General features: G+C 32.6%; 5 protein-coding genes and 1 pseudogene across 7 annotated transcripts; 3 read left to right on the top strand and 3 right to left on the bottom strand.

Annotated features, from left to right (window-relative positions):
- The first annotated feature begins 8,531 nt into the window (after nt 1-8,531).
- On the top strand, nt 8,532-13,236 carry LOC114165290 (microtubule-associated protein 70-1-like). 3 transcript variants are annotated; one of them, XM_028049944.1, is made up of 11 exons: nt 8,532-8,840; nt 9,145-9,230; nt 9,997-10,062; nt 10,166-10,336; nt 10,494-10,664; nt 10,779-10,934; nt 11,047-11,193; nt 11,613-11,684; nt 11,764-12,303; nt 12,386-12,570; nt 12,943-13,236. In XM_028049944.1, exons 1-11 carry the CDS (start codon nt 8,690-8,692, stop codon nt 12,959-12,961), a joined length of 1,764 nt encoding a protein of 587 aa, XP_027905745.1. In that variant the 5' UTR covers nt 8,532-8,689; the 3' UTR covers nt 12,962-13,236. The 3 variants fall into 3 exon arrangements, with proteins under 3 accessions (XP_027905745.1, XP_085527649.1, XP_085527654.1); XM_085671523.1 differs by lacking the exons at nt 8,532-8,840; nt 9,145-9,230 and having other exon boundaries at nt 10,019-10,057; XM_085671528.1 differs by lacking the exons at nt 8,532-8,840; nt 9,145-9,230; nt 9,997-10,062 and adding an exon at nt 10,066-10,084.
- A 10,879-nt stretch (nt 13,237-24,115) lies between these two features.
- Nucleotides 24,116-38,014, top strand: LOC114195196 (DNA gyrase subunit B, chloroplastic/mitochondrial-like). The gene is made up of 21 exons (XM_028085587.2): nt 24,116-24,370; nt 24,482-24,626; nt 24,818-24,898; nt 24,995-25,108; nt 25,555-25,611; nt 26,583-26,684; nt 26,936-27,086; nt 27,177-27,253; nt 29,123-29,233; nt 30,258-30,328; nt 30,563-30,704; nt 31,092-31,190; nt 31,346-31,474; nt 31,582-31,696; nt 34,756-34,823; nt 34,941-35,054; nt 35,652-35,768; nt 35,890-35,943; nt 36,026-36,131; nt 36,742-36,872; nt 37,527-38,014. The coding sequence occupies exons 1-21, from the start codon at nt 24,249-24,251 to the stop codon at nt 37,593-37,595; spliced, it is 2,175 nt and encodes a 724-aa protein (XP_027941388.1). The 5' UTR covers nt 24,116-24,248; the 3' UTR covers nt 37,596-38,014.
- A 2,596-nt stretch (nt 38,015-40,610) lies between these two features.
- Nucleotides 40,611-45,540, bottom strand: LOC114177352 (uncharacterized). Its single transcript, XM_028063030.2, has 8 exons — nt 44,223-45,540; nt 43,973-44,105; nt 43,303-43,518; nt 42,824-42,979; nt 42,342-42,594; nt 41,650-42,050; nt 41,242-41,358; nt 40,611-41,150 (listed from the first exon to the last, which is right to left on the bottom strand). The coding sequence occupies exons 1-8, from the start codon at nt 45,257-45,259 to the stop codon at nt 40,815-40,817; spliced, it is 2,649 nt and encodes an 882-aa protein (XP_027918831.1). The 5' UTR covers nt 45,260-45,540; the 3' UTR covers nt 40,611-40,814.
- Nucleotides 45,541-47,937: 2,397 nt separating this feature from the next.
- Nucleotides 47,938-53,334, bottom strand: LOC114185813 (pentatricopeptide repeat-containing protein At1g80270, mitochondrial-like). Its single transcript, XM_028073741.2, has 3 exons — nt 53,227-53,334; nt 52,499-53,075; nt 47,938-49,531 (listed from the first exon to the last, which is right to left on the bottom strand). Exons 1-3 carry the CDS (start codon nt 53,259-53,261, stop codon nt 48,293-48,295), a joined length of 1,851 nt encoding a protein of 616 aa, XP_027929542.1. The 5' UTR covers nt 53,262-53,334; the 3' UTR covers nt 47,938-48,292.
- An 11,316-nt stretch (nt 53,335-64,650) lies between these two features.
- Nucleotides 64,651-65,558, bottom strand: LOC114163653 (calmodulin-like protein 3 pseudogene; annotated as a pseudogene).
- A 2,182-nt stretch (nt 65,559-67,740) lies between these two features.
- LOC114179820 (F-box protein At2g32560-like) lies at nt 67,741-69,321 on the top strand. Its single transcript, XM_028066327.2, has 5 exons — nt 67,741-68,231; nt 68,319-68,380; nt 68,461-68,633; nt 68,827-68,901; nt 69,025-69,321. The coding sequence occupies exons 1-5, from the start codon at nt 67,800-67,802 to the stop codon at nt 69,246-69,248; spliced, it is 966 nt and encodes a 321-aa protein (XP_027922128.2). The 5' UTR covers nt 67,741-67,799; the 3' UTR covers nt 69,249-69,321.
- The last annotated feature ends 2,768 nt before the right edge of the window (nt 69,322-72,089 follow it).

The raw sequence follows: 72,089 nt of genomic DNA, 5'->3' as shown, positions 1-72,089 counted from the left end.
ATTTTCTACTTTTTCTTTTACTTCAATTATTCACTTTAATATTAAAGGTATTTATGGCCAAAATTTAATTTATGTTTACATTGTTCTCTCTTTCTATCTTATCTTAGTAAGGATGAGTTTGGCATGCTTTACTTTTTAATATCTCTAATTTAAAGTGCTATTTAAACTTTCCAATTCCTCAGTATGTCAACTCTTTAAAAGTTATAAATTAAATAATGTGAAACTAATTTTCTACTTTTGAAATATGCAAATATTTACAACAAATTTAATCAGTTATAAACTGAAGAGCTAAAAATACAAATAATTTTTTTCCTTCTATGTAATCTTTATTTTATAATTAACTAATTGCTGAAGAAATTTACATCATCTTTTTTTTCCTTTTAACCATTTTTTTCTACAAGAAAAACTGAGTCTGATAAGAATTGTAATGCTCTAAAGTCAACACGTTAGCGATTCATCAGTTGTTAAATTGATTGAAAGAAAAGCCCCAGAATTCGAAGGTTCAATTAAAGTATAACAATCCAAGAAAACTAATTGCAAAATATTAAGTAGTACTGAAACATTCAAAGTAACGTAACCTTTTTTTAAAGTTTTTTACGTAAACAAATGTTAGTGTTCAAATCAAGCATTAAATTTGTATCTCTGAGTACATAATCAAATTCGATTTTGTTAATTTGTTCATTATCACCAAATTTACCTTTTCCGAAAAACTAGGTTTTAACACTTCACAATATGCTCGAACTCACGTTGTGTAATAATAACTAGCTACGACTAGCATGTTATGATTATATACAAATGAAGTCAATGAAGATGAGTTGGAAGAGACTAATAGAATGGAATCTCTGTGAGTTTAAAAAGATATTTGGGAAAATTTTAAATATAACAAAACATATTTGTATTGTGTGAAGGAAGAGATAAAAATGAATCTAATAGAGGCCTGTTATTTTTTTTGTTTTAAACATAAAGTGAAATGAAATTAATTACATTAAATAAAATTTGTATGTTCGCAATACATAGATAAATAAGTGACTAAATGCATACATTTTGAGTTAATTAGGTCACATTTTTTAGTATAAATTTCATCATCATTTTTGAAAAATATTTTGCAATTCAGTCATTTTTGTTTACACAATGTTACGTGTTAACTCATAATTTTTTGTTTAATTTTTTTTAATTTTAAAATAAAATTGCCAAAGTCAAATGAGGGAGTCCTATCACGTGGTTGAGAAAATGTGGCGTGACAATGACAATACCACATGTCACGATTAGAACATGTGTCATGTGAAAAATCTCAATTTAAACCCTCTATTTATTACTTTGTCTCACTTTAGTCCAATTTTTATTTTAATCTTGTTAAAAATATTAATTTTAATAAAAATATCATTATAACATTTATATATACTACAAAAAAGCTCATAAATAGTAACCAATTTTAGTGATCAATTATTGTTAGTAACTATAATGACCAATTTACAAAACTATAAATTATTGGTTATTAAAATAGTCACTATTATGAATAAAAACTTATAATTGGTCACTAAATTGGTCTTTAAAATTAGTTACCAAAGGAAATTGGTTACTAAAGATTAGCTACCAAGGTTTTGACTACCAAATGAATTAGTTTCTAAATTAGTCTCTAATTATTTAATGACCAATTATAATATTTTATTCATAAAAGTAACTATTTTAGTAATCAATAATTTTCAGCTTTTGAATTGGTATATAAATTGGTTACTATAGTGACTAGTTGTTTTTTGTTTCTAAAATTTGTTTCTAGTTAAGGATTTTCTTGTAGTGATTGATAACGTTATTTTCTACCTTTTATTGTTGCTAAGTTTTATGAATAAAATCAATTTCTCCATAGCTTTTATCTTGTTTAATCCTCAAGTTCATGATGTTTTTGCATTTTTTGTATTTTAGTTGTTTTATTTCTAATCTCTATTATGAGTGTGTGAAATAAGTCAATAAGAAGCAATTATGGTGGAGGAAAGCAAGCTCGAACTCAAGAAAGCATGATTGGACAAGAAATATTGATTTTAAGACAAATATCCATGTCAGGAGGCACTGGAATCGTGCCCAGTACTGCAAACATGCAGAAATAACTCACCTATAGGTATTTACTGTCTTGGACCAATCTCGGAAGGCCAAAAAACAACCATTGGGCGCCAGGCTAACTCGTTGGGCGAGCTAGTTTCCCGCTTGGCTAAAATGACAGCACATAACTATAGTATTTTAGTTGTTGGGCGAAAATATGACTCGCCCAACGAGTTACAAGTCTGAGAGCGTCAATTTTAGACCTCGCTGAGCGAGAATGAAGTCGTTGGGCGAGAATATCGATCATAATACGCGAATATGATTATTTAATCATGTTTCTATGAGAGTTTTGGGGGATTCCTCAGTTTTTTCACGAATAGAAACACCTTGGGTGCTAGGGAGAGACTCTTGGAGGTTATTAGCGGTGTTGGGAAACTCTCCCTTCTCATTCTTGGGTTTCCTTCTTCATCCATGGAGGTTTTACCCCTTTTGGGTTGGAGATGATGATGGGCTACGAAATTAGAGATGGAGATGCGAATGAGAGGCGCAATTGGAACATGAAGCAGTATTCAAGAACCTTGGGAGAGGAATTCTTTCTACTTTATGGTTCCAATTTCTTCCCTATCCTTCAATTTTGTAAGACCCTAAGTTCTCCACCATGGAAAGCATTTCTATTTGTTAAGATTAGATGTAAAAATCTGAATTATTGTGTAAAATTGTGTTGTTAAAGTATATGTTTTTTCGATTCAAGTTAGTGTTTGATTTTCATGCTTCATGCTTGATGTAGATTGTTCCCATACTTGATTTATGATTCTTGAGGTGTTGGGAAATATCTTTAGAATCTAGACTTGAAATTGAATACCTAATGTATGCTTATATCTAGGAATAGAACTTGGTTCATTAGTAATCTTAGACTCTTGAGACTAATGCATGTTTCACTTGTGAGGATTCAAGGGATTGAAACTTGATAAGTGATCATAGGCTCTAAGGCTCTAGGAATAGGATTTGAGTAATCTTGTGAGTTGATTTTGACTTGAATATAGAACTAAGATGTTTGATGATGCATAAGAATGAAGTGAAGTCTAATATTGGCAAATTGTAAATACTCTATGTTAATTTTCATATTGCACACCAACTGTTTGATAAAATACAAAAAGAGTTTATTAATGTTTTGTAAACTTTGTGTCTAATTGGGTCGTGAATTGCAATAATTGTCATGCGTTGCACAAGTCCCTTGGGAGAGAACAATAAAATACATATTACTTGTTACGTGCGACCGATGCACTTGTCGTGCTGGTTTTTCACAATAGTGATAAAAGTTAAATTTGGTCTCATTTTGAGGAGGGATGAATTTGCTCTCGTTTAAAGAAAATGGGATTGAATTGAGACTTAATAACAAATATAGGGATTAAATTGAAATTTTTCACATGACATTTGCCCCAATAGTTATACGTGACACTACCATTGTCATGTTACATTACTTTTGCCACATGACAAAACCCCTCATTTGACACGTGACAATTTTATTTTTGAAGACATCTAAAAAATATTGAAAGAAAAAAGTACAATTACTTATTTAGTCCCCCTAATTTTGTGGTTTAGTTAAATTTAGTCCCCTTATTATTGGTTGGTACAATTTACTACCCCAATTATTTTAGAGGGTTCAATCTGGTTCTCTCCATTAAGTTGAAGTCAATAAAGTGTCCGTACAGGACACGTGTCAAACTATGAAATTTTTAATTTTTTTCTAAAAATTTATAAACTGCCATTTGTTAGATTACCGTCGTGCCATGTGACAGTGCTAATAGTTGTTTTTAATTTAGTCTTCAATTAAAATTTTTTATTTAATTTAGTATCCTTATTTTTTAAAACGATCCACTTTTGTCCACTCCAAATTGAGACAAAATTAATAAATAAGCTTAATTACAACTTATATATACATGTTACAATAATTTTTGTTAATATATACATCAAATCAGTTTACCTAGATATGCAAATTATTTTATTTTTTTCATTTTTACCTTTGTAATTTTTTACACTTGTAAAAAATAAAATAATTTGAATATTTAGGTGTAGTGATTTGATGTATAAATTCAAAAAAAAATATTTTAACATATATATATAAGTTATAATTAAACTTATTTACTAATTTGGTCTCAAATCGAAAATGATAAAATTGGATAGTTTAAAAAATAAGGGTATAAATTGAACAAAAAATTTAAATAAAGGACTAAATTGAAAACATATATTAACAATGTCATGTGTCACGACTGTAAACTGCCACATGGCACCATAGTAACCTGACACGTGACAATTTATAAATTTTTAGAAAAAAAAATTAAAAAGAATTTCACAGTTTGACACACTGTCCTGTAGAACACGATGTTAACTTCAACTTAACAGAGATAACTAAATTGAACCTTCTTAAATAATTAGGGTACTAAATTGAACCAATTAATAATAAGAAAACAAAGTAAACTTAACCAACACATTATGAAAGTAAATCAATAATTATACTATAAATAAATAAATAAATAATCCACAAATTGATATATGACGCATCAGTTAGTATTGTATTAGCGAAAAAAACCAAATTACGATACATTTTAAAAATAAGAATAAAATTGAGAAAAAAATAATTGATTACCTAAACAAACAACCAAAAATTGACACACATACTGTAAATTTATGCACACGATCCTAAGCAAACAACCAAAAAACTCGCCTATGCATCTTGTATATGTGTTTTAATCTATAAACACTAAAACCAATATCATTTAGGTTATATTTTTCAGAAGGCAGAGATATCTGCTTCTGAGTAAATACTGCAGAGATATTATTGAAAAAAAATGGTTATCTCGCACTGGTTGCTTAACTTATAAGTTAACTCATATCTTATTTTTTAAAATATAAAACTAAACTTATACACTGTAAGAAAAATATAGCTCTTTTTACCTTCTAGCATACCTTTTATGTTTTATTAAAGTTTTAAATCAAAATATTTGGAAACTCAACTAGAACATTTAGTTCCAAGTTTATTTATAGAGAAAACGATAATTATCAATGTTTCAACTAATATGGAGCTATTAATATGTATAATTTCAATACTTTAGGATTTCTCCAATTATTTTGAAAATGAGTATATTTATCATTTTAATTAAATCGAAACTAGCTCCATAAGTTAAAAAAAAAAGGTTAATTATTCCACCATTCATATTCATCCGTAGTTTAAATGTGAGTTTTTAAAGTGATTTTTATAGGATATGTGGAATGTTATATTTTTTAATATTTTTTCTCTCTTTCCTATGGCAATTGTTTTCCATACAAAAACAAGTTTTCAAAATTAGTATTGAATAATTGGTTCTTTGGTTGGTGGCCAACTCACTTTGTTTTTTGGATGTAGAGTTAAATTTTTATTCTGAGAAAATCTTCTTAGGAACTTATTTTAGAGAGGCCTAATCCTTAAATCATGGTGTGATATCATATTATATCAGTCAGAAAGATAAGAGAGACAAACTTTGGATTTTGATTTCATATTTTTGAATGAAACCCCTACACGCTTGTGCAGGGACCAATTTCTCTGCTCTTTTTTATTTTCCCTTTTACAGAGGAAACGTTGGATTAAAGTTTATTCCAAACGTCACAACCACCTTTCGAAACAATGAAGAATTACTCAAAAATATAGTTTTTTGAGATTTTTATTGCTATGCAAGAATTTGGAGAGAAATATAATAGCTCGAGTGATTAGTATTATCACGTAAGTGACCGGGTGTTCAAGTGATAATATTATGCACTTATTAATATTAATAATAATAATAATAATAATAATAATCCTTATTTGAGCGTTGTTCGAGGGACAACTTAACACTTGGGTAAGATATAGAAAAATAACAAATTTTTAAAAATATCTTTAGAATCCATAATTTGGTGTTTTGTCTATTTAAATAAGTTTATAATGACTATATACAATTATTTAATGCATAGTTTCATGTTACGAGGAGTATAACTCTATTTGACTATTCCAAACAATTAATATGTTCAAAACCTAATAAATCACCTTGAAAACTAAATTATCTAAATGTTAAATTTGTATCAAACAAATAGACAAATTCGGTATTCAATGTAATTGTAATACACATATCAAACTCATATAATCCAAATGAGTTACCATAACGAACAATATACCACTAACATACAATTTTTTTTAAATCTCATGTTAACTAAAGATCAAGTCAATTTATAATATATAAATGTATACGAATCTCACCTTATAAGTTAGTTTGATAAGATTGTGTTAGATTTAAAATTCTTAACATGGTACCAGAATCTATCACAGTGAAATTTATTCTTGTTGAATCTATTGTTCCATCTCATCGCCCATCGAGTCGCTATCAAAACACTCATTAATGTATAGTTTCACATTCGTGATGTATAAAGCCCATTTCTTAGCATTCCTACTACAAATATAGGGTTGTAAGATAAAGTTGTCAAAATTTAGTAGTCAAAAAATTATTTTCCAATTATTTAACATGCTTATTAGAAAATGAACTAATTAAGAGAATAGTATTAATCAACCAAAAGAAATGATAAAATTAAAACACATTCATAAATAAAATAAGAAGAAACAACAAAAAGAAAAAGACTCACTAAACCTACCGATTAAATAAATCTTCAAATTTGAAACTTATGGAAAGCATAAATAAAAAAGGACATACAAAATATAAGCAATCAATTTTTTTATTTTTTAAAAAAGTTACAAAAATTAGTAAGTTCAACAATTCCTCTACAGTATGTTCTTTTGGGTGAATATACTGTTCACAAGGAATGAGAAGCAATGATTAGGGAATTAGTAATGTGTTCTTTTGGAGGTGATGCAAGGTAATGAGAAGAGATGATTAGATAAATTCACTGAAAATTCAATTCCACTATCTATATTGAGATTTGAGGGTGACACAACTAGATTTACTAAATTACTCCTTCATTATTTAATTTTTGTTGCATGTGATTTAACTCATAAAATCAATACACGTGGTTTCAGTTCACTTTATTAATTATATGTTAACCATAATAATAATAATTTATTATGATTATAATAAAATTTTATTATTTCTAAAATTACTATTAAAAAGAAAAAAAAATTTCAAGTAAATAAATTATTTTTCACCTTATATATTAAATTTATTTTCTATAATAATAAGGACATTTTGTTAATCTATTTTTTTCTATTAATTTTTTTTTAATATATCATATCAGTCAATTCAATTATAAACTTTATCTTCTATTCCACTCTGAAATCACTCCTAAATCTTAAAAAGAAAAAAACTCCATTTCCAATCCTTCCAATCTCTTATTCTCCTTCTCTCTCCAATCCTTTATCTCAAAAGAACACGGCTTAAAAAACAAAATTTTATATCACACTTTAAATTAATATGATATATTCATTTTGTTTAAATCCATTTTTCGGTCTTATAAATGTGCAATTCTGCCTCATACAAAAATTAACTTCATATTTTATTCTTTGATTTACAAACTAAGCAATCCAAATTCACTGCTGGTACACTATCAAAATTTATGACAAAAAAAAGTACTAATATATTATATTTGTGAGTATAACCAGGTTAGTTAGTTATCCATATTAGGATATTAATAATCACACTCAATTAATAAATTTAACTATTAATAACAGAACATTAGTATGACATTGTTTTGAAAAACTATTATGGAAATAAAAATTATCCTTAATAAATAAAAATAAAAAAAAATTATTTTTTATAAAAAGACAAAATGTGTGATTTAGGTTTTGTCGATGGAATTGGATTGAAGTTTTATATACTCCCACTCCCATGTGCTATCCTTCCCTTCTTATTCCATTTCCTCTCCTGTACCTACCCTAAACTAAACCCTACTTATCATCCCATCCACCTATTCCTTTCTTTTCATTCTTAATCATTTCCACCAACCAAACCATTCTTCCACCTACACGTATAACACCATTCCTTTTCCTCCCCACACGTGTGCCATGCCAAAATTTATCAATCATAATATATCTCATTATTCCCTAAACGACTTCAACTTTGCAAAATTAAATCTAAGAATTATATACTTTATATATATTTTTTTATTCGTTATTTTCTCTTAAAAGGAGTAAAGACAAAAAAAAATCGAGTTTTTCGTTTATAGATTAAGACCGTGGTCATAACGTAAGTCGGTTTTGTTTCTATTTCCATCCCAATTATTTCGAATGTATTTTTTTTCTGTTGATATTAAGAGTTAAGAATTAATAAATTCAAATTAAATTTGGAAGAAATTAATATATTTTTCTAAACGAATTTATTCATATTTAATTCTAGTTTTGTATGAAAACTTTTTTTTTCATGAAAAATTAATTGCTTCACCTTTCTTATCATTGATTTTCCTAATTAAAATCCTGGCCCTGTTTTTTTTTTTCTGTCGCTTCCAAACGCTGCCTACACCTTAATATCACTGTCACTGCGCAACACCAACACAGTAACAGCATACATTAACACTCTTACACTACAACAACACAAACAAACAAACCCACTGTTCTCTCTTTGGTTTTTGATTTTCAAATTGTGGTTAGTTAGGGTTCTTCTTCTTCTTGTATGAGGTTGAAGCATCACTAAACAGATCTGTGATGGCGAGCACCCACATTGGGAATGCCGGAGAACCCGACCCCAAGTCCTTCAAGCCTCGCCCCAAGAAACCCTCCGACGACTTCATCACGCTCTTTCACGGCTCCGATCCGGTCCGCGTCGAGCTCACGCGCCTCCAGAATGAACTCCGAGGCATCCACCATTTCTTCAACTTCAATTTCACTCACCAACTTCTTTCTCGACGAAAAATAAAACATCATACTGGATACCTCATCGTTCGTGTGTACAAAGAGTGTGCTTTGTTCAAATTCACTGAAAAACCGAAATTAAATGAATTAACAATTAATTAATTAATTGATTCTTCTTAATTTTTATATCACGAGCTTGTTGAAACTGAGCATGGAACAAGTTAATTAAAAAATGCACTTGCTTTATTTAGTTTGATTATTCGTGTCACGTGTTTTTTTTTGTTAACTCTGGATTAGCTGGCTTGCAGAGAAAGATAGGGAGCTTGGGGACGCACTTGCGGAAATTAAGTCATTGAGGAATTCGGAGCGTCTTAAGGAAAAGGGGGTTGAAGAGGTATCTTCTCTCTTGAATTCTCTAAATGCTGTAATCCGCTTTGTAATTTTTCAGAACAGAAAATTGTATTTTATGTTAACTTCTGAGATGAAAATGGGATAGTGTCTGTCTCGGTGAACCGTTGAATTAGGCATTTCTGATTTTCTTGATTAAGTGCTCAATTGGTCAGCAAAAGATAATTGGTCCTTTGATTATTTGGTTTCATACAGTGAACTTGGAGTCTATTTGGCTAGTGAATTTGCTTAAAACTATTTTCATATTATAGAAGCAGAGCAACAGTAAATTTGAATCAATTGATCTTGAAATATAGAATTTATAGAAATCTTCAAAAACTGGGATGATAGATGAGGAAGCTGTATTATTATTGGTGTGATAATTCTGTATTATTTGCTTCTCCTGCATTTGTAAGTTGTTTCTGGGTCCATGATAAGATTTATTTATTTATTTATTTTCTAGTTGTATTCTATTCTCAACAAGGAACCTAGGTATTATGTGGTATGAACGAGATTCCCACTAAAGCAGTGAACTACTACATTTTGTTTTCCTTGTTTTCTTTGACAAAGCAAAGCAATGCACTACTGTATACATTCACTTTAGAATGTTCTCATTTCTCTAGAACAACAACACGCTTTTAGTAATTCTGAGTTGAAGTATTAAATTTTTCGAGGCTTTTGCTACGTGAATTCTGTATGTATAAGATTTTGGTAGTTAAAGATTTCAAATTTCATTTTTTATAAAGTGTTTTAATTCTGTTTAATCATCTCAGCTGACAGATGAGCTGAACAAGGTGGATGAAAAGCTAAAAGCTGCTGAAGTTCTTCTGGAAAGTAAGGTAGTAATAGTAGTTACACTAGGTATTACCTCATTGGATTTTTTCTTCACTTCTTAATAACCATTATTTCAGTGCAACTTAATGCTAGTAATATGTTTGACAGAACCTTGAAATAAAAAAAATCAATGAAGAGAAGAGGGCAGCAATGGCTGCACAATTTGCTGCAGAAGCTACTCTTCGAAGAGTTCATGCTGCACAGAAAGATGATGAAATGCCTCCTATTGAAGCTATTATCACGCCCCTGGAGGCAGAGCTTAAGCTTGCTAAGATGGAGGTACATTTTGATTACTATGTTATGCATTGAATTGATTTTCATCTGGGGCTGGATGGTAGTTTATTCAGTTATTTGATGTCCCATGGGTGTCTCATTCAATGATCAGAATCAAGTCTAAGGAGGATATCTATTTATCCTTGCTGCTATACTTTTTTAGGTGGCAAAGCTGCAGGATGACAACAGAGCACTAGATCGGCTAACCAAATCAAAGGAGGCTGCGCTTCTTGAGGCTGAGAGAACGGTTCAGATTGCTTTGGCAAAAGCATCCTTGGTTGATGATCTGCAAAACAAAAACCAAGAGTTAATGAAACAGATTGAAATATGCCAGGTTTCTGATTTCTTTTAATTTACTTGTGGTTACACTTGCTAGTAAGGCATATATATTTTTCATACTCAATGATTGGAATACAAAATTTAGTGAAGTATTTTACACCGTTGTTAGGAGGAGGGCAAAATCTTGGACAAAATGCTTCGCCAAAAGGTTGCTGAAGTTGAAAAACTAACCCAAACTGTTCGGGAGCTTGAAGAGGCAGTCTTGGCTGGTGGGGCTGCTGCTAATGCTGTCCGTGATTACCAGCGTAAAGTGCAAGAGATGAATGTAATTATTACCATTCTTTACATTCTAATTATCATATATGCTGTTTGTTGTTTTGAGTCCATTGCAGATGCTCTTAGCTGCTTATATGTTCTAACCTTCAAACTTGACATAGGAGGAAAGGAAAATTTTAGAGCGGGAAGTAGCTCGTGCCAAAGTTACTGCAAACAGGGTTGCGACTGTAGTTGCAAACGAGTGGAAAGATGCTAATGATAAAGTGATGCCTGTGAAGCAGTGGCTAGAAGAAAGAAAATTTTTTCAGGCATGTAAACTGCTCAGAAATTGCTTTTGCTTTATCTTTTGAAAGTTATTTGGATATTTCTGGTAACTGATGTTCACTAAATACTCCTGTTGATTGATGTTTTCAGAGTGTCATGTATAAGATATTTCATTTTTCCTGTTCTAATCTTTGACACTAGTCTTCTTGGTTACGTTGTGGTTAGATGTTTATATTCCTGATGCCAAGGTTAGAGGACTACTGACTGGTGAAGAGGGTAGTCAGTCATAAGTGGAAAAACTGCAAGAGAGGCTGAGAGATATTTTTTATATTATTTGTGATTCTATTTAATTTATTTTCAGCCATAACATTAAAGTGCTAGAAGGAAGTTATTTGATTGCACATAAATTAGATGAAGTTTTTTAGGCTTTATTGAAAACATGAACAATTTCATTATTTTGTAGGGTGAAATGCAACAATTACGTGATAAATTGGCTATAGCTGAGCGTACCGCAAAAGCAGAGGCACAAATGAAGGTGCATAATGTTTTATCTGACTCCAAACACTTGATTCCTATTGAAAAGCTTATTCTAAAATATTTAATTGATGTCACAGGAAAAATATCAATTGCGCTTCAAAGTTTTGGAAGAAAGGGTTAAGACATCTAATGGTAATTTCAAATTCACTGTATCAGATGGAAGAAACATTGCCACCGGGCCTTCACGGCGACAGTCTTTTGGTGGAGCTGAGAGTCTCTCTGCATCTTCTTCCAATGGATACTTATCGAGGAAAACCTCAATTTCAAGATCAGGTTCTCTAAGATCTAATAGTGCTAATGTGTTACTAAAACATGCCAAACTTTCATCTAGATCATTTGATGGTGGTAGTAGAAACCTGGAGAGAGAGAGGCGAACCTCTGATGCAAATGGGGTAGATAACATGCCAACAAACACCAATAATCAGACCGTCACCAGTGAGACTATTACTGCACACAAGGAGAGTGCACATGGTATTCAAGTAAACAAATCTATAGCAGAAAATGAAGACTGTGTTTCAGGAATGTTGTATGACATGTTGCAAAAAGAGGTCATATCTCTTAGGAAAGCTTGTCATGAAAAGGACCAGACTCTTAAAGACAAGGATGATGCAATAGAGGTATCATCTCAATTCATATATAAGATTACCTATTCCACTTTTTCCCTTGTCTAATTCATTTTTTTTTATTTAATGTTGGAAGATGTTGGCAAAAAAGGTTGATACGTTGAACAAAGCTATGGAAGTTGAGGCCAGAAAAATGCGTAGGGAAGTTGCTTCTATGGAGAAGGAGGTTGCCGCAATGCGGATAAGCAAGGAACATGACCATAGGGCACGCCGAGCTAGTGCTCCTAGGGGGAGTGTAAATTCCCATACAATTTCTACCAGGTCAATTTTCTATCTTTATTTTTCTTTACTGTGATACTGTTTTTTTTATGCTTAATTGTTTAGTATAAAAAGAAAATTATTACTTGAATAACCACCCTGCCTTTTCTATTTGCATTGGAAACTTCTACCTATTGTGCAATTCTTCTCGTTCTTGAATAACCACCCTGCCTGATCTGGTTCCAGTTACACTAGGATAACTGAAACATTTTGACCCTGAAAATAAAAGGGATTTCAGTCCTGGTATAAAACAAAGGCCGGTATCTTGAAAACGTAATTTTATTGTAAGCCTCTTATCAAGGGATGATCTAGTATGTTGCAGTGTTGATGCTTAATTTTTATGGACATTCACAGCACTTCTCATTGGATTTTCAGGAGTGCACGTAACTTTTAGCCAAAACCATTGGCAGTGAGTCCCTGTGATCCGTGCTGAACAGAGTTGCTGATTTATTATTTTTTATTCTCTTTCCCCTATCTCCTGTATTTAAGTTGTCTCGACCCCAGGGGTAAGGTGTAAAGAAAGAACCTTATGTTTTTGTAGGGAATCCATGTCCTGTAAATCTTTTTGTATACCATCTTCAGAAAGAAAACTTAGAATTAGTTGCTCCACGTGATTTGTGGAAGTATCTGAATATATAGCTTAATCTGGATTGATTCTTCTACTCCAAACGGGATTGAAAATTTCTTTGTTTTCACCAAATTCTTAGCTGAAAAAAAAAATTGATGCCATTGATCTTAGTCAGAAGTCTTTAGTGATTAAACTTATGCTCACACAAGATCCTCTTCTCCCTTGCCAGTAATATAGTAACCTTTAACAGTATCATATTTTTAAAAGAGAAACACACGGAAGCAAAATTAAAAGAGTACTAGAACAAAATATAATATTAAAGGATCTTCATCTTAGAAATACTTTCTTACAACACTTAAAATTAAGTAATTAGTAATCAATGCACTAGACATTTTTTTATTTGGAAATAAAACATGTATTTAAAAGTTATTATTGGTTAGAGACCAAGTAAGACTTAATTTAAATTCTAATCTCTAATGCTATTTTCCGTTTCTAATGTCAAGAAAACAAAAATAACTTCATTTCTAATTTCATTTCTAGTAAAAAGTGACAGAAAAAAGGTCTACTTCAACCCTAGCCTTCTACAAAGCGACTACAATACAACTAGCAAATGGTAATATAAATTCTCCCTTAATTACCCTTTGTTTATGATATTTGTCTTTTTCTCATTACGAGATGATTAATTTTTCAAATCATTACGAATTGGGGTAAGAGAATTAAAGTGTACAAAAAGTAAAAGACATATGCGAGGCCCACAAAAACTTACAGGATGAGATTCCTCTCTTTTCATTTCCAAAGATCCCTCAACCAGTATTATTTGAAAGCTGAATCAGTATTAATGACTACTTTCATAAAACAGGAATATTAATGTTGCTTGCAAGTGAGATCCCATTTAATAAATAAACTCTAATAAACAAAACATCATATAATATATTTTATCATATAATATATTTGTGACATAAATAAAATCGATCATTACAATTATCTAAAATATTATGTACTAGAAGAAAAGATTAAGGTCATAGGATTTGCTCACAGAACAAGAAATTGCAAAGAAACACGGTCCTAAAAGATTCTCAAAAGAGCGATAACAAATCAGCATAGTCTAAATTGCTGCATTTCCACCCTCCACGCGATCACCAGGAATTTCTATATTTACTCACACCAACATTGGTGATCATTGCAAGAAGAACAACCAAACAAGAAACAAATACAAAGAGAAAAAGGGTAAGATAGAGAAAAATAATTCTAACATATAAATAAATAACCAGACTATAAGCAAGAGCAACATGTGATAGCAAACAATTCAAAGATCCTATAACTCAATTGTTCAAATATATGTAATGAAATTGAATTCATTGGTTGATTGCACTTGTGGTGGTCTCTACTGTTCTGCAGAACCATTGCCAATGAGTTTCACCCTACCACACACAAGGTTAGTCCATGATCATCTAGAGCCATTATCCTGCCAAAGACTAAAAACCTCATGTTACTCTCACCACATGAACTAGTATACTCTATGTGAGTCTGATTGATTCATTAGAGTGTCAGGATGTGACTTTGCTTGAATCCTTAAGTCATTACACACCCTACTTTATCACCATAAGAGTTTTTCCATGAAACCCTTGCATATTCCACATGATATTACATAATAATAATCATCTCATGTTAAACATATCCATTACAGTCTCAAAGCATCACATCATACATGCACGATATTATACAACATGCTTTTAAGGAGTGAAACATCCAACCATATAAGAAATCAAGCAAATTTAAACACTTCCTTGCACTAGCCTCTTCGCTCAAGCTACAAGCCTTTGCTTTAGCGACGTAAGTTCTCTTACTTAAGGCGAGACATTCTTACTTGGGTGAGAGCTCGAACAGTGAGCACAGTGAGATTCTCGCCTGAGCGAGATTACTCTTTGCTCTAAAACTGAAGCTCCTCGCTTGAGTGATAACTCGAGCAAAAATAGGTAAGTTTTCTGCTATTCTCGCTTAGGTGAGGGTTGCTCGCTTAGACAAAAAGAGCAGATTTCTCCTTTGCTCGTGCATGCAAACCAGAAAAACAAAACCAAACAACAACCAGTTAATTTTCATACAATCACACACAGTATTCTGTTAGTACTTTGTTAGACAACAACTCTTTACTTGTGAAAAAACTTTAATCACCTCTTGTTGTTTATTCATACAATACATAATATATTTATAGACCCACATTTCCTGACCATTGTACTCTCAACGGCTATAAACGGCTATAAATGGTTAACTCATTAACTACCTAGACTCCAACGGCTAGTGCATTAACCACTCACAACGGCTAGTTTCTTACAACGGCTAGTTATCCATAATTGTTAATACATTTAAGTTTATTAAAAACCCAACAAAACTCCCCCGTAAACTTAAATGCTTCTTTTATTCTCCATTTTTATTCCTTTATTCTTCATCACGACTTCCAACGTGTAATAACTCTTCTCACATTGTGCTTGTCCCTTTCATGAATAGTTAAGTTCTTTGCTTTCATGACTGACTTCCCTTTCACTTTATCTATGGTCGACTTGTATTTCACTTTCCCTATGGCTAACTTGTTCTCTACTCTCTCAGTTTTTGCATTCTTACTAGCAAACCTGTTCTTCTCTTTGGCCGACTTGTTACTCATTAGGTTCTTTGTCTTTGTGGCCGACTTGCCGTTAACTAAGTTCTTATCAATAGGCCGACTTCCTTTTGAATGATCAGACCACACACACGTATTATTGTGCTCAATCTCCTCATCCATTTCAAGTCGCCACTTCTCATCTTGCACCTCTAGTGCAGCTCTCAGATCCTTCTTAACTTGTAACCGTTCTTGCAAACTTGAAACATCTTCTTCAAATTCCAAGCGCCACTTTTGCAAAGCTTGTTTCCTTCTCTCTACGCTTTCTTGTAGAATTAAATTGTTTCTAACCTCCTTTCCAATACTCTGTTGCAAGTCTCCTTTTGCAATTTCTAACATTTAGATTAGAAGCTCTTCTTCTTCAAATTCTGAGCTATTCAAGCTTTTCACGTGCTCCATCGAGCTATTTGAGTAATCTACGCTACTCGACTGTCTGGTTGAGTTATCAACTATACTCAGTCTTCTTGTTGAATTCTTCATGCTATTCGGTCTTCTTGTCGAGTTCACCACTTGCTTATGCTTGACTCCCGAGCTACGCGCCATCATCAATAATGTCGCTTCTTCTTCAACATCTTTTGTGAGGTTGATCGTCTCTTCCTTTCTACTTTTAGATCTACAATCTTTGGTAAAATGTCCGGACTTACCACAACTGAAACACTTGCCCGAGTAGCACTCTTTTGCATAATGGCCATACTTGCCACACTTGAAGCACTCAATATTTGAGTTGCTTGATTGACCTCCTCTCCATGGACCTTGTCCTCTTCCGTGCCAATTTTGTTGATCGGATTGTTCTTTCTCTTCTTGTCCTCGGCTTCTACCACCAGGACCACTTCTTATACCTCTTCGATATCGTCCTCTACCTTGAGTATTCTGAGCTTTCTCATCTTTAATTGACATCTTCGTTTGGAGTAATTGATCAATTGGCTCCCACTTCTTCTTTCTTTGTTCGTGTGCTTCAAGAGATCCCGCAAGCTCTTCAACTGTGAGCTTTGATAGGTCCTTCGACTCCTCAATCGCACACACCACATTCTCGAAGTCGTTTGTCAATGACCTCAAGATCTTCTCCACAACTCGGTTAGCGGGTAACGTCTCTCCATTTCTACTAAGTTGATTCGCCACAGTTTCAACCCGAGTAATGTACTCGGCTACTCCTTCGGTCTCTTTCATCCTCATGCTCTCTAGTTCGCCTTTAAGTGTTTGAAGTCGTACCTGCTTCACTCGGTCATCTCCCTTATACGCCTTCTCTAAAATATCCCACGCTTCTTTTGAAGATTTGGCACTTGCAATCTTCTCAAAGCCAGACTCGTCCACAACTTGGTATAGGATGTACAAAGCTGCCTTGTCCTTCACATGTGCGTCTTTCAGCACTTTCATCTGGGCATTTGACCAACCTGTAATGTTGGCTGGTTCATCGAAACCATCTTCAACCACCTCCCAATTTTCTTGGGATCCAAGAAGGGCCTTCATTTTGAGACTCCAATTGTCATAGTTGACAGCCTTTGTCAACTTGGGCAGGGAAATACTGTTTGTAAGATTGGCCATCTCACTCTCTTTTTTCTCAAATACTTAGCTCTCTTGCTCTCTTTTTTCAAACACTCAAGCTCTCTAGCTCTCTCTTTTTTCTACTCAAACACTCGAGCTAACTGGCTCTGATACCACTTTGTTAGTACTTTGTTAGACAACAACTCTTTACTTGTGAAAAAACTTTATTCACCTCATGTTGTTGTTTATTCATACAATACATAATATATTTATAGACCCACATTTCCTGACCATTGTACTCTCAACGGCTATAAACGGTTATAAACGGCTAACTTATTAACTACGTAGACTCCAACGGCTAGTGCATTAACCACTCACAACGGCTAGTTTCTTACAACGGCTAGTTATCCATAATTGTTAATACATTTAAGTTTATTAAAAACCCAACATATTCAACGGTTAAAACACGATTTAGAACCACAAACAGTCATACATTTCAAAAGCATTTGAAAACTCTAGCTTCCCTTACCTTAACATATGCTACTACTCTTGATAAGGAGAGAGCCCTAGGTGGAGAGGAGTATTACAGCTCCAAAACAGACTAGGAAGCTAAAAAACATGAATACAAATGGATGAAAAATGAGCTTTAAGGAAGACCCCAAGACAGAACCAACACAACCAAACTAATAATGAAGAAAGGATGAAGGTTTGGGGTTCAACTTACATGGAAGAAGAGCAATTCGGTTAGCTCAAAGGAGGATCTTGCTTAAGCCCTAACTCAGATTTTGTTTCAAGGAGAGCAAGAGTAAGTGAACTGTTTTGGGTGAATGAGAGAAAAAATGAGTGAAAAGTTGAGTCGAAAAACTGAACGGATTTTCGAAAAGAAAACAAGTGGCTAACTTGAATTCCTTTTTACTAAAGTTGGACCCAAAACTTTTAAAAACAGAAGTAAGTTTCACAAATGTATTTATGCATTTAATTAGTATAATAAGTTATGATGTAAAAATATTATTTAAAAAATGTTTAATATTTTTTTATACACTAAAAAAATTTGTTGATGGTTAACTAATTAAAAGTAGACTTAAATATATTTTTTGTTCTTAAAATATAGTGGTACTTTATTTCATTTTTAGTTACTATGTACTTTTGTTAACTTCTAGTCTCGTAAAGAAATTGTTTTAATCTATGTTATCATGTTTTTCTTTTTAATATATTTATTTTCGTTTTCTCAGTTCATATAATGTTTTGTTTAAAATAAATTATATGAACTAAAAATACATTATCTGCGACTCGCGTCCTTTATTCCTTGTTTGCAAGGATTTAATGTCCATCTAGCCATTAAGAGGGAAAATATTCCTTTATCTTAGTTAAACTTTTTCCTCTTATTTTCTATATCCTTACATTTGTCCAACTTGTGCATGCAACGTAAGAGTGGATAAAAAATTCAATTTTTATGATCCAATCCATTTTTTCTATGATCCAATCTATTTAATATCTATTTTATTAAAAATTTAATCTATTTAAAATCCATTTTATTGGATCTGGATATCAATCTAATCTACATTTTATATATTTTATGGATTGGTTATCCATTCTCGAAATCTAGATTTTCAAAATGGATAATCCAAAATATTCAATCCAAATTTTCACTTTATATTTTTTGTTAGGTTAGGCTAAAGGTTGAGATAGACTAGTCCAAATTTAGTCGTATTTGATTGAGTTGGCGTGACCCTGTACAAAATTTGGCCGAATTGGGCCAAATTTTGTTAAGTCGGCCCCGATCGAGATTTGACCTAGTTGGTCTTGGACAAAATTTGGAAGTATTCGGCCAAATCTGTCAAATTCTTTGGTGTTAGCCCTATGAACACAAATTTGGATCCACATCCATTATTTGGATCCAAAATGGATGTGGATTAGATTTTCGATAGGGCTAACACCATAGAATTTGACAGATTTTTTGTCGAGGCCAACGAGGCCAAATTTCAGCATGGGATGAACTTGGATGACTTTCAAACGAATTTTGGTTGGGGATGACGTGACCAAATTTGGGCTAAGGTCGACTCGAAAAAATTTCAGTCGAGATTGACTTGACTGGATATGACCAATTTTGGCCAGAGCCGACTTGGCCAAATATGACCACATTTAGGTCAGATCCTGATCAGTCAAATTTCGGTCAGGGTTGACTCTATTAAATTCATTGGTCGGGACCGACTTGACTGAATATGACCAATTTGCAATCACAGCCGACTAAGTTGAATATAGTCAAATTTCGTTCGGGACTTAGTCGACCGAATACGGCTAAATTTGGGCAAGTTCCGACTTGACCAAATCGACTGAATTTGGCCAAATTTAGGTTATGACTGACTCGCCTAAATATGACCAAATTTTGATCGCGATCGACTTTGCCAAATATGACCAAATTCAGGCCAGGACCAACTCGGTCAAATTTTGGTCGAGGCCAACACGATTGAATTTTGACCGGAGTCGACTCGACAGAATTCGACCGAATTTCGGTCGTGGCTGACTCAGTTGAATACGGCCAAATTTCGATCGTGACCGACTCATTTGAATACGACCAAATTTCACTTTAGGCCATCTCAGCCAAATACGACCAAATTTGGGTCAGGGCCGACTCGGCCAAATCTCAATCGGGACCAACTCGATTGAATTCGACCAAAATTTGACTAGAGCCAACTAGGCTGAATATTGTCAAATTTTGGTCACGGTTGTCTCGGCCGAATACGGTCAAATTTTGTCCAGGTCGACTCAGGCCAATGCAGTCAAATTTGGGTCGGGGTGAACTCAACCAAATACTTCCAAATTTTGTCCAGGACTAGCTGGGTCAAATTTCGATCGAGACCGACTCGACAGAATTCAGCCAAATTTTGTATAAAGTCACGCCAACTCAATCAAATACGACTAAATTTGGACTAGTCGGTTTCAACTTTTAGCCTAACCTAACCAAAAATATAAACTGAAAATTTGGATTTGATATTTTGGATTATCCATTTTGAAAATCTAGATTTAGAGAATGAATATCCAATTCATAAAATATATAAAATATATATCAGATTGATATCCATATCCAATAAAATGGATTTTAAATGGATTGAATTTTTAATAAAATAGATACTAAATGGATTAGATCATAGAAAAAATAAATTGGATTATAAAAAATGGATTTTTTTGCCCACCCTTGATTACAATTTTGTGACACATCCCTTTGCATATTGAATGTCACAACAGAAAATCAATAAAAAAATATTGTCTGCCAACATCTAAACACTTTTCTAAAATCATCCATGTAATAATGGCAGACATCTGCAAAAGCTTCAAATTATTCTTGTTGCATAAGATTAGCTTTCCTATTTCCGGTAAAATAATGTTCTTTCTCTTCTTTCGGTCAATAAGAAACTTGAAGAATGATAAATAGCAAAGAAGAACCTTAGCTATACTGCAACCAGTAAACCAAAGAACCATTATTTTATGAAAAAATGTAGTATTTCAGTGCAATAATGTGAGAAGTGCGACGTGGGACATGGAATGTGAGACATGAGTGTGATACGTGGGATGTGGGACGTGCGATATGAGACGTGAGACGTGAGACGTAGGACGTGAAACGTGAGATGTGAGACGTATGACATGAAACGTAGGACGTTGGACGTGGGACGTGGGACGTAGGACGTGCGACATGAGACGTGAGACGAATGAGGTGGGACGTGAGACATGAGACGTAAGACGTGGGACGTGAGACGTGAGACGTAGGACGTGGAACGTGAAACGTAGGACATAAGACGTGGGACGTGGAATGTTGGATGTGAGACGTGAGACATGAGACTTGAGATGCGAAACGTGGGACGTGGGACGTGATACGTGAGACGTAGGATGTGAGACGTGGGACGTGAAAGGACATGAAACGTGAGACGTATGACGTGAGACATGGGACGTGAGACGTGAGACGTGAGACGACGTGAAACATGAGACATATGACGTGAGACGTGGGACGTGAAACGTGAGACATATGACGTGAGACGTGGGACGTGGGATATGACGTGAGACGTGGACGTGGGACGTGAGACGTGAAACATGAGACATATGACGTGAGACGTGGGACGTGAGACATGCGACGTGAGACGTGGGACGTGGGACGTGGGACGTGGGACGTGGGATGTGGGACGTGAGACGTGAGAGACGTGGGACGTGAAACGTGGGACATGAGAGACGTGCGATGTGCGACGTGAGACGTGAGACGACCGTAAACACTAAACCTTGAAATTTATATTCATAAACTTTAAACCTTACAAATTAATTGAAATTTTAGAATTTTAATAAAAGAATTGTTATTGTATCCATAAATTTGTATCGACAAATTTAAATTATACTCTTGTAAAAAAATGTATTAATAAGGAATGGACCTTTACTTTAAGTTCATGACTTTTAACTCAATTAAAACATTCAAATTTATTCCTATCATTCAAATGCATTAGATGATTTGGTTGGATAATAGATTTAAGATTAGTTTTTCAACTTTGTACAAACTAATTAAATAAGATAAGTGATCAAGTCATCCAACATTAAAGCATAAATCAAACCACTAGCATTAATAAAAGCATAATCATATATGTAAATCAACAAGAGTGCAAATAATTATAAAAGACTACATCCAAGGAGAGTTTAGCCCTTCATGTTGATAACTCCATTTACAAGTATATGAAGTTCTTGTCCCTCTCTCATAACTCTCTCAAAATGTTACAATGAATACAAGAAAAAAAAATCTGAAAGATGTCTAAGAGAACAACTTCCACTACTAAAAATTCTTATATTACATGAGAATTTTCTTGCAAATTTGTTTAAAAAATTTGCAAGAAAATATTTTTTTCCTACTATTTTTTTTAAGAATCTTAATTGATAGGTAATTCTTTCGTAGGTAATTATTTCTTACAAAATTATAAAATTCATAAGTATTTCTTATAAAGTTTGTTGCGAAAAGTATTTCATACAAAATATTTTACAAAAAAATTGGCAGCAATTTCCTACAATTTTTTCATAGCAAAATTTGTAAGTATTTCTTGAAAAAAAAACAAAACAAAATTGACAAGAAATATAAATTTTTTTAGTAGTGTCCCTAAATTAAAACAGGACTATATTTTTATAGAAAATAAAGCTTGACACTTAGCTTAAGCCTTAAATGCTTAGCAATGGAGCTTTTCTCTGCAAGATTTTCTTTCTTGAGACTCAAGCTTTATTTTTTGGTGTTTAACCTAAGGTTTCCTTCCTATGAAGGTATTATTTGGGCTTAACTCTTAATCTTAGTGTTCAAGCTCTCAGTCATCGATCAATTTAGGTTTCATTCACCATGGATTTTCCTTCATAGCTTAACGCCTCACTTTGTAGTTTAGCTCTACAGACAATATTTGAATTTGTCTTTGCTTCTCAACGTTCAACATTAATCATATAACTTAGATGTAAGGTTTTTCTAAGATGACAAAAAGTGATACATTTCCATAAAAAATATATTAAAATCATACTTATCTAATTCTCAATATCATGTTTTGTATTTCTAAGTTAAAATAGTTTTATTTACTCAATAAATATATATATATATATATATATATATAATTCTTGCATTTTAAGTATCAAAATTATATATCAAATCAAATAAATTAGATACTTATTAATATTTCATGTAATTTATAATTTTATATAACATGAGCACGAAAAGTAATGTGACATTTCATACAAGACAAAAACATACCTAAAGTTAAATAACATACTTTTTCTCAAAACAATTGAAGAACAATATAAAAATTTTAATGAAATCCTTAAGGTAAGAAACTACAAATACACACAAAGAGACGTAATCATCAACACAAGTACAACTTTCCTAAATAGTTTAGAAGTTTACTTTTTTTTTTTTTTTACATCTTAACTTATGTATTAATGACAGAGAAATACTATATATCCTTCTTGTAAAATAAACACCTTTATAAGTAAAAATTCATACTATTTTCTCTTTATGATAGTTATTTCTTAATATTCAACCTTTGTTTTGTTTGAACAAATAGTTAAAATAAATAATATTTTGAAGCTTTTAGTCTCATGAGAGAAATTAAGACAAAATGTTTAATAGGTTTCTTTTTATACTCAAGGTAATTAAGAACCATTATTTGATTATAATAAAATTACTTAAAAATTTATTAAAAAAAGAGAGAACTGTAATTAATTTAAGTGTTACAAGTGAACTAATATAAAACATTTAATGTCTCTATTATCCTTTAAACAACCTCTCTTGGATGATATAATATTTTCTCGCAAAAAAATAAAAATAAAAATTCTACTTTATTCAAATCTTTTTATAACCTACCTATATCTTCAATAAATCTCATATGCTTTTCTGAATTTTGTATTATTTTCATACACCCAATCAACGAATTTTTTTCCTCTTTGTTTTATATTTATACATCTTTTCAACAAAACTATATAAATTACGACTTATTCGGTAGGGAAAAGAGAAATAAAATATACAAAAAAAAAAACGATAAAGTGAAAACATGTAAAAAGTAAAATAAAAAAAAAGTAGAAATGTAAAAAGTGAAAAATAAAAGAAAAATAATGTGAAGAACTGTTATGAATCCCACCACTCATAAAATTATATTTTCTCAAATTTCTACCTTCATTTATCCCTAGCATTTCATTCTAATTAAACAAAGTCTTAAATACTGAGACATTCATCCCAAAATAAAACATACCATAAGATATATTTTTATCTGTGACCACGCCATGTAGGATACAAACCCCTCAACAACGAGTGGGTGTTTTTTTTTTTCGCTTACAAAAAGTCATCTTGTGGAGGGAAAGTATTAAGAATTGAGTTTACTCTAAAATATGTTTGTAGGGTTTAGAGAAAGAAGATAGCGTGAGTGAACTCAAGGTATATAGCATAGGAATGAAAGCGAAGAATTTGGGAATGTGAATGTGATGGCGCAAGTTCTTCTCTATCGTCCTCCTCTGCTTCGCTTCATGGCTTCTCGCTTCTTCATCCACTCTTCCTTCCATACGCGTTTTTCTTCTCTCCCTCCTTCTACTCTCACCAAAACCAGGTATGTATAACTTCACTTTCTGCTTGCCCCTTTTAAAAAGGTTTCCAAATTTTGATAATGAAGCCTGAAGGGTTTATCTGTTTGTCCTTATTCGTTTCGTGGTTTTCCCAGGACGAGTTTTCATCTGAGGAAATTTTTGGTTCCCTGCTCGGTTTCAATAGCGGCTACTCCAAGGGCGTTTATGTCTTCTGTCCCTACCACTGAAGCTTTTCAGAAAAGTGAAAGTTCCACCGCTTATGGTTCTGATCAAATTCAGGTTTTGACGGGTCAATTTGATTGTGCTAAATATTATGAGTGCTGTGGGAATTAGTTTATGTGTGCAGTTTTATACCATGTCGTGGGTTTTTCTTGTTAGTTTGGGCATTAGTATTTGGTTTAGTTAATTGTTTTGTTAAATATGGTTTGGAAGTGGCATGTGTTTGGTAAAGGGTTGTTTGGTACATGTAGGTGCTGGAAGGCTTGGACCCTGTGCGGAAAAGGCCCGGGATGTACATTGGAAGCACCGGCCCTCGAGGGCTGCACCATTTGGTATTTTCTTGTAGTTTCATTTTCTGCGGCTGCTTTGTTGCTATTTTGTTTTTGTCCCGCGGTTTCTCTGATTGAAGAGTTTGTGTGGTGTCTTAGGTGTATGAAATTTTGGACAATGCTGTTGATGAAGCTCAAGGTGGGTTTGCTTCCAGGATTGATGTTGTTTTGCTTGCAGATGGTTCTGTGAGCATCACTGACAATGGTCGTGGGGTATGCTTTCTTTTTTTTTTTAAATTTTCTCATGGTTGACTGTGCTTTATTTGTATGTATTTTGCTCTGACATTTTTAGTTGGTTCATTTTTGATAACCGACCTAATTAATGTTAATTTTAAGTTTAAACCTTTGCATTTTACATTAAAAATTTAGACGCCCGTCTGCCAAAAAAATCCTCAGTTGGGTATAGTATGGTACTATTTTTTTTTTAATGTAACCATTAACTATTTTCTAACTTTCTTAATTTTTTGGAGTTAAATATTATATATGATGAACTGCTTGACAGTGACAATGCTAGCAATGGCTATTTTTTGGAAATAAATATAATTTGCCTTCTATCAAGATTTTAAGCTGTTAAAATTCTTGTGCCCTTTTGATCAGTGTTTAATGCTATCTTTTACTTTATTTTGATTACATATACTAATTTATATCATGGAGTGCAGATTCCTACTGACTTGCATCCAGTTACAAATAAATCTGCCTTGGAGACAGTGTTGACGGTATTATTACACATACTTTGATAAGTCTTGTTAATTGCTTCGTTATATGCTTTAAACGTTTCTGAATATGTATGTTGTGGCTCTTTCTGTACCATGCAATTCAAATCCAACTGAGTTTATTTTGCTTTTTATCTTCTCAAAATTTTGTTTAGAATGGAGGGAGAGGCATGACTATTTGAGATTTAGCTGAGCTATTTTATCACAAAATTATGTTTTTAGTGTAAGGGAAAGCATGTCAGTTTGAAATTTAGTCAAGGTATGGAGTTCTAGAGTTGATTTCCCCATTCAGTGACTATTAGTTGTTTTTAATACTATTGCTAGATTCATTTTTTGTTATTCCACGTGTTCTTGTTTTAATTTGTTATAAATGAGGTAGTCAGGTTTTTTGTCATTTCTACACCCTGACATATGGAGCTTTTTCCACATCTTGAGTATCTGTTGACTTGACAAAGATGTGATGTGAACTGGGTGTTATGCCATCTATTAGCTTGTCATGTTAAATATGACAAGAGAATCATTTAACCATCAGCAAATACGACTGAGATTCTTTTTGTGTTATTCTGCAAATTTTATTGTCACTATTCAAGGATAGTAATTAACTGATTGGAGTCTTCCATATCTGGTTCTGTATTGTTGATGGTCCTTATCATCTTCTAGTAAAATATAAAGTTTGAGAAAGTGTTTCCTATTTTCATTTTTCTTCCTGTTTCCTGATGTGTATTCAGGAAAAAATGAAAATAGAGAATCATAAAAGGTTGTTTTCTTTTTCTCTATACAAACTTCTAAAAGCTAAAAACAAAGTGGAAAGAGGAAATGTTTTTTCAAACTAAACACCCCCTAAAATTTTCACTTTTGAAAAGGTTGGAACTTGGATCTTATGCTGTAACCCAAATTTTCCCCGCTTTTGGAGTACATATTGTATGTATTTGATGTTTTTGGATAACAGTTATTTACTCCTTTGAACTTTTTAGGTCTTGCACGCTGGTGGAAAATTTGGTGGTGCCAACAGTGGGTACTCTGTTTCAGGAGGTTTGCACGGTGTTGGTTTGTCTGTTGTTAATGCCTTGTCTGAGGTACATTTTTATCAATTTTGTCCTTTTTCTTTTTAGTTGAAACCTTTTCAAGGTTTATACAATGCATTGGATAAAAAAATGGTGATGGGTATAACTGTTGTTTTCTCTAATTTTACACATCCACACCTTATTCATCACATGATGTTAGCAAATAACACAATCGCTTTATATTATGTTTTTAGTCAGATGTTGTTAGTTATGCTTAGTCAACAATGTTATCTAAAAATCTTGTTTACTATCGAAATTCACAGTCACTAGAGATAACAGTTTGGCGTGATGGAATGGAATACACACAAAAATATTCTCGTGGAAAGCCAGTGACAATTCTAAAATGCCTCGTGCTTCCAGATGAAAGGAAAGATCATCGAGGGACACGCGTTAGATTTTGGCCTGACAAAGAAGGTTCATATTATATGATCATGCATTTTTTTCTAGTTTGTGATTTTTTCCCAGCAAATTTTACACATGATGTATTTTTATCTAAACATGCAGTTTTCACCACTGCTATTGAGTTTGATTATAACACAATAGCTGGACGGATTAGGGAGTTAGCTTTCCTCAACCCAAAGGTGAAGTTGTTGAGTTAGTATTATCCGTTTGTGATGTCATATACAACATTCGTTATTCTTGTTACATATGGTCATAAATGTTGATACTTCATCATGACAACTTATTTGTGTATATTGGTTACTTCATCAATGTGTTGATAAGTGCCTAAATTTCCTTTAACGACTACTTGTGAAAACACATGTGCTACCTTTACTTAAACTAAGATATAATTAAATTTAAAAAATAGTTAAATTTGAAAAAAAACAGTTAAATTTAAAAAAAAGTCACTTAAAGAGTAAAATTGGTATAATTGATTTAAAAAAAATATTATTTAAAGGGTAAAATAAGAAACATAATGTGGACACCAAAAGAGAGAATCTCTTTATATAATAGTATAGATGTATATAGAACATCTATGCTACATATAAAAATCAATGATGACCCTTCACTGAATAGCTTAAGTTTTTGGGAGTTAATAATATGGTATCAGAAGTCTCTATGACCAGGCGATTAATAAAAGTTGACATTAGGCATAACATGAAGTGGGTCGGTCCGTGCAATTTTTTATGCTTTAGGTCCAAGAGTTATTGTGTGAGGGAATGTTGCATATAAAAAAATATTTATGAGCCTTCACCTAATATTTTGAGCTTCCGGGACACTTGATGATTGATATTCTCGTTTTGGAATGGAGTGTAAGGATGAAAATTGGATACAAAAGGTATTAACTGCTAGAACGGTTGTTGGTCCATTGGTGGGACCACATATTTTCTGTTTAGTAAAGCAATGACATCATTTAGATCAACTGCACAGGAAGTGCTGGAATTTCTGAAGCTCAATTGAACACTGAATATGGCACAAGAATAGGAACATTGTCACCCCCTTAAAAGGGGATTAAAACATTTGCCTTTTGTATGTAAAAGGAAAGCAGTCAATTATGTAAATTGACTGAGAATTATAAGATGGCTACAGAGATTTTTTTTTTTAACTGATAATGTATGATGACAATATAATACCGAAGGTCCTCGTTGTCATGTAACCAATTTGAATGAGGTTATAAACGATGTTTTCAATACGAAAGTATCATTTGAGTTAATCTAAAAGACTTGGTTTGTATTATGTTCCATATTAATTTTTTTTTGCATCTTAGTATCTGTTATTTAGACTACATAAGCATTCGTTGCTTGATAATATTAAATTGGTATCTGGAGTTAAAGTCATACAAAAACTACCTTAATTATTAATAGTTTGATATACTTGGCATCAATGACTCTTATTGGTTTTCCAGAAATTTCAGTTTTTTTGTGTGTAACTTGCAGAATTTTTTACTTGATTCATGGGATTGGGTTTTAGATTTATTCTCCTTTTTAATTATCTTAAACACAATGAAGCTCTGTAGATATTTATGAGTTACATTTGTTTAAAATTAAAACTCTTTTGTTCTACCCCACAACTTGAATAAAAATTAATTTGAATAAAAGAATAGAAACATCATTTTGTATGTTACTGAGTTTGGACGGAGTTATGAAAAATTCTAGGTACTAGCACAACAATTATTTTGATAAACAAATCATATACTTGAAGTTTTTAAATTAATAAGATGAAGCCTAGCTTATCACTTCTAATCAAATTTCTTGTTCTACTTCTCTAAGATAATAGAGGGTCAAGCTCAATCTATTTGGTGTCAACAGAAATCTAATCCTTTATGTCCTTTTATATTTTCGTTGATGCTTGGCTATACTTTGAATATGTAAGTAATATTCATAGGTTTTCAGTGGGTTAAAGGAGAAAAGTGCATTTTCCATCATTGAGCCAGCTATAAATCAAAGTATTCTAGAGAGCATTTTTATATTTACCTTGTGTCTTATGATTGGTTTTCTTGACCTTTGCAGCTTACAATCACTCTTCAGAAAGAGGATAATGATCCAGATAAAGCTCAATATAACAAATATTTTTATGCTGGGGGGTTGGTCGAATATGTGCAATGGCTCAATGCAGATAAGGTCTAATACTTGTAATTTATGGTTAATGCCATTTGTTCTTTTATTGTTTTGTGCTGGTTTGTTTAGGTAGGATATCTTATCCTTCGTTCTACTTCAATTATAAATCAAGTCTCTGTTATACTTGTGTGCATCACATTTTATTATATGTTTCTATAAAATATCTATCATACTGCATATAATATTTACTGCACTACTCTTTTAAGTTCACATCTGTAAACACTTGCTCACATGGAATTTGGGAAAAAAAGAAGTTTGATACCATCTGGATTCAGATTTTTATAATAAATTGTGAAAGTTGTATTACTTGCTACAATTTTGGAGTAATGCTACTGACACAATCAGTTGAATCACCATTGAACTCACCCTGTACACCAGGGTCATTGCATCTCTGTTTTGTCAAGCGAAGTAATGACTCATGCAGGATGACCAATGCTCATGTCAGTTATGTGGGTCTATTAAGTTTTCTTTATGTGCTGAATGAGTATTTACATGTCTTGATGTCTGCTGGTCCTCGTGACAGAAGAAAAACGAAAAAGGCCAATTAGTTAGAGCTGGAAATAAAGCAAAGCTGTTACAGTTGTAGTTAAGTAAAGAATTGGTTGGGTAGTTGACTTGAATAGAAGCAAGAAAGAAAGTTGAAAGAGATTTCTTGGTTTTGGAGAACAGATCATTAGCTCAGCTGTGAAAGGTGGTGACCCTTGAAGGAGAACAGAGCATTTTGAAATCATTCTTTATTCTATTTCCATTTTGGTTTGTAACAATATTTCTCTTTGATTGAAGTATCTTTCTCGACAGTTGGATGTGCTTTCATTGCTTGTAATTAGTGTTTTTAATTGTTCCTTGTAAAGATGGCTTAGTGTTGCTACCTGATTTTATCAGTCTTGATTTTTTTTATTAAAAACATGTCTCATTGTTTCTATTTGTTCCTTTTAATGGAAGAACCAACATCTTATTATGCAATAGATTTGAGCTGATGTTTTCAGTAGTTGTAAAATGGTTACTGACTAGTGACCCTCCGTTTCAGAAAGCTCTTCATGACGTTCTGAGTTTTAGAAAAGAAACTGATGGCATCGCAGTTGATATAGCTTTTCAATGGTAAGCCCTACAACTCCAATTGACAGCAGAGTTCGCTAGATACATTTCATCTAGTATGTCATTTGGCAGTTGCCTGCATATGGATTAGGAGTTAATTTGTGAATTTAGGGTTTGCCTTTTATATCTAGTAAAAGTAGAAGCTCAAAATGAATGGAGATTTCTGTACAATATGGTTGACAACTATTTGTAATTCCTTTTTAGCATATTTGATTCCATTAATTTCTTCTTTACTAGGTGTGCAGATGCATACTCAGATACAATACTGGGATATGCTAATAGTATACGCACTATTGATGGTGGCACTCATATTGAGGCCATGAAGGCTTCTATAACAAGAACGCTGAATGGTCTAGGAAAGAAGTCAAAAGTTATTAAGGTATTGCTCAGCTGCTGTTTCTTTTCTTTTTTGCTTTCCCTCTTCAGCGATTTATGCATGGCTACTTTCTTTAAATATGAAAGTCCAGGTATAGAATTTGTAACTTTGATTTTCTCTCTATACCTACTGATACTTTAACTACATTGTTTTACCCTTAACTTAGGGTGCACTACAGTAATCAATCTCTCAAAGACAAAACAACTTCGCCTATTATATAATTTATGCTTAACAGAACTGAAACATCTGTACATGTTGACATGGTCTATTAAACATGGGAATTGTAAAATAGCATGCCTCCCTTTGTCTGACTTGATCATTTATTATTTTATGAGTAGTTCACAAAGTGGATTCTTTTCATTGTTAAATAGTGTTGTCTGTTCTTTGCAGGATAAGGATATTACTTTAAGTGGCGAGCATGTTAGAGAGGGTCTAACATGTGTTGTCTCAGTCAAGGTCCCAAACCCCGAGTTTGAAGGACAAACAAAGGTATTACCTATTTTTTATATTAGTTTGATGCAATGCTTACATTCTCTCCTTCAGGTCTACTGGAATATTGGAATTTTCAGAATCTTATATTCTTTTCTTGCATTACATGGTACTGCCTCAAGTTTTTTTCTTACTATTCTCTTTGACGTGAGAAGACAAGGTTAGGAAATCCAGAGGTACGAAAAGTGGTTGAACAATCTATTCATGACTATCTTACTGAGTATTTAGAATTGCATCCAGATGTGCTTGATTTAATACTTTCTAAAGCTCTTAATGCTTTTAAGGTAATCATTCTCTTTTTTGAGTTTACAGTTCTGTATTTTAAATCTATTGTTCCTGATAGGAGGTTAGGCTTAACCAAAAGCATCTTGTGAATTTATTGTCTAATTAGGCAGCTCTGGCAGCAAAAAGAGCGAGAGAATTGGTGAGACAAAAGAGTGTATTGAGATCTTCATCTCTTCCGGGAAAACTAGCTGATTGTTCATCTTCAAATCCTGAAGAATGTGGTATGATGGTTTTTAATTTTGTGAAACTTATTTTACTTAACATTTGAACCACAGTTTTGTGATGGACCTAGAGTTATTATTATTAATTTTGCATATCATAACTCTTAGATCGACATTTGTTCAGATCTCACATCAATTATGTATATTTCTAAAACTATATTATAAAACCTTGGAAAATCTATATCCCATGAGACAGGTTCAGAAGTTAAGTTAAACCCAACCCAAATTTCAGATGGTGTTGTTAAAGCCGGTTGTAAAAAATAGTCACCTAACTGTCCCATAATCTATTTGGTCCATAACTTTCCAAATAAATGTTAAATAGTAGTTTTGTTATTATGTCCTGAAAATCTATATTTCAGTATTTCTTTCGACTTTTGACTTGACTTTTAGTCTTGCCATCTAATTATATGTTTTAGGGATTTCAAAAGTATGGCCTTTCCAACTATCACTCAAATATATTTCATTTGTTAAGGCTGTAAGTTGATTCCCTTGGGCAATTGTATGCAGATTTGTCAAAACAATAACATGGTGTTTTGGTTATAAAGTTATGTGGCGGTTTTGGTCCCAATTTTAGAGTTAATGTTTTGTTTAGAGTCCTTTGGTAATGTTTTGAATGATTTGATTCATGTTTGGTCAAGAATTTATACTTTAAAACTAATTGTTTCTTACTAAGCATGACTATTTGCTCAAATGTTTACATCAGTATTGTTAGACTAGGAAACAGGGGAATGATGGACTGAAATTGTGTTTGAATACATGGTGGATGCGAGTTTATACAGACTTATTACATTAATTATACATAAACACATGATATTATTTTTCCATTAAATCAAAGATTATAGGTTAAATTACTTTTTTGGTCCTTATATTTGTCAAGTAATATTAATTTGGTTCTCAAGTTTTATTTTGTTTCAATTTGGTCCTCATTTTCTTAAAAATGATTCAATTTAGTCTTTACCGTTAGTTTGACCAGATGGTGTTAAAGTCAACGTCACGTGTCAATTTTTGTTTTTTTTTTTGAATTTTTGAATTTATTTTGAATTTTTTGAATTTTTTTATTTTTTACACTTGTCACTTCACAGTTGTGCCACGTGTCAAAATGATTCAATTTAGTTCTTATATTTGTTTTTAGTTTTAATTTAGTCTCAATTTTTTTAAAAATGAAGCAATATTGTCCCTCCTTAAATTGACACTCAATTTACTTTTTTATAAATTTTATAGTGATATTCTTACTAAAATTAACGTTTTTATTATATATTTCTATAAATATTTTAAATTAACTTTAAATTTTATACAAAACATTACACTTTGGTTTTGTTTTAAACTTGAAATTTAGTTCCTAAACTTATGTGTAACAAGTTATTTGATTTTTAATCTTTACTAAGTTTGTATAATATGATACACTTGATGTCTTTATATATGATGACAAAATTGTTAAAATTAAGTTTGGAGTTTAACTTTATTTAATAAAAATTTCAATTTTAGTAAGAATATCATCATAAGATTTATATAAAATTAAATTAAGTGTCAATTTAAGAGGGACAATATTGCTTCATTTTTACAAAAATTGGGACTAAATTGAAACTAAAAATAAATATTGGGACCAAATTGAATCATTTTGAGACAAAAAAAACTTGAAGACCAAACTGATAATAGAGGACCAAAAGAGTAATTTAACCAAAATTATATTCTCATAATCCTCTAGTATTACATATAATACCCATATGTGGATTGCCTACCATTGGTGAACTCACCGAATTGACATATGGCTCACCAACTTTCTTAGCACGCCTCCTGTCTTCATAAACGAGGCCACTCTTACTGTACTTTAGTATCTGAATTAATGCACCCTAATGTCCTAGAGGGAGTTCAAGGACTGTCTCACTACACATTCTAGAGACAATATCTAGATATTGACTGAGACAGTTAAACTTTGCAACCAAGTTCTCTTCTAGGAAAATATCAAAGCTTAACTAGGTCTATAGTTTGGAATTGGTATTACAGGTACTCTTTCATGTTAAGAATGGCAACAGGTCATTGGTGATGTTGATATGTCTAGTGAGGTCGTACAACCTGAGTCTTTGTTTGGGGAACATCTAGGTGCACAACAGGGTCATCTTGGGAAACATGTTTAAGTGGGACTTGATTAGGGATATTAGGAGGGACGAAGGAGGAGAGGAAGAACTCTCAAGGGGAGGGAAACAACGATAGGTTGATAACCTTTTTACTATCAATGATATCCTAGTTAGACACATTTGGTGGACTATGGTGAGAGTTTGTCAAGCGAAAGCCAAATTGTGAACAAAACACGTGGAGAGAAAGACACAAGGAGAAAGTGTATCAAATGGTGAACGAGGAGTCTAATCATTTGGGGCAGAGGATGACATGTGATTGATAAAGTAGTTCACTGAGAGGACAAAACCACCCTAGAAGTGTCCGGTAACATTGCCATGGAGAAGAGTTTGAGGGTTTCAGTGAGATGCTTGTTTTTGTGCTTATCGGCCTTGTTTTATTGAAGTTTGTGGGCATAGGATATTTGTTGAAGAATGCCTTTTAAAGCCGTGAATTATTGAAACCAATGAGATAAATATTCACATGCATCTTCGTTGTGAAGAGACTATAGGGATACTAGACTGTGTGTTTACTTCAAGATAAAACTTCTTAAGGAGGGAAAACAACCCTACCTTCTTTTCGTGAAAGATAACCATGTAGGATGCCAAAAAACATCAACAGAAGTGGCAAAATATTTAAAACTGAACTGGGTGGGTTGCTGTCAGAATGTTGTCGGAAAAGTCACTGGAGTTGTGGCTGCGGTTGAGAAACCTTGAAAAGTAAGACTTATTACATACATAATTAGAGGATATTCTCTCCTCTAAATCAAAGATTATATGCCTGTATACTGCTATTATTGCAGTAAATACAGAATATTGTATTCTGGTTTTCTACAAGTTTTTTATATGTAGAGCTGATTCATGTTAAATTAACTGATATAATTGTAAATCATTTTGATGAGCTGACAATGTGCTTTGAATTGAACGTTCTTTGTCATTATATTGCAGAAATCTTTATAGTTGAAGGTGATTCAGCTGGAGGAAGTGCTAAGCAAGGGCGTGACAGGCGCTTCCAGGTAAAATATACTTGTTTACTGACATGGTGCACTCTGTTAGATTGGACTTCATTGTGTATAAAAGAATTATTTGGAGTTATGTAAGTGCATCTATTTATCAGAGCATATATAATGCAGGCCATTCTCCCGCTGAGGGGTAAGATTCTGAATATTGAAAGGAGGGATGAAGCAGCAATGTACAAAAATGAAGAGATCCAAAATTTAATTCTCGGGCTTGGTCTTGGTGTGAAGGTTAAAATACTTCCTGTTTCATTAATTTGTTATTATTGAGCGAGTTAAAGCACACAAATAAACTGATAAAAAAACACAAATGACTAAAAATACATTGAAAGTTCTGAAAGACATGCCAAGGTGAAGTGTAAATAAATTATAGAATATTACTAAACTGAGATCTCTTCAATTGCTAAATTCTAAGTTTTTGTCAACTTGCATGAAGTTCAAATTTTAAAAAGTAAATCCAATCTTTAAATTGTTGAGATTTCCAAGTGGATGCCATCAAAAGAACCAAGTTAACAACAACTAATGTGATTTTCAATGTGAATTTAGATTAAAAAAATAGAAATGTAAAGGTGAGCAGAAAGAGAATATGGTAATTAAGAAGCCAACAAAAGCATTTAGTATTACTGTCATGTTTACAAAGGGAAAACAAAGTTATCCTGATTCCTGAATAGTTTGGGAAGTTAGAAAGTATCATTGAATTCCAAATTTGAATTGGAAAATCCAACTTTAATAGCTTGATAACCAAGTTAATCGTGTGCCAGTATTCTTTGCTCTTAGCTAGCAACTATTATCTCGTATTTACTTAATCATTATCTTTTGTCATTTCAGGGAGAGGATTTCAAAAAGGATGCACTCCGGTATCATAAGATTATTATTTTGACTGATGCTGACGTGGATGGTGCTCACATACGAACTTTGCTACTGACATTTTTCTTCAGATATCAGGTATCGTATATGGGAAATACTCGCAAAATCTACTCCTAATGGAAGATGAAAACCAAGCTAGCTCCTATAAGAATAGATCAAAATAAATGATAAAAATTGATGCAATGGTTCTATCTTGCAGAAAGCTTTGTTTGATGAAGGTTGTATTTATGTTGGTGTTCCACCATTGTACAAGGTTTGCCTAAAATTTTTACTTCATGGAATGTCTATCTGATGGAATCTTACTAACTTCGATCTATCTTTACTGAAATAACCAGGTTGTCCGGGGAAAACAAGTGCACTATTGCTATGATGAGGCTGACCTTAAAAAGCTTCAAAGATCATTCCCTCCTAATGCATCATACAACATGCAAAGGTTCAAAGGTATGCTTAAAAGTTATTTTAGTTGTACACTGCTTGCATTAGAATTATTTGTAGGCTTGTATTACAATTTTGACAAAATAATTTTTTCATACGACACTAGCTTATTGAATAGTGAGGGTCGTTATTGTTTGAGAACAGCTATTCATCGTGAAGTGGGTCAAGTGAATTTAATTACCAAGGGGAAAATATATCTGGCAAATATGGGTGGTCTAAAAATGAATTTGAAAATAATTGAAAGTGTCATCTTAAGCTACGTGCCTCCCACCTCAAATTTGTGAAACTTGAAAAATATTTGTGGAAACTAATATTTTCTTCATGTCATTACGTTGCAAACTCTGGCAATGATCATCTCTGCCATCAGTCGGTGTGTTATAGACCCGTGTAGTGAACAATATATTAGTTGAAGAGAGTTAGTTTTATGTTTAAGAGTCTATTGTGTTGAAAATGATTTGTTTTTTTATAGTTTATGACTTTTACCCGTTTATTCGGAGGTCATATGTCTCCCCAATGCTGATATTTTATTGTTTTGCTCTAGGGGCTAATAATTTACAATGTTTTCTTGATTTCTATGCGTAATAATACTATACTCTTGTATGTTCTATAAATGCAGGGTTGGGAGAGATGATGCCTTTACAACTATGGGAAACAACCATGGATCCAGAACGGAGGTTACTGAAGCAATTAAAAGTTGATGATGCAGCAGAAGCAAGTGTTGTTTTTTCCTCTCTTATGGGTACTCAGGTAATTTGACCATGCTACCTATTTTTGTGAATTTTTTTACCTGAGCATGTTTGTTTCTATATTATTTGTCTATATACATTGAACTTCAAGAAAACTAGGGGGAGCCGAATTTGACAAATAACTTAAGATTTCAAATTTTTAATACATGTTTTAGTTAAGAAAGGGGGAAATCATCCGTGCATTTCATATTTTAATCTATTTATGCATTAACCTCTGAAATTACCATAATTTTTGCATTAAAGAGGCTAGTTCCTTTATCCTTTGCAATGAAGAAGTCAAGGTGGAATTTCAGGCTACTGCGATGAAAGTTTATACAAACAAACCTGATATAAACTTGGAATGACTGATAACATAAACTTGGATTTTAGTTACACAAATTGGTGTTGATCGTTGACCTTTCTCTAATAAGCGCATTTGACTATCTTTTACCTGGGCAATAGTAACTAAGAGTTGCGTCTGTTTCATAACATGCTTATTTGTTCACTGTTATATAATCCATTTTTTTGTTATCTACTTTAAAATTGGCCTTATTTACGAATTGCATGCCTTTAGGTATAGTAAGTATTATGCAGTTTTTAATAAAAACATTTTTGTACACCATGGTCTGAGTAGCTATTCTTACATAATTACAATTTTAATTATAATTTCTATCAGGTGGATATTCGGAAGGAACTCATAAGAAATTCTGCAAGCATGATTGATCTTCATAAGCTAGACATTTGATGGCGCATCTAGGTATGGAGAAAGGAATGACTTCCATATTAGCCATACACTACAACAATATAAAGCATAATTTTTTCTGTATGCCCTGGAACGTGGAGAGGTCTGAAATGAAGAGGCTCCTGTTTTTTCATTGGTGCCATTTGGTGTTTTAAGAGCTGTTTCTTTGGTTACAAATTAAGCTGTCAGTTTTAGTTTCTGGGAAGTATTTGGGAGGCATGTTGGAGGCTCTAATTTTATTGTTAAAAATTTGTAAAGTGCATATATTTTTTCCCCACCTATATATGATTCCAAATTTTGTAATTGCATTTGTAATCAAATTCATGTACTTCAGATGTTACCCTTCACAAGTTGTCAGTGCTAAGCTCGTGTTTGATCCTGCGATTAATATTCAAAGTTCAATTGAAGTTTTTTCTGCTTAACATTTTGAACGATGAATTACTGAATGAAACATTTGCATGGAGAGGCATTAACATTGAGGAATGTGGCAATGCTATATGCACTGGTATACTGTTATCTATAGGTTCCATTTTGATAGCAATAGAGACTTTTTCGGTCTACACAATATGGTTAAGATCAATTTTTTGTAATATTGCTGTCAAAATCAGCGAATATTTTTTGTTTATAACATGGTGAAATAAATTATATATTAAATGCTATGGAGGAGCAAAACTTCTAAGGTTACATTTTAGGCTAAAAGGGAGTTTGTAAATTGAAAATAACGTGGTCTTTGCAATTAAAAATTGAAAGTAAAAACACCAAAAGGAATTGGTAAAAGATTTTAGGTTAAATTATTCATTTGGTCCCAATTTTTGTATGTAAATTTGAATTTGGTTTTTCAATTTTTAAGTGTTAATTAGGTCCCTAATTTTGATAATTTGTTTCAATGAAGTCTCTTCCGTTAAAATGGCAGAAACGGCATTAAGAGCACAATGACATGGAAATGTTAGACTAAAACGTGTCATCATGTCATTTATATTTAAAGAATGTTGAAGGTTGTGGTGGAAATATGCACTGCTGCAATGAGGTCTGTGGTGGCAGAAGAAATGGAGAAATGTATGAAGTCAATTGAACACTCTCTTCTTGAAAGGAAGAAAGGAACAATGTTTTGAGATAATAAGTTTGAAGGGGTTGAAAAAATATGAGACTTTGAAACAAAACCTACATATTTTAAGTGATTTACTTTTTCTCCGTGATGACAATGTGTTTGGGGACTCTCATTCCACTACAACCTTTAGGTCACTGCATTAAATTCAAATTTGCTCAATTCAATTTCAATGCAAACAAAACTTTTGAAACAAAAGATTATTGTGCATTTATATATTGAAATTAGTTAGGTTAAGAAATTAACCAGTAGAGAAAGGCATGGCTGACCTAGAAGGAGGAGGTGAGGAACCAAGTGCTTCAAGGGGTTTCTTTTGGGTAGCAGCAGACTTTTTAAGGGATGGCCTTGCAACAATTCCAGAAGCATTTGAGAGCTTAGCTGATTAATTTCAGAAGCAGACTTAAGAAATTAAATTGAGATCGCAATTCCACTAAGAACACTCTGATTCCAATTGTTCGAACGCCAACTTTCCAGCAATGTGATCCCACACCCTCGCGATTCTTCTGCAAACCCCTCATTCCTCCAATTTCGGTCACGAAAGCAAACCCTAGAATAAACCCCAATTTGAAGTCTAACAGAGATGCTCATTCTATTTTCTTACATATTAAATGCACACTATTTTTCATTTTTTCGAATTTAATTATTTATTACAACATTTAAAATTCCATGTGTAGCACATTTAATGTGCCACTTCACTGTTCAGTTTCGTCTAATATCTCCATGTCACTGTGCTTAACGTCGTTTCTGCCATTCTAACGGAAAGGGCTTCATTGAAACAAATTATCAAAATTAGGGACCTAGTTAACACTTTTAAGAATTGAGGGACCAAATTCAAATTTACATACGAAAATTGGGACCAAATGAATGATTTAACCAAGATTTTATTAGTTTAATCCCTGTAGATGTATTTTTAAGGTACTATTACAGAAGTAAATAATTTGATCTTATATCGCAATTATTTAGATGTTTTAATATATTATAACTTCGTATTGTTTTTAAAAAACATTCTTAGATCAAATGTTTTCTATATCATTAATAGTTGTACGAGTCTGCCAATTTTCCTCAACAATGTATAGAAGTTTGTATAATTGTACCAGCAATCCGATTTCAAAAGATAGATTTCATTTGTTTTTCACGAACTGCATTTCAGTACGAATCTAAAAGGAATATGCCATAAAATGGCATCAAACCAAGCAAATATATTTCTGACATGCGACCGAAAAGAGTTGAAGAGAATATGCCACTACTATTCCATAACAACAACCTTAACTCATGCACGGTGATAGAACATACAAATGTTCTTGCGTTTCTCGTGGAACTGAGAGGAAACTCATTTGCAAGTTCACCTGAGTACGCGCGCGTACTACCATTTGTGAAAATTGAAGGTTTATTATGCATTCGATGCAAAGTATATTTATGAAAAATGGGGTTGCCTCCTTTTTTCAGTGGATGATGAATACCATTTTGATTAGTTTGTTGTGACTAACTAAGTAGAAGTTTTGTGCACTGTTGTCATGATGTTGTCTCAACTTTTTTAAGTTGCTGGGTATATTCAATCACTCTTGATCATTGCAGCGGTGGATGTTGTTGTCTACGGAAAATAGTATTTAAATTTTTTGTAACTTGAGGACGATTCAAGTTCTGATATGAAATTCAATGTCATCAGGATGTGGAGGTAATGTCATCAAGAACCTAACACTCATTGCTACAAAAGATGGGACTTTAGTATTTCACTTTGAAATGTTCACCACTTATCAACTGTTAAAGTTGACAGAGATTGAGAAGACAAACTTGTTTATCAGCTATTATTCTATTTTTTTATCAGCTATTATAACAGGTTTTGAATGATATAGAATGCTCAGGTTTTGAATGATATAGAATGCTCAGGTTTTTGTTGAATGTGGAAGTTGTACTAACAAACTAATGAGCTAATGTTCTATATTATGAACCTTAATGAGTGTAATACAAGTGATTAAGATCCTTTCAACTATTTCTTTACACTAGCTTGGATTCAAATGATACAAATACAACTGAATTAATTCAGCAGCATGAATTGATAAGTAACTTACATGCTATGTTACACACCTAAGATTCATCCAACTTTGATGAATGCTTTATTAAAGAATGCCTAAACTTCTTAGGTTATTCAAAAACGTTTCTCCAATATGAGAGCCAACCTTAACAAACACAGCAGGATATCCTATTGGAGCTTCTACCCATTCTTCAGTTCCTTGTTTGGAAAACACTTTTCCTGTCCATATATGAACCCAACTACTACTCTCCCCCAATGGAAAATAAGCTTTAACTTTTTTCTTTCCTTTGTCAAGGACAGGAACCACTAGGAACTCAGAACCAACCAAGAACTGCTGATAACTCAAATGGTGCACGCGTTCATCAGTTGGATAATGAACAAACAGATGGCGGCATACAGGCAATCCTTTCTGGGCAGCTTCCTGCTTAGAAAAAAGAATAGAAAGGAGCGTTTTCAATGCCTAATTCTTTATATATAGTTAATTACTCTGTATAGATAGATCTTGTGATCACCTTCACCAGCTGAATTCGATAAAATGTCCATGCTTTGTATACTTTTGCAAAACGTGCAAAGTGTGACATTGTCTGCTGGTTTGAGTAAAACTGGCTGTTGCAGGATGGTTTGTTTCCCTGCATACAGTTCAAACATCACTCACTCATTGCAATGCAAACTTTATATGACCAAACTTATTGAATAAAAGGTTACCCTTATATCTATATGATTATATCCTTATTAATTCAGATTTTAGTATTTCTTGAATCACTATAATGTCAAAGAATAAAAACTTGCATTGATTAGCCAAACTCTTGTTGTAATAAATGTATCCTTGCTGAGTACTTCTACAATGATTATAGGGTTAGTAGAAGAAGAAAATATAATCATGATGAAAGGTGTATGACTATTGTAGGTATTTTACTTACTTCATGGGTACGGAAGACTATGGTGAAGGAATTTAGCTCCATCCACCGCAAAAGCAATTCTTCACTTCTATTATATTTGACTATAGGTAAGTTTACTGTACAATATCCACCAATGTCACTGTGATTAAAGGCATAGCCAGAAATTCCACTGCTCAGAAGGCCAACAACAGAACTTTTTATTCCATCATTTCTTTGCCAACTGACCATTTGGTCTCCTTCCCAAAATAGCATCCCCCACTTGGGGCTATCTCTAAAACCAGCTCTCATGAAGAAAACCAAACCTTCTTCTTGTTCTTTCTTTACCTTCTCCAAGGAGTTACTTTTCCATTCTTCCACAATCTCTCTGTTAATTTTGGCCCATAGTTCCGGGTATCTGTTATGAGCTGAAATAGGATCTTCACCTGAAACCGAGGGTGCATCTTCTTAGTAATAATCACATGCTCAGTCTAGTTTTGTTCTCTCGATTTTTTGGTTAGGAGGTTGAATGATAAGAAAATGTTCAGGAAATTATCATGGAAGAATGTTTTGGCAGAAGATAAGAGATATGCATATAGCCAATTGCACAGACTAGTTAGTTTCTTACTATAATCCACTTTTTCTGTGTTTTACAATCTACTGCCATAAGAAAGTCCTCCTCAAGTTTTTACACTGAGCAAAAGTGTTGGGAGAAACAAAGATACGTGAATGCAAACCTGAATATAGAACAGCATCAACAGGAAGGCCCTCACCAAAATCAGCCATCCATCCTCTAACTCCATCATCCACCATGTCTCCAAGAATCTGCTTGAACCAAGTTGCAGTTTTAGGGTGCGTTAGATCTAGCATTCCTACATCAAAAGCCGTGTTTGGAACCATATATGGATTTCCATTGCTGTCTTTTACCAATATGTCCAACTGTTTTGCCTCCTCAAAGAGGTTTCTCCTTTTGTTTTGTTTCTCATCAACCTATAGGATTAGACAAAGAAAAATAAGGTTTAGACTAGTGACATTATCTCAATTTTTCTAAACTAGCCACATGTCTTATCTTACAATTCCACTTAGCAAAATGAAATTATGATAGCAAAGCAAGAGACCAAACGTGAATTACTTCCACTAACGATAAAATGCAGTTTATTGAAGAAACAAGTTCAGGACTACAATATTTATACTTGAAGTGATTCAGAGGAAGCATTACCGGAGCTAGACAGGGATTGCAATATGTCATAACCTTTATATCCTGAGACCTAAGATCTTCAATAAGTTCCTTCCATCCCCAATACCTTTGTGAATCCACTTCCCAATTCCACCAGAGCTGTGAACCAATCAATGTTTTTCTCTGGCCCACCCAATCCTGCACAGTGCCACAAGTAATCAACATAAATTAAAAATATCAAGGAATGGTAATGGTTTCAAATTATTGAGTGTGTGCACAAGCCAAGTTGTTCATCACAAGTTGTGGGAACTACGTTTGGGTTAGAAATCTATGTATGCAACATCAGTCAAACAAAATACACCACTTAAATTATTGTATATGCTCGGTTTAAATCAAGAAAAATATATCGTCTATAGAAGCAAACTGAACTGTGAATTACATGTTTGTTGAAACTACAGAGATCCAAAGAATATATATGCTTTGAAGTACTTTTGATTTTAAATGTAGGGTTAAGGGATTACCTGCAACCAAAATGCCGAGATAGGAACATCATAGGTCCTTAGTTCATCCCAGATATGACGTACAGCATCAGTGCCACCTTGCATTCCAACTATAGCACCAGATATAATCCATTGTGGAAGCTCAGGTAGCCTTCCAATGCTTTCTGTGAAACGTTCAATCAGTTCACAAGGTGAGTTTCCATGCAATATGCGCCCTTCAACTGAGTTTCCATGTATCTGCAAGATCCACGGTACAAAATATGGGAAAATGTAAACTTTAATTACATATCCACACACATGATTTCGTGACATTATAATAATTCAGAATGTTCTAAAATGTTGAAGTCCGACACATAATGCATTCTTTATTTCTTGATGCACAGTTATCAATCATAGTTTACTTTCTTGGCTGTATTATTAAATTCATCAGTCATCCTACACCAATTCTTTTAGATATTTTACCATATTCATCATGTGATACAAATATTTAACAGAATACTGCGCTAATTCTACTTTATATTCAGAAAGATCCATTCATCCTAATGCAGTGCTCAACATTTTCCAATATTCACTGCACAATTTCAAAATTTATTTGCACTAATTACTCTAATTTTGAACAGTATTTTTTTGTATCGATCGGTCCGGTTAACATGAATACTTTAACCATATATCTCAATTTTTGTAACCATACCTGTATCTGTACCCTGTCAAGTTTAGTAAGATCGAAAACAGTATAATCATATCCTTCAAGGCAGACAGACCTCATTCTTGACGTTATGTAGAATGGAGAAGGAGCATAAGTTGTACTCCAATCACCTCCTGCCCTGCCAATAATAACAAAATGTCATCATTCAATGTGTTTTCATCATATATAAGTGTGTGTGTGTGTGTATTTGACATACTGTTTTGAATTAGGCTTATAAAGCTGTAGATTACACTACCTGTAACTAATCAAGTTAGCAGCTAGGGTTATGGGTTGATCTCCTCTGCCAATACCTTGTTCTTGAACAAATATGGGCACCCTTTTGCCTTTGAAGTTCATGTGAGAAAATTGCTCCCCAAAGCCATAAAACCTCTCATTCTCATCAGTGGCATATGTCAACCACACTCTATTGAACTCTTCTGGTTTTAGGATATCCAAGTTTCCTATCTCTTCCTCCACTGAAGAGACTAGCACAAACCCTCTTGGCCTAGAAAGGTACCAAAACCAACCCAGTCTCTTTTTCCTATTATTCCGCCCCCTCTTGAAGCCCTGGTACCCTCCTGAAACTGTTTTAGAGACTTGGTTGCGGGAGGTGAAGTTAGGTTTCTCAATCTTCACTTGAAACCCAACCTCATGGTTGGTTTTCTGATTGAACAAAACCCAATACCTTGCATGCACAGAAGCTCCTTTTGCCTCAAACTGCATAGTTGCTTGAATGCCATGCTTTTGAAACCTTTTACTCTTCTTAGTCATATTGAAAAGCCTTCCTGTGATCATCAAAGTAGGAAGCTGAATCTCTTGAGCATCAGTTTTCTTTTCCAACCTTCGATGCACAGAAGGAGAATCTGGCACTACACATTCCAAATGATGATCAAATTGACCATTGATCACCCCAATATCCTCAATGATCCTAATATCCTCAATGGTTTGGTGATTGCAAACCATATGAACATCTTTGTCCTTGACAAGAAAGGATCCTCTACTTTCTTCGAATTCTGTGTCAACCAGTGCAGCCGAGACAAAAGCCTGTCCAGGGATAGTAGACCAAATTGGCCTGGTTTGTTGAGAAAGGTGCGAGATTGAGAGGTGCCCTCCATTGTCGGAGGTCCAAGAAAGCTGAAAATTACTGCCAATTGAGAAGGTCTGATCCGAAGGAACTCTTTTCGAATTGAAGAAGAGAGAACCTTGAACGTAAGGGATGGTGGTTGAAACTGAAGAAGGGAAAGGGTTGTTGAAATGCTTATGGTGCTTTTTGGTAATCTTGAGAATTGCCATGACAGAAAATTTGAAACTGAAAGTTTAATACAATGGTTAGTTGAAAGTAAACCTTAAAATATGAGTTCTTGAGATACCTTTGAAGTTTTGTACAGAGGTTGTTTCTTTGACGCATTTGAAAGAGGGTGGTAAAGTATTTTGGCTTGTTTTGTCGGTCTTTAGTATGAAACAGAGTTTGACATTACTTAATTGCATAACAGGACACCATACTTCAGCAGCCAGAATTGTTTGGCTTCCCATTGGAAAAATCCCGATTCATTTCCTTCATTTCCATTTAGTTTTGGTTCTGGATTTGTATTTTTTTGTATTTTGATCGGTTGTTAAATTATTACCCATAAATGATTTCAGTTCATTATAAAAGTAGGTGTGGCCTTAACTTTTCTGGGAACATCACATTTTGTAATATATGAGAGTAGTTTGTTTTTACAGTTTGGTTGTATTTTCTCAATTACAAATAATTTTTCAAGTTAGTTCTTATCCCAAACTCTTTTCGTGCATATTTGATATCTTCATTTATGTTTTTAACCGTCAAAATCATGAAAAGGTTGGATTAATAAGATTGGAGATATTTAAGTGGCATTTTGATCCATAGTTGTTTTATAGAAATATTAAGGAAAAAATGACTTAACTAACTAAAATACAAAAAATAAAGTAGACAATTTTAAGGATTGGATAAAAATTATATAATTTCTAGAATAATGATATTAAATATCTATTTTAAAATATAAAAGAACAATGTTATAGATTGAATAAAATAGAGATTTGAAAATTATATTTAAGCTTTTATTTCTAAATTAAAAGTCAACAATTTTTAGAGAGTACAAATCATATTCATATAATAATTTAGCTTATCTTCTTTTTTTACCTTTCTGGATAATATTAGGCTCCACCAATAATATTGAGTGTATTTATGCAACTCAATAATGGAAGGAAAAAAGGAGAAATTATAATAGCAGGAAATAAGGTTTTAAGACATGAAGTTGAATCTTACCTTGATTGTGGAACTATTCTGATTATGAATCAATCCACTTCCAACGTTGTGGACTATTCCTAATTATGAATCTTCCCTCAAAGTTGGAGAATGTTCCTAGTACCGCATCTAATTCTCAAAGGCACGTGATCATGTTTTCATGGGACGTTTTGTTGGTTACTTCTTTTGATCGCTCAAACTGAATCTGGTCTCGTTACGAGGAAGATTCAATATTTCAACATTGCACCCAAACAAATCTTTCACAAAGGACGGAGACCATATGTTAGAGAATTATTCAACAGTGAAGATTTGGTGAAAGGAAAATTTGAGGTTAAGAAAGAGTTTCTCAATGTTTAGTTTATATTTTGAAAGATTGCATTTTAAATAAAGGTTTAATACGATTTTGGTTTCATTATTTATATTAATTTTTCAAATTTTTTATTCCATGTGATCTCATTATTTATTAAATGGAATCAATGTAAGATCAATGTAGTTAACATCATGACTTAACATAATATGAATACTATTTTTTTTTTACATAAATATAAATTAATCACTCACTCAAGTTATCATTATCTAACAACATTAACACTGATCTAAAGACTTATTCTAATAAATATTGGGACCATGAGTAAAACAAATTAAGAAAAATATTGAATAATTATTATAAATACTAAAAGACCAAAAGATATATTATGTCTTAGATAAATTATGTTTTTTCCTTAATTATTGACGATGGAAGGTAGAAGAGAGAAGTGCTATTTTTTTTTTCACCCTGTCTTTATTGCATGACCGTTATACTGTTACAAATAAATTAATACCTTAATTATTTTTTTTAATATAGATGTCTTTGACTAGAAAGGTTTATTGTTCAATGGTTTGGTATTAAAATAGAGAATACAATATACTTTCACATGTCGAAGTCAATCCTTAAAATGACACTAAATGGCTTCAATTAATGAAAGGAGGGACTCTCCAAAAACTCTCAGAATCATTCACTATCAACACTTCATTGTTTCAGTAATGAAGAAGTGTCTTTAGGTTTAAAGTTTATAATAGAATTTTTTAAAATATATTTAGATCTATAATAATAGAAATATTTAGAACTATGATAGTTATTTATTTGTCAGTATACACAAAATTTGTAGCCAAACTGCAGTGAAATTTACAGTTTCTTCCAAATATAGTGACTCATTGTAATTATTGATCTTAAAAATGCATTTTATTCTCTATCCTTATGTTTTCATGTTATTATTCCTTTTGTCCTTCATTAATAATTATCATATCCATAATGTTATCGCTCTCATAACGCACAAATTTGTATAGTCTCATGATTTTAGATAGCTTCATAATCATTTTACCATAATAAAATAATTCTAAGTAGTTTCTTAAATAGGTTTCATAATCTACTCAGTTTTATAGATTAGAGACAAGCATTCTTACAGATAAAGAACCCAAGAGTTGATTTGCAACTGCATCATGTATAACTTACATTAAAGATTTAAAGTTTATATGTTTGTTAATAAATCCTCGCATATCTACTTTTCACTTATCATTATGATAAAAACCATTCTTATTTATTTATTATTATTTTAAAAATTACTTATTTCAATTAGACTCCTATATTTAACTCTAGACCCAAATTAAAGGAACTCGACATCACTTGATGTAGTTAATTACTTGTGATGCCAAGGAAGCTATAGAAAAATTGGGAGGAAGATATTTAAAAATTGCATCTAACAAACCCTGTTTACTAATGTGCGATTTACATCATGAAATTGGTTAGAATTCAAGAAGAGGATCTTTAGTAAAAAATAGTTGGGCTGGGACAATTCTTCTACTCCCAGCACAACTTCTATAAGCACCTGTCAAAAGCTTAGTTTCAAACCAAATTTGAAGATGCAAGACAAAATACCCCATTACGCAATAGCATAAGAACTCTGCAAAAGAAAAGCTTTTCACAAAAATTTCAAATCAAAGATAATTAACCTGATCTTTGTTGACTAATAACAGTTGCACCGTATGAGCAGAAACAACACTTATATAGGTACCTGCTGGCTTCCTCAGTCAAGCAAATCGGAGAGTGGATTCTTCCTAAATCCATCAACTTGAACCAACAGACTTGCCAAAGTTTTATTGGGACTTATGTTATCAGCTCTTAACCTATCTCTAATCCCATAGGCTGGAACCTTTGCATTTACATAGGCAGTCAATAAAACTTGGTACATTTTTGTTTTAGATTGATACTCTTTCATTCTATAAAATATCTTTTCTGAATTATGAATATCACCCCTCTTAGCATATTGCTGCAAAATAGTTAAGTAGGTGGAAAACATTGGCTTCATCTGGCTCTGCTGGGCGGCCCTATGAAGAACAGAGTCGGCCTTCTCCACTTCCCCGGTTTGGACATAGAGTTTCACTATTGCATTCCAGGTTAGTGGGCCCACTCGGCACCCACTTTCTCCCATTCGCTTAATAAGATCCTTACCCTTCGTAATCATCTTATGATTTGCATAAACCTTCAACAGTACAGAACTGGTCTTGGAAGAAAGCTTCCATCTCTTTACCATTGTCTCAAAAACATTCTCTGCTTCGTCAACCTTATTCAACTTTCCCCAGGCTTCAATTGCCACTAGACACTCATCATACCGAGGGTTTGTCTCACATACCTTCCAAATTCTTTCCACTTCATCCACCTTTCCAAGGTTTGCATAGAGGGGAAGTAAAATTTGGCATAGCCACCGATCCTGTTTTAAGTTTCCACCTTCCATCTCCTTCAATAAAGCCACCGCTTTATCTTGAAGCCCAGCTGAGATGTAATGCCTAGCCAAAACAGCTTGTGTTTTAATGTCTAGTTCAATGCCTTCTGTTTTCATTCTATCAACAATTAGATCCATTCCATCAATATCTTTGGACTGACCTTTTGTGTCTATTAAGATTGAGTAAGTAAGAGAAGAAGGTTTGATATTCTCATTTTCCATCAATAATAACACATCAGCTATTTTCTTCTGGTTGTTCCTCTTATACAATAGTAACATCTGATTGCATGCAAATACTGTAACAGGCAAGTCCAAATGCTTCAGTTTACTGAAAACTTCCTCTGCTTTCTTCACATTGTTCTGACCAACACAGTTGAACAATAAAGTCCGATACATTATCTCTCTGTTACAAGATTCTGGAATAGTCTCGATGTAAGCCTCAGCCTTAATTAAACCACGTGTTTTGGCAATTAAATCAAGGCGACTGGCATAATCTCTTTCGAGAAACTCAACCTGTTTTTTTGACTCGAGCCACTCTGAGAGCTACATATCCAATCATAAAAAACATTTAAAATTTGCATTACCAATCAATATACAAGACACGAATCTTCCTACTCGCTCGCTGGCCTGAATTCTAAGAAAGAACACAAATAATAATAGTAAGAATAATAAAAATAAAAAAAGCAAACAGTTCCCGTAAAACCAGGAATGGTTCATGTTTCATCTGCATCAACAGGAAGAGTATTCTAATTCCATGGCTAATTTTGTGGAGAAAAATAAAAAGGGACAGTTCGTGAAAGAAAAAGAGCACCAACAAGATTCTTCATATGGGAGACAGATACAAAATCAAGTCTAAAAAGCACTAGGTGACAAGCCAGTGGGCAAGAAAGCTCTAAATCCAAAAGATGAGCTAAAAAGCTAATTGTATTCAACATCAACCTTAATAAGTACAAATAACCTGAGAGGAACAAATAAAAAATGTTTTCAAGCAATTATTTACCAAAACTTTAACCATGCACAAATAATTCATAGTTGAAGGAACTGGATACTAAATCTGATCCCAGGAATATTATAAACCCTGAAAAACTTTCACCAATAAGCATAAATAAACCAAAATAATTAAAAGTAACCAATTTAGTGCCATTCATTCCAACCTCAACCACTAAAAAATTAAATCACTACATCTAAGATATTGTCTACATTGAAGTTCGTTGCTTTTGTCATTGTTTTGTGCTTAAAAGACATCTTTGTTCGCTGAGACAAAAATGTACATAAGATGCCCTTAACCTAGATTCTTATTTGTTGTTGGAATTTTAGGTGTACTGAGCTCCCTCAGCCGAGAGCATTGTCTAAGAGTGGCCTCAAACTCTCCTCTTTTTTCCCATAGTATGTGTTAATGTTCCAACCAGGACCATTAAAGTCAATTACCATAATCGAAGTATTGCCGTCTTTGGAGTTTGATGTTTCCATCGCAGATTTGTCCTTAAAGAAAAGCTTACTGGATTAAGGAAGGACGGTACATATATGCTACACTTAGTTTTGACTTCTAAGCAATGGGAAACTTTTGGATGTATTGGAACAAATATTGTTTGCCTTAGAACATTACAATTCATATTGTATTTAGAAGACATAAAAATTGAGCTTGACCTATTAGTATTTGTTTTTCAACATGAAACAAGATATTTCTTGAGATAGAGAAACACATTACAAACACAATAGATAACTAAGGACACAAACAAAATCAACAAAGAATTATGTAACAAAGTTTTCCCGTCTCTTAAAATATTTGTTAATGTGAAAACCAATTAAAAATACAACGGGCTTTATGACATAGAAAGAGTTTTGCTCCAACCAAATGCATCAAAATGGTAGCAAAGGTTCACATACCACAAACTTATGCATCAGGAAAGGATACTAAAAAATGGAGACTTTGAATTACACTATCTTCCCTATTTTGTTGTATTATGCATTGGAAAGATACGTTCATATCATAAAGCTTGGAGCACCAACCATTTTTCATACTCTAATTATAACTCAACTAAATAGAAAACATTAATCGGGCCAAGCTCATGCCACATACTAGATGAAAATGTACCTTGATTATTAGTATAAACAGAAGTTTAAGGATTTGTGCTTTATATCAACGCAATGTTACAACTATTCATAGCTGCTGTAGTCAAATATATCATCTTTTTCTATTTTCTATGCCAATAAAAAAAAACTTTTTCTCTTTTCTATTATATAAAGAATACATGAAAGTCACTACACAAACAATGAATCAAACAAGCATTGAATAACAACAATATTTTCACTCAACGATAGACCTATGAGTTGATTATGTTATGGATATGATTACATAAATAGGGAGATAAGTTATGATTTGATATGAAATATCTTACCAAATATTTCCCATTATTAGATATTGATTTTGTTAATTATAATTGTTACTCTTCATTATAAATAAGCATACGCGTGTGTACCCAACAAAAAGGGATTTATTATATTTCTTAGTTTCTCTATTCTCAACATGGTACCAGAGTGATACCATCCCCCTGGCCTGCTTCGTCATTAATCACTCACAAAGTATCAAAGCCTAACAAAAAGTTAACCTAAATTTGAGCTTTCCCTGTGGACCCATTGCTCCAACTTGAGGGGAGTGTTAAAATTATGATTAAGAAATAGTCACTTTGACATAGAGAAAAGACATACACAAGATATCTACTACCTTCCATTATTTACTTTGTCAGCTTTGGGATCCAACAAGTTTGCATGTTTACTAAGTCTCTCAAGAGGTCTTGTGTTGATGGCATTTGTAACAAACTAGTCACATATGATAATATGGCCCAGGTTGGAGCGAATGTTGGAAATATGATTTGATTCCGTTAAATAGGAACATACAATATGATTTGATAGGGAAATATCTAACCAAATATTTCTCATTATTGAAAATTGATTTTGTTCATTACCATTGTATCTATTCTTCGTTATAAATAAGAAGACTCATGTATGTACCCAACACACATAATTTATTACATTTTTTCTCGGTTTCTATCTTCTCAACATGGTACCAGGTACCATCTCCTGTGAACTGTAATTTCATCAATCCTTTCGACACTCAGATTAAGAGTTCCAAGTAATGATAATACCAAAAGAATCAATGATAAGAAAACATTTGGACCCCTTGGTTTGAATAATGTAATTTATTTTCATCTTCTATTTTTAATTGTAGCTACGTCAAGCCCACCTTTTTGTTTTTTGTGGTTTCAAAGTTTTGAAATGAAAACAACAAAAGAAATTTAACTTTTTTTGTTCTCCGAACAAATCTGTGAAAACAAAAAATTGGAAATTTTTATTAGGATTGAAGGTGAAAAAAGGAACCAATAACAAGAATTAAACATATTATCTCAAATATAGGTAAGCATCAATCACAATTTCAGTTAGTTATTTAATTTCAAATTTCAAACATTAAAATGAAATAATGTCCAAACAATTCAAACTTAGGTCAAATACCTGCAAAGCTCTCCCAAACATTTTTCGCCTTCGGAGAAAAAGCATCGCATGAGACACTTCATCTCTGGTTAGTTCATTCCCTTCAGCTAACCAGTTATCCATAACCAAATCAATAGACATACCCGGCGGCGAATTCATGATCTCATTAAATAGTTCAGATTCAACCCTTCCACGACGCGGTTTTCCTTCCTCTTTGACCACCTCATCGACCTCGTTGTGAGGCTCCTCGACATTCTCCTTATCACCATCGTCGGCATCAGAATCTAAAAGGTTGTCAATTTCACTTTCGGCATCAGAATCTAAAAGATTGTCATTTTCATTTTCTGCCTCAGCAGGTGTATCCAGCTCGGAAAACCCATCCTCCAAATCATCATCCTCTTTGGTGCTACTAGAAGAAATTCCGCGTCTCCACACAGTAAAATCCAGTGATGCACTTTGTTCTGAATGAAAACGTTGATTCCACAACAACAATCCACCTTGTGTTATTGCATGAGACTCGGTGATACCACTCTCTTCTTCCACACAATTAGTTCGCGCTAATTTGATAAAAGAAGTTCTCACATTGTACCCTCGGGTCCTATGCAAATAATGCACAATAAAAAATTAATTCCAACTCTTCCATACTGAAATATGAAATGACTATGCCACAGGAAAAATCATTTACAGATGTAATTAACTGTAAAAAGAGGGGAGAATAGGGAAAATGGGTTTGAGAAGTAGAGGATTACCTGAGAGGGACGGAAGCACGACGGACAGCCCACATCGGTGATTTCGAAGAAAGAGTGAAGAACGAGTGCGGAAAAGCTAAAACCCTAATCAAATCAAAACCCTTCCAATGCATTCCTTGATATAAGAATATCAATAAATCAATAAATTAAATCAATAAATAAATATATATATATATATATATATATATATATATATATATATATATATATATATATATATATATATATATAACATTTTTGTAAGACTTTTCTGAGCAGAAAATTTTTTTACTTTACCAATTTTACATTTATTATATTCACATTTTATGACTATTTTATATTTATACAATCTTATAATAATTATTATATAGTTAAAAAATGATAAAATATAATAAATCAAGTTTAAAGAGTAAAAATATTGAATTTATTTTTAATATAAAAATACGGTCATGTAAGATCTTGAAAAAAGTATAACAATTAAAAATAATAAATAAATAAATATTTCAAATGAAAAATGAAAGAGTTTAATAATTATTTAATAAATATGATATTAAATATTGTGAAATATTCTTAGATGTTGCTGATACGATAAGAAAGTGTAAACATTCAAATTGGATCTGGGTTATTAGCCCAACATGCACAAGGGATCAACACGAATAAAATAGGGCATGGGCTCGTACTTCCTGCACGACAGTTGTTTCTCCTGCACCTCCCAAATCCTTTTTAAAATGGTTATTTTATCCTCGTTTGGAAATGTAAAATATTTTAATTAGTCAATCCAAATAAATTATTTAAAAAATATGAAAATTCAATTCCAAAATATTCAAATGCAATACATTTTAACTTTTTATAATTATTGAAATGTTTCGTTCAAATAGGAAGTAAGTGTTTTGATATTGATTTGAGAGCCATAGAATATAAGGAGTCACAAAATTCGACTAACTTGAACAAAGAAATAACCATTTGCATTTGGAGATGTTCCTGTTTGCATTGTGTGATAACCTACTAAAATGACATTGCGAAACAAATTTGGTAGGTTGGAGCAAGAGTTCTTGTCCCTTCTTCCTCTACTATCTTTAATAGCAAAGCTTTTGAAAGCTAAATATAGTGAAGCAAAACTTAATCTTTAATGTGAGTGCATTTTGAAGTATAAATTAAAGGCTATATAGTGTGAATGTGGTAACATAAGTTATTGAAAACTAGCAAAATGAATAATACTCGTTAATACAAAAAAGGTCTTTTATGTTCGGCGCTTTTTGCTTTTCTCGTTTGGTTCAGATCAGACGTAGTAACGGTAGTCGTAAATTTACGTCTGACTAAAAATCGGACGTAAATTTACATTTGACCTAAGAAAACAAATGGAAAGTTACGTGCAGTGGACCGTAACTAAACGTAAAATTTGTAAAAAAATCATGCATAAAAATTTACGTTTAATACTGTGTATCAGACGTAAATTTACGTCTGTTATTGTTATGTAAATTTACGTCTGTTGATGCACAGTCAGACGTAAATTTACGTATGTTAATGAATAGTCAGACGTAAATTTGTAGTTTTTTTTAATATTTGTTTTGTTTTAGCATAAAACCAACACCTAAAATCCAGAAAAGGTCCAGAACAAATTTTATCTTTTAACTTACGAAATTAATAGTACAATTACCAAAGTCAAAGTACATATAACTAATTATTAAAAACACATATAAAGTGAAGGGAAAAAACTTCTAAAAACCTAAGCTTTTTGCAATTGTTTGAGCAAATAAGATGAACACTCTTTCCTTATCTCCAACATGTCATCCTTTGTCAATGATGAGGCATCATTGAAGGCTTAAAACAATAATTATGTGCTAGTATGTATGAAGTTTTACAAAGCATACAATTGATATATGATAAAACGGTCATAAATGTGACTACAACAATAGTTTACTTAATTAAATACTATTCTATAAGAATTTGATTGTTCACGTAGTTACGGTTTTACATTGTAATATATGAAATGTAGGTTTGCCTATATGTGTCCCAAATGTTAGTATGAAAAATTGAACTCAGAGCTTCTCTTATCCTCCCTTTCAACCTTTATTACTAAATCAATTTTATATCTCTTACTACAAATTTCTAATACTTGGAAATAGAACCTCTTTTGATAAATGATCTATAATGCAATTTTGTGTTGCTTGAAAGGTTTCCTAGAAAGTTGGCACACACATGGCTTTTAGAAGATCAACCAATTGAAATAACTGATATGTACATTTTCCAAATGCTTTTGTCTTTAAATTTGTTTCTATTAAATGGATTTGAAGTGATGTTGTATTACAATCTTGTGAACAAACCAGTATCTCATGATGGTGATTCAACCTGTATTTCAAACACTGTAGACATTTATAATTCCAAGTCTTTAACTCTAGAAACTCTTTATGAATGTTGTTAAGGAAGTATTGACACTACTTTTGTGTGATCACCTTCATAATACTTACAATATTTACTATTGAAATGTTAACTTTTATAGTTTGTTGATTCATGTCATTTATGTTTTTGTCAAGTTGATTCGGGTCGAAGATCGAGACAGGTGCAATTCGAAACAAAAGTCAAGATTGTGTTAGTAATTTTGGGTCATGCATATATATGATACATAATTAAATGTGTTAGGACTGTTATTTATAAAGCCAAATAATAAAGTGATCTGACTAAATTAAAGATTGGCTAAAGACATATGTCATGAAAATAAATATTGTGTAGAGACTAGTTAGTAATTTCTAATTTGACGAGGGGCCAAATTAGAAATACTAAAACTTAAGTAATTCAGTTTATAAATGGTCGTGGTCCCCTTCTGAGAGCACACACAGAGTCATAACGTACTCTTCCTGTTCCCTTTTCTCTCTATCCCCATCAAGAGAGAAAACCAAAGGAAAATAAAGGTGCCCTACAGGATGAAGATCACTGTATCATTAGTGCTTTCTAATATTATCGTTATGGCCAATTCAGGTACGCTTCCGTTTACTTTTACAACATGATTATCAGTATGAGATATTGTTTATGATTGATTGTTAGAATCAATAATAGGATCATATTTTGCGTTTATGCTTACATGTGGTATGAGAGCCACCCATACTTGATTCATGTTTGTCTTTGGTTAATTTAATTAATTTTTATTCAGAACCCTAAATTCTTAATTCTGAAACCCGTAATCCCAATTTTGTTTTTGGGAGAAAAACCCCAAATTGAGAATCCTAGGGTTTCTTAAAACTCTAATTGAAGTAAATTATTTTAATTAATTTTGAATTTTGGGTTCAAGACATTTGAACATAAGGATTTATATTTTAGAATATAAATAATTTTATTTATTTTATATATTTTTTGGTTGTTTAATATATAAAATAAATATATTTGGTTTTGGAATAAATATATAATCAAATTTTGGTTTTGTTTAATATTTTAAATGAATTAATTGAATCAAGAAGTCAACAAAGTGACCTCTCTTGAGTAGATAGTTCATGAAAAATGTTAAATGTTGGTGTTTATGTATGTTCATGCGGATATTGATCGGCCCAAAGGAAGATTAATATTTGGCCAAATTGCATACACACATGTGATGATAAACATGTGATAATTATAAGAATTTGCTTTGTCGATGATAAATTAATCCAAAGATTGGTTTGTTGTTGGACGTGCTTTATTATCAATGTTTGATCATTACAACCATATACCTCTAGCAGTTGATATTATTGTCCAAAGACTTGATATTAATGGTGCATTGGGTGTTTTGGGATGGGTTAAACCATTATTTGAATATTTTTATAATGATTTATTTTATTATGTGAGCATAATAAGTTATTCCTCTAGTTTTATATATATAGCTTCAGTTGTTTCTGTATCTGCCAATGTGAATTCTGTTCTGATCCTCAATGGAACAAATTTTAAGGACTGGAAGGAGAATATTGAAATTATTCTTGGCTGCATGGATCTGGATCTTGCGTTAAGGACTGAGGAATCCCCTAATCCTACGACAGAGAGTACTCCGGAAGAGAGGAGGGATCATGAGAAGTGGGATCGCTCAAACCGCATGAGCATAATGATCATTAGGCGTGACATCCCAGAGGTGTTTAGGGGCACTATTTCTGAAAACATTACAACAGCCAAAGAATTCCTTGCTGAAATTGAGAAGCGCTTTGCAAAAAGCGATAAGGCGGAGGCAAGTACTCTTCTTCAGAACTTGATCTCCATTAAATATCAAGGCAAAGGAAATATCAGGGAATATATTATGAGCATGTCTAATATTGTCTTCAAACTCAAGGCACTAAAGCTTGAAATCTCAGAAGACTTACTCATTCATTTGGTGTTGATTTCTCTTCCTGCACAGTTTAATCAGTTTAAAGTATCTTATAACTGTCAAAAGGATAAATGGTCTCTTAATGAGCTCATTTCATATTGTGTGCAAGAAGAGGAAAGACAAAAACGAGACAAGTCAGAAAGTGCTCATTTTGCAAGCACCTCAAAGGCTAAGGGCAAAAGAAAAAGATCAGAGGATCCCAAGAAGGAAGCTGCTAAGGGTCCAGAACAAAAGAAACAATCTCAGGAAAGCAAATGTTTCTTTTGCAATAAAATTGGACACGTAAAGAAGAAATGTGCCAAATATCATGCTTGGCGTGCAAAGAAAGGTATGTTTATTACTTTGGTCTGTTCTGAGGTCAATTTAGCGTCAGTACCTAGTAACACTTGGTGGTTAGACTCAGGTGCAACTACTAATATCAGTGTTTCTATGAAGGGTTGCCTAAACTACCGGAAGCCAATTGATTCTGAAAGATGGATATATGTTGGAGATGGCAAATCGGTAGAGGTGGAGGCTATTGGGCATTTTAGATTATTGTTATGTACTGGTTTTTATTTGGATTTGAAAGACACTTTTGTTGTGCCGTCATTTAGACGGAACTTAATTTTAGTTTCTTATTTGGACAAATCCGGTTATTCTTGTTCATTTGGAAACAATGAATTTAGTTTGTCTCTTAATTCAAATATTGTTGGAACTGGTTCACTTTTGGCTTATGATAATCTATATTTGCTTGATACTGTGACCACCTATAATGAAACCCTCAATACAGAATCTCATGGTACTAAACGTAAAATTGACAATACTCAATCAGGAGCATTATGGCACAAGCGCTTAGGTCACATCTCTAAAAATAGAGTTGAACAACTTGTGTCAAATGGAATCTTAGAGTCCATTGACTTCACAAACTTTGATGTTTGTGTTGAATGCATTAAGGGCAAACAAACCAAAGCAAAGATATTAGGTGCATATAGAGCTTCAGACGTCTTAGAGTTGATTCATACGGATATTTGTGGGCCATTTCCTACACCTTCTTGGAATGGTCAACAATACTTTATATCATTCATAGACGATTACTCAAGATATGCATACTTATTTCTTATTCATGAAAAGTCACAATCTTTGGATGTGTTCAAATCTTTTAAAGCTGAAGTTGAAAATCAACTTAACAAAAGAATTAAGTTTGTTAAATCTGACCGTGGTGGTGAGTACTATGGCAGATATGATGGATCAGGTGAACAACGTCCAGGACCTTTTGCCAGGCACCTAGAGGAGTGTAGAATTGTTCCACAGTACACCATGCCGGGATCACCCAGTATGAATGGTGTAGCTGAGAGACGAAACCAGACTCTTAAGGATATGGTAAGGAGTATGATTTGTCATTCCACGTTACCAGAGTCACTCTGGGGAGAGGCACTAAAGATGACAACTTGTATTCTGAAAAGAGTACCAACTAAAGCAGCTACTAAAACACCTTATGAGCTTTGGATTGGGTGAAAGCCTAGTCTAAAGCATTTCCATGTGTGGGGTTGTCTAGCTGAGGCAAGGCCTTATAAGCCAAATGAAAAGAAATTGGACTCTCGAACAGTAAGTAGTTACTTTATTGGTTATTCTGAGAGATATAGGGGATATAAATTTTATGATCCCGTATTAAAGACAATTTTTGAGACAGAGACTGCTACATTCTTTGAGGATATTGAGTTTGGGGGGAAGAATCAGATTAGGAAATTTGTTTTGGAGGAAGAATCGGTAATAATTCCAGAACCGATTCAAACAATTACTTTTGATGAAGTAAGTTCAGAACCTCCACAAAACATTGCTGATGAACCCCATACTCAAGATGATTTGGTTGTTCGTGAAGAACAAACTCAAGATCCTCAACAACCTATGCTTCATGAGCCAGCAACTTTGCGGAGATCCATGAGAGAAAGGAGAAGTGTCATTTCAGATGATTATGTTGTATTTCTCCAAGAAAATGAAGATCCGAAAATGGTGTGATGAAAGATGATCCAATCACCGTCCGTCAAGCCATACAGGATCCTAATTCAGAAAAATGGATTGAAGCAATGATGGAAAAGTATAAATCCATGCAAGACAATAAGGTTTGGGAACTTGTCCCATTACTAGAAGGTGTGAAACCCATTGGTTGTAAATGGTTATTTAAGACCTAACGAGATTCTAACGGTAATGTGGAGAGGTATAAGGCTCGTCTTGTAGCTAAGAGATTTACTCAAAAAGAAGAGATTGACTTTAAAGAGACTTTTTCTCCAGTTTCATCAAAAGACTCTTTTAGGACAATTATGGCTCTTGTTGCACATTATGATTTGGAGCTTCATCAAATGGATGTCAAAACGGCGTTTCTCAATGGTGACATTGACGAGACGATCTATATGGTGCAACCAGAAAATTTTGTGTCGGGAGACCCAAAGAATATGGTTTGCAAATTGACTAAATCCATTTATGGACTAAAACAAGCATCCCGTCAATGGTACCATAAATTTCATCAAGTAATTCTCTTATTTGGCTTCGAGATGAATCTTGTTGATGATTGTGTGTATCACAAGTTTAAGGGGAGCAAGTTTATTTTCATGATCTTGTATGTTGATGACATTCTGCTTGCCACTAATGATATAGGCATATTGCACGAAACTAAGAAATTTCTGTCAAAAAATTTTGAAATGAAAGATTTTGGTGACGCCTCCTTTGTATTAGGAATTCAGATACACCGAGATCGATCTCGGGGTATTCTAGGATTATCACAAAGGAGCTATATCGATAAAGTTCTTAAAAGGTTTAGCATGCATGAATGTAAATTTGGGGATACTCCAGTTGCTAAGGGAGACAAGTTCAGTCTCAATCAGTGCCCAAAGGGAAATTTAGAAATTGAGGAAATGAAAAAGATTCCTTATGCGTCAGCTGTAGGGAGTTTAATGTATGCCCAAGTATGTACGCGTCCAGACATAGCATACATAATTGGGGTTCTAGGCAGATACTTAAGCAATCCAGGAATGGACCACTGGAAAGCAGCAAAGAGGGTCATGAGATATTTAAAGAGAACAAGAGGTTATGTGCTCACATACAAGAGGTCAGACCAGTTGGAGATCACTGGGTTTTCTGACTCAGATTTTGCAGGATGTCAATATAGCTTAAAATCTACTTCAGGTTACATTTTTATGTTCACAGGTGGTGCGATTTCTTGGTGCAGTGTCAAGCAAACCCTTACAACTTCATCCACCATGGCAGCAGAATTTGTAGCATGCTATGAGGCATCTAATCACGGAATATGGCTGAGAAATTTTGTCACATGGCTGAATATTGTGGAAAGCATTGAAAGACCACTTAAATTATATTGTGATAATAAATCAAATGTATTGTATTCCAACAACAATAGGAGCTCGACTAAGTCGAAGCACATCGACATTAAGTTCCTAGTTGTTAAAGAAATAGTACAGAGTGGACAAATTTCCATAAAACATTTAGGGACAAACTCCATGATTGCAGATCCTCTGACTAAAGGACTTCCACCCAAGGTCTTTCATGAACATGTTGCTCACATGGGTGTACAGTTTGAGGAATCTGAGGTTTAGTGAAAGATAGTTATTTTTATATGTTTTATGTTCTATGTTTAATTTCTTGTATGCATACATTAAACTTTTAGACATATTTGGTTATTTATATATGTGGTTTTAATTTTACACTTTGTACATTAAGTTTTTATATTGATCTCATTAAATTAAAGTTTGGACCAGTTGAAAATAGATGTGTATATACAGATCACCTTCACATAATTTTTCATGCTACACATTTCATGATGAATCCATGTCATTTGGTTGTGTCAGGATTAGTGATCATTGTTGGTTTTAGTTGCGATTGATGCAATGAAAAACTGGTTTGGTTCTACATACTGATATAATTAATGGACGAAACTTTTGGAGTATGCTCGAGTAATATAATGGCAATTTTGAACTCATAAAGTCTAACACATTTATAAGATTGTAAGTACATATATATTTGTGACCAGTGGGAGATTGTTAGTAATTTTGGGTCATGCATATATATGATACATAATTAAATGTGTTAGGGCCATTATTTATAAAGGCAAATAATAAAGTGATCTGACTAAATTAAAGATTTGGCTAAAGGCATATGTCATGAAAATAAATATTGTGTAGAGACTAGTTAGTAATTTCTAATTTGATGAGGAGCCAAATTAGAAATACTAAAACTTAAGTAATTCAGTTTATAAATGGTCGTGGTCCCCTTTTGAGAACACACAGAGAGTCATAACGTACTCTTCCTGTTCCTTTCTCCCTATCCCCATCAAGAGAGAAAACCAAAGGGAAGATTATTGTATCATTAGTGCTCTCTAATATTATCGTTATGACTAATTCAGGTACGCTTCCGTTTACTTTTACAACATGATTATCAGTATGGGATATTGTTTATGATTGATTGTTAGAATCAATAATAGGATCATATTCTGCGTTTATACTTACAGATTGGTCAACTTGACTCAGGTCAAAAGTTGTCTCAAGCTGACTTGTGTTAAAATTCGTGATGTGTCAATTTGAATTGTCGAAAGTCGAGACGGACTAACTTAAACCTTGTAGGTTTAATGATATATTTTTAAAAAAAATATTTTAATCAAGTTTAAAAAAAAAAAACTTATAGATTGGTTTAGAGAGCTTCTATGTTTTGACCATGTGAACTTTTTCAATTAATATTTTTTTTGATTTTGTGAATTTTTTATTCCCAATTGACATAGAGCAAAGTGAAATACAGTGAGATGTGACAAATTAAGAGTTCTAGTTAGCCCATTATTAATTTGAATTTTCTGAGTTCGTTGCAGCATAAATTTTGTCAATTTGTCCTCCACCTTACCATGATGGTTTCGTAAGATTTTCACATTGTAAATTAATAAATTATCATTTGTTTGATTTTTCCCTATCCATTTTATTAGCATTACATTGATGATAGAAGTGAGAAGTGCTAAATTTTTTTTACCGTCTTCATTGCAAGACTGTTTTACTGTTACAAATTAATTAACATCTTAATTATTGGTTTTATATAGATACCTTAACTGTTGTAGTAGTGTGTGTTCTCTCTTCTATAATACAAGCCATATATATATATATATATATATATATATATATATATATATATATACATATATATATATATATATATATATATATATATATATATATATAAAATTTGTTAATTTGTCAATAAAATAGAGAGAATAAAATATACTTAACATGTCAAGTCAATCTTTCTAATGACATTAAATGGCAGCATTTAATGAAAGAATTATATTCATTTATGACTTAAAAGTTTCTGGTCCATTTAACTATTATGTTAATTTATCAGAGTGAATGTTCTACATGTAAAATTTCAAATATTCATTCGGTTTAGATGTCAACCAAATTTGTTGTAAAAATTATAATAATCCTATTGGGCAAAAATGGACCGATGGATTGAAATTCTAGCACGGTCTGATTTGTTTGGATGGGTTGGTTTGTCGGAATTAACCCACTTTTTACCTATAGTAAGGATGAAAAAAATCTATATGTTTAAAAAGTCGAGTTGGGTAGACCAGAAGGTCGAGACGAGTTAGTTTAAGTTGAAGGTCAATCTGAAACAGACCAAACAGAAAGTCGAGTTGGGCCGGGTCAAGTCGAATGTTGAGCTAGGACAAATTGGGCTGAAGTTTAAAGAAGGTCGGCCTGGTCGGCCAAAGGTCAAGCCGGGACGGGCTAGACCAAAGGTTAAGCTAGGTCGACCGTGGTCAGGTGAAGATCGAGTGAGGTTGAAGGTCAAGCCAGACTAGACTGGGCCAAACATGGAGCCAGACTAGATCAAAGGTCAAGCCAAGTCAGGCTGGACCGAAGGACGAGCTAAGTTGTCTTGACCCGAAGGTCGAGTCGAACCGACCTGGACGAAGATTGAGTTTAGCCAACCAGGCTGAAGGTGAAGTCGGCTTGGCCTTGGGCCGATCTGAGCCAAATGTTGAGCAGGACAAACCTGGGTTGGGTCGGGGTCAAAGGTTGAGTTGGTTTTAGGGTTTAGGGTTTAGGGTCAAGGTAGGTCGGCCTAAGTCGAAAGTCAAGCTGGGTTAGGCTGGACCAAAGGTCAAGCCAGGCCAGATTGAAGGTTTTGGGCAAGTCCGGGCCAAGCTGAAGGTTGAGTTAGATCAGGTCAGGCTGAAGAGTGACTTGAATCAAAAGTCAAAACGAGTTGTACCATATTGATAGTCGAGCTAAGTTAGATTCAAATGTAATGTTGAATTTGCCGTAAAATAAAAATTAAATTGTTTTATCCTAACAAGAAAATTGAAATTTAAAATATTTCAATTATTTCATCCAAACTAATTATTTAAAAAAAATAAAAAGAAATTAATTAAAAGTAAATTCAATTACTAAATATTTTAATTTCTTAAAGTTATTGAAAATTTTCGGCTAAACACAAGGTTAACATTATTAAGCGGTACAAAGAAAAAAAAAATAATAATAGAGTTTCATATAAATATTCTTAACTAAGATTAAAGTTAATTTTCTTTTGAGCGGAGATGAGTTGATGATTCTCTTTATTCTTATCAATCTCTATTATTTTTTCATTTATGACAAACTCAAAAATTTGCCTACACATTCACCAAAAACACATTTAAGAGGATTCATTTCAAACCATGCTTTCTCGTTCTTTAAAATATAACATTTAAAATAAATAAGATAAACATGAATATTTTTTTATCTATATTTTATGACGATATAATCTATGCAAACTAGCATATAAACTCCCCAAATAAATCACGAAAAATTAAATTTATGGCTCTTCCAACATTTTTCAATACAAAGAGTACCACCAACCATTAACCAGTTCTTAAGTTCTCGGCATTGAGTTGTTCTTCCAACATCACAAAATTCATATTTTTTAAAAAATATAACTTTTTCACAAACCAAATCCCTCCACAAAATTTATAGATTGCATACATACAATTTTTCAACCCAGGAACTGTACGAACACCAATCACAAAGTGTTGGATTTTGATGGTCTGCACGTGAGGCAAAATTCTGGAACAATGGTGGTGAATGAAAAGGTTTAGTGAGAGAGGTGAAAACTGAGAAATGTTTTTGGATAAAGTTGGTTTCATTAAAGCAGGTTGAGATGAGACATTGAGGAATGAAGGATGGTACAAAGAGTTGAGAAATTGTGATAAAAGCAGAAACTGTATTCCCACAGTGATTCCATTGAGATATGATAAAGATGATTGTATACAAAGAGCAGATCTCAATCATTTGTTGTTTTACACGATCTAAGTTGTTCCATCTATGCAGAAAAGAGAAAAAGAATCAATATAAGTTTGAGAGAAGCCTCAAGCCATGAATGCATATCAGAGCATCGAAGGTGAGGCAAAACCTCCCTCCTTCATCATTTGCTTAAACTCTTTGTAGTTAACCATTCCATCGCCATCGACGTCCACTTTCTTGATCATGCTCATGCAATAATCAATGGTTTTGCCATGCTTTAGCCCCAAAGAACACAACACCGCGCCCAATTCCTCTCCAGTGATGAACCCATCTCCATTTTGATCGAACACGTTGAATGCTTCCCTCATGTCCTCCTCCTCGTTTTTCTCGTCCATAATCGCATTGTACAACTCTCCGAACTCGTCCATGTCCACGAACCCGTCTCCGTTAACGTCGATTTTCTCGATCATTTGGGTCAAGTCTGGCTCCGAGATCGAGATTCCCAGGTTTTTCAACGAGTCTGTCAGCTCCTTCTGCGTGATTCGCCCATCCCCGTTTCGATCAAACAATTGAAAAACTCGCACAAGCTCTGCTTGATCCATGCCTTGCGATTCACCAGGAGGACAATATGTCAAAGCAAATGTCGTGAGAAGAGGGAAATGGAAACTTGGATCAGAGTTAGAATTGAAGACGCTGCGTGTGTACGAAAAAAAATAAGGACCTTTTACTACAAGGTCGCAAAAGGCTTATCAATATCAACCAACTCCAGCAAAAAATGCTGTTCAACGTTCATCACACGTCCTTAATTAAGTCAAATCTTAACCTATTTTTGGTTTGCTGTTCCCTAACGGTTTAGGTTCGGGGACTGTCAATATCAACCAACTCCACCCCAAAATGCTCTTGAACGTTTATCACACATCCTTAATTACGTCAAATCTTAATCTATTTTTGGTTTTCTGTTGCAAAGGCTGTTCCCTAACGGTTGGTTCTACCCATCTAAAAATAAAATTATTACAAAAGACTTATATAGCATTTCTTGCCGTTTATTTATATATATTATTAGTTTTTGAAAATATAATTGATTTAGTGTAAGTACTAGTGTACATTAATATAGGATTATTATACTTTGACATTTTTTATTTTGACAAAGTTTCCCTTTTAAGTTACATCAAATTTTTTTCTTTTTTTTTCAAGTCACACTAATCATTCTTTTCATTTGATGAGGTAATGTTACATCAACATTGTCAAATTTGTCGATAAAACTTTGTCAAAAAATGATTTTCCATTAATATATGTTGGTTTTAAGTGAGGGCCGATGATGGAGAAAGATTGTTATCACTAGTGAGTTCGTACAAATCACCGGTGACAATCAAGCACATATGTTGGATCACTGGTGGCAAGAATGGTTCAAGCAGATATGTTGATAGTGTGTCAAATGTTTGTTGCATAACATGTGAGACTTTCAGGAGGGAGGATATATTGGTTCTCAAGTAAATATTCACTAAAGTTCCACATCGAATAATACGAAGAAGAAAACAACAGAAAAATATTATAAAATCGAAGAGTTGTTTTTAGAATTATCACCACAATTTCAATATGTCTCTTGGCTTTAAGATATGTTTTTCACGGGAAGGATTGCAATTTTTTCGAAAAAAATGTGTTGGGTTTGTAATAATACTTTTTCTTGAATATTTGTAGATGTAAGTATTTAGATATCATTTGAGTGTACTTTCTCTTAAAGATATTATTTTTCCTTAGTGTGTGATTATTAGAGCTCTTAACATTGTATGAGAAAAAGTTTGAATCTGTTATTGAAACAGACAAGTCAGTAGGTTTTTTGGCACTATGATAAGAATCTTACAAACTAGCTGAGTGTTTCGCAACGTATAACTTTTTCCAGTTGAAGACATGTAAGAAATTATACACAACCTTTTACTTTAAAAATAAAATTACATACTCATGTTGTGGTTAAAATTGTTCCAGTGCCATCTTTCTCTTTCAATGTATAATTAAATTGGAATAATATTAAATGAGAATATTTTTAGTGTTGTTCTTTATTTTTAGCATTTTTTTTCCAATGAAATTAATTAATTTTTAAGATTTTATAACATCACATCTCTTTGGTTTATCCTTTTCATGTTTTTTTAAATAAAAATTTTATATTTTACAATAAATTATCAGTAATTGAAAATATTAGATCTAAAATATAATTTATATGTTGAGTTTCTTTATAATCAATTTTCTCATAATATAGTTATATATTTAAAAATATGTAGCTGTTGTCATTTTATTTATATAAAATAAATATTCATCTTTCATATTGCACAAACAAATACTATAGTTACCACAAACTTTTTCTAAGTATCAAAATCTTATCCTGAAAACAAAGTAGAAAAACAAAGAAAAATGCCAACCAAACGCGTTCACTCTGTGGATCTCCATCACTGTTTATTTTACTTACAAGCTACAATCGAATAAGAACAAGGACAAGCAACTCGGTCTATATAAATTAAAATCTCTATCAGAACTGACTATGATTATCTTTGAATAATGATATTTTGACTACTAAATTTTGATAATTTTTTTTTATAACATAAGATATAATCTCTTAAATGATTTTGAAATATTGAGAAAAAAAAATAAAAAAATAAAAATCAATTAAAAAATAACCTATAAAGTTCTAAAAGAAAATTGTGAAAATTTAGTAATAAAAAAATTATTTTTCTTATCCTTTTCCTGATATTAGCGCTTAGCTTTGAATACGACATGCCACACGTAGGAATAGCCGGCACGGCATGTTTATTGTTCGACGAGAAACATCTGACATATATTGATCATTTCGAAAGCAACAAGGAAAATGTCTCTTCAGTGACAGCAAATAGAGGAAAACGAAAGCAAAGTTTGCAAATTCCTCGTCAATATTTGATCTCGTATCATCTCTATTCATTCATATATACAGTTCTTAAGGAAGTACCCGAACTCCTTCTGTATCTAACACCCTTTCAACGTACTGTAAAAACTAACGTGGCATGGACAAGATTGAACCCAGTGGCAATTTTTCTCTCTTGAATTTGCCAGAACCCATACTGGATTGCATTCTAAAGCTCCTTTCACCAGTGGAACTCGTTGTTATGTCTGAGGTGTGTACATGTTTAAGGGATAGATGTCGAAGTGATTCTCTGTGGGAAGTCCACTTAAAGCAGAAATGGGGTGGAGTGATCGGTGATGTTGCTTATAAGGAGTGGCAATGGCACATCACTATTGCTATGGAGAAAAGAAACAACCAACCGAATCAACAGAACAATCATAATGGATCATTGGGATCTTTCAGTGGTACTTGGCCTATGTTACACCTCAGATCATATCTAGAAGATTGTAGCTCATTCGGAAATAGTTTTACCATGGCCTTGTATTTCTCTCTAGAGAATGGCAAGTTCTGGTTTCCAGCTCAAATCTACAGGGTAAACCCTTTCTGATATTAGCCTATATGTTTTATATTTTCAGTTTTCACCATCATGAAATGATATTTGATGTTTCTTGTTTCACAGGGAGTATTGGTTCGTGATGCCTTGGTTAGATATGATTCCAAAACTGATAGCTTTCAAGCAAGGTAAAGTGGAATGTTTATTCATGTTTAGTTTAAGTAAGTATGATATAGATTAATTATGATATAAGGTAAAGTTTTTGCAGACAACAAAGTGGTGGTTGGAATGCAATGGGGAACAACATCCAATGGGAAATCCTTAGGGCTCCTCCAACTGATACCCCTCCATGTGTTCGTTACGTCTCTGATTGTTTGGACGACTTAAAACCAGGGGATCATATTGAGATCCAGAGGAAATCAAGAACAGAAATTCCTTATGGTACGGTATATTATGGAACTCCTACATTGATCACACATAAGACAATTTCATAATATATAAGTGATAAAAATCTTATCTCATCTTTTAAATCGATTTTGTGGAGTTAAATTAGACTTAAAATTTACTTTTTATTTATCATCGTAATATATATAATAAAGCAGACCACGGCTAAATGGTTGGGTTGCATGCACAGATTGGTGGTACGCTGTTGTTGGTCACATGGAATCATGTAATGAAAACCACAACTTCTGCAGCTGTCGTTACTCAGGTGAGAAATCATTTTGCATTGATAATGGCTTGCATGTTATCATGTTCAAGAGAACATGCTTGATTATTCCAAATCGGATAATTATTTATTCAAATTATTGTTTGTTTTGATCCTGGCATGCAGAGACTTTAGTATTGGAGTTCAAGCAATACAGTGAGGGATCAAGCATGAGACGAGTAAAGGTTCTAAGAAATGGGGAAGAACATGAAGAAGCAAAAGGATGGTATGGAGGAATTAGAAAGCTTCAGAGTGAGGAGGAGATCCAAAGATGGGAGAAACATTTTCCACTCTATCGTCAAACTCCTGTATACATAGCTTCACCCACTCTACCTCTTTGCACACTTTAATAACATTTTTTCACAGCGAACAATAAATGCTATAATACAAAATTTACTTCTTTTAGTATAATTAATTTGTCAAAGAAAGTACCAAATGAACAAATTGTAGAAAAATTATATATATTATAACTTTTTACTTTTAATAATAAAGAAGTTATATTTGACATACATAAATTCATATTATATATTATAAAATCATGTTTAGTAAGAATAATTTTTATTGGTTTTATTACTTAAGTCGTACTTATTAAACACAATTTTTACTTTTTTTTTTCTATTGAAGTTCTGTTTAGTAAATATAATTTAATAAAAAAAAGTATATGAAACAAGATCATATATATCAAATACGACTTTTCATTGTGAAAAATAAAAAATTGTCCTTATAAGACATGATTAAGTTTTCATACTTTTTTTTACAATGTGTTTATTTTGATTAAGTACTTCACAATTATTTATAACTGTGAGTGATTTCAGTTTTGTTTAAGTTTTAATTGGTGAATTGGGTCACTGATATTCTATTTAGGTGAAACATATTTCTAAATGAAAAGGAACTCCACCTTGTTTAAGTAAGAATACTTAAATTTATACATGTGAAGTAAATGAGCATCATAGGGGAACAAAATGATATAACTAAGATTTTTAATTTTTAATGTCAACGAACAAAAAAAGAGACAAAAACATATTTGAGATTCTTAGTTGAACAAATAAGAAATATTTACATTACTGATATTATGCAGAGGCCTGCACGTTTTGTATGTCGGAGAAGAATACCACCAGGAGTTCTCCGATTCCCGTAATTATTTTTCGAGTTCATGTTCAGGTAAACCAAAATTTATTATTTTTTTACAATGGGTATATAAGTATATTTGGACTAATTTTGTATGATGGCTTTTAGAAGAATATTAAAAAATCAATAATACATTTATTTTACCAGGATTATATTTTGATTGTTCCTTTTTTTTTTTTTTGTTTACAATATTGACTATCACAGAATTGTTCTTAATTAATTAGGTTTTATTTGAGAGATAGTGAATTTGTCATGATGATGATCTCTCAACTATAATCAAGTGTGAATATATACGGAATCCAAAATACTCAATAATTGGATCAAAACTGCATTATCTTCCTTATATGATATATTTACCTGGTTTATTAAAAGAAAAACAATAAAAATTTAAAATTTGACTAATAAATATTTTCATGAAAAGTTCGTTATAAAAATTTCTTATTGATTCATATCAGTTGTTTTAGCTAGTAGAATTTCAATTATGGTATAAACTTTGATCTAAAATATTATGTCTACATCTATACTGATTTTTTTTTTTCTTACTTTCAGGTGTCTTTCAACTTTCTTGATGTCTTCGTAGCTGGTTAAATAAAAAAATTACTGTATTAAACTTTTCACAAGAATACATTTTCAATTCTCTATAATTAGGATTAGCTGCAAAATGGTGCCACTGAGATTTGTCGTGAGAGGTGGTTCATGGTAGTATCTTAAAGCATTGAACGATAAGTTTTCTTTCATTTATTTCTTAACAAAATAATATGTAGCAGGTTTAATATGACTTCAATTTGGTCAAAAAATTATCATCGTTTGTGAGTCTTTTTCTAAAAACATGAAATATATTAATAATCCATACGTGGAAATAACTTTTAAAATTGGTGATAAAAAATGAGATTTTATATCACCGAAAGACAGATCTAGATGTAGACATTATAAAAAGACGATCGTATTTTAATATCAGAATTTTTTTTATATCCACTTGACACTATTTTCCCACCTTTCATTCTTTTTTAGAAATACAGAGGTTAACTTTTGTTAAAGATATTTTACTTCTATAAAATAGCGAAATAATAATATCGAAGATTTTTTTTTCAGAATTGTTAAGTCGGATAATGGATAATAATAGAAGGCTACAATGACATTAAAAAACAGAGTATGCAACACGATACTAATATGTTCTTGTATTTACATAAATCAAAGGAGATAATATGATAATGATGTCGTTATTTTACTTAAACTATTCCAAACAGGAAGTGACTGATACTTGATGATAGAAGTTGTTTTTTATGACGAATAATCTATACCTATGTCATATTTATCAAAATAAATTAAATTTTCCTAATTGCATTATTGTCAAAAGTTGCCAATTGTCTAATTACAGTATAAATTTAACTTCATTTCTTTAAAATAATTGCACGAAAATATTTTTCAATAATTAAATTTTGGTAACCTTTTTATAAGTGACTTTTTATTTTTTATTTATTTATTTTTATATTTCAAAATTACTTAAAAAATATCACTTTAAATTGTAAGAAAAGGTTATCAAAGTATCATTATCCAATTATTATATTATGTACCGTAAGTTATGAAACCCATACACGCCATATCAATGGCGTGTCCCATATACGACACATATTTACACATATACTCGTATGACATACTTGTCAGTAAAATATCTAATTTGAAAAATATTTTTTTGTCTTCAACATGATTTTAACATGATTTCGACACAAATTTAATAATCACAAATTCAATAATTTTTTAAAAAATCCATAAACTTATAAATTTATCGTATAAATTTCTATTATGATTATAAAAATTAAAAAAAAAATCTGATATGATCATTATTTTTTACTTTTTTAAATATTAAATAAATAAATTAGATTCATTTTTATATTAATTAACAATATGTTAATTAAAATTTTGAAACTAATATATATATATATATATATATATATATATATATATATATATATATATATATATTATATTCTATATTTTTTTAATTTAACCGTAACTTCGGATTCATGTCCGAATCCTCGTCCTTCATGCTAATTCCTTAGGTT

The sequence above is a fragment of the Vigna unguiculata genome, chromosome 1 (genome assembly GCF_037176805.1).
Source record: "Vigna unguiculata cultivar grain cowpea cultivar isolate G323 ecotype 2 chromosome 1, ASM3717680v1, whole genome shotgun sequence".
NCBI classification, from domain to species: Eukaryota; Viridiplantae; Streptophyta; class Magnoliopsida; order Fabales; family Fabaceae; genus Vigna; species Vigna unguiculata.
This window is presented reverse-complemented; position numbering and strand designations above follow the sequence as displayed.

Coding starts and splice junctions, on each gene's coding strand:
- LOC114165290 (XM_028049944.1), top strand. CDS start 8,690: ATGGCGAGCACCCACATTGGGAATGCCGGAGAACCCGACCCCAAGTCC. Junction 10,665..10,778: donor AACAGATTGAAATATGCCAG/GTTTCTGATTTC, acceptor CACCGTTGTTAG/GAGGAGGGCAAAATCTTGGA. Junction 11,194..11,612: donor AAGAAAGAAAATTTTTTCAG/GCATGTAAACTG, acceptor ATTATTTTGTAG/GGTGAAATGCAACAATTACG.
- LOC114195196 (XM_028085587.2), top strand. CDS start 24,249: ATGGCGCAAGTTCTTCTCTATCGTCCTCCTCTGCTTCGCTTCATGGCT. Junction 34,824..34,940: donor GGCGTGACAGGCGCTTCCAG/GTAAAATATACT, acceptor TATATAATGCAG/GCCATTCTCCCGCTGAGGGG. Junction 35,055..35,651: donor GGCTTGGTCTTGGTGTGAAG/GTTAAAATACTT, acceptor TTGTCATTTCAG/GGAGAGGATTTCAAAAAGGA.
- LOC114177352 (XM_028063030.2), bottom strand. CDS start 45,259: ATGGCAATTCTCAAGATTACCAAAAAGCACCATAAGCATTTCAACAAC. Junction 44,106..44,222: donor GCTAACTTGATTAGTTACAG/GTAGTGTAATCT, acceptor TATTATTGGCAG/GGCAGGAGGTGATTGGAGTA. Junction 41,359..41,649: donor TAGTCTTCCGTACCCATGAA/GTAAGTAAAATA, acceptor AACTGTATGCAG/GGAAACAAACCATCCTGCAA.
- LOC114185813 (XM_028073741.2), bottom strand. CDS start 53,261: ATGTGGGCTGTCCGTCGTGCTTCCGTCCCTCTCAG. Junction 53,076..53,226: donor CGTGCTTCCGTCCCTCTCAG/GTAATCCTCTAC, acceptor TTATTTGCATAG/GACCCGAGGGTACAATGTGA. Junction 49,532..52,498: donor TGTTTGGGAGAGCTTTGCAG/GTATTTGACCTA, acceptor TTGGATATGTAG/CTCTCAGAGTGGCTCGAGTC.
- LOC114179820 (XM_028066327.2), top strand. CDS start 67,800: ATGGACAAGATTGAACCCAGTGGCAATTTTTCTCTCTTGAATTTGCCA. Junction 68,634..68,826: donor AAGAACAGAAATTCCTTATG/GTACGGTATATT, acceptor TTGCATGCACAG/ATTGGTGGTACGCTGTTGTT. Junction 68,902..69,024: donor CTGCAGCTGTCGTTACTCAG/GTGAGAAATCAT, acceptor CCTGGCATGCAG/AGACTTTAGTATTGGAGTTC.